This window comes from Chenopodium album, chromosome 8, assembly GCF_948465745.1.
Source record: "Chenopodium album chromosome 8, dcCheAlbu1.1, whole genome shotgun sequence".
NCBI lineage: Eukaryota > Viridiplantae > Streptophyta > Magnoliopsida > Caryophyllales > Amaranthaceae > Chenopodium > Chenopodium album.
Window position 1 is genome coordinate 52,642,789 of NC_137841.1, and position 72,089 is coordinate 52,714,877.

General features: G+C 39.0%; 2 protein-coding genes across 2 annotated transcripts; both read left to right on the forward strand.

The window, feature by feature from the left end:
- The first annotated feature begins 23,168 nt into the window (after window positions 1-23,168).
- LOC145643039 (uncharacterized) lies at window positions 23,169-24,425 on the forward strand. Its single transcript, XM_081694202.1, has one exon. The coding sequence runs from the start codon at window positions 23,169-23,171 to the stop codon at window positions 24,423-24,425; it is 1,257 nt and encodes a 418-aa protein (XP_081550328.1).
- Window positions 24,426-26,210: 1,785 nt separating this feature from the next.
- On the forward strand, window positions 26,211-26,963 carry LOC145643040 (uncharacterized). The gene has a single exon (XM_081694204.1). The coding sequence runs from the start codon at window positions 26,211-26,213 to the stop codon at window positions 26,961-26,963; it is 753 nt and encodes a 250-aa protein (XP_081550330.1).
- The last annotated feature ends 45,126 nt before the right edge of the window (window positions 26,964-72,089 follow it).

Genomic DNA, 72,089 nt, shown 5'->3' on the forward strand with positions numbered 1-72,089 from the left:
CGAAAGGCTGTGATGAATGCTCTGGTGAAGATAGGAGTTGATGATGACATGACTCCTCAAGGAATGGTCAACTTTCTCACTACTGGGTTGCCAAGTACTAGCAATCTGATTTCGTTTTCTGATAAGGATCTGCTCCCGGAAGGGGATCAACATAATAAGGCCTTACACCTCACTGTGGTGTGTAGGCAGATGAATGTTCCTATGAGCCTGGTTGATAATGGCTCTACAATCAATGTGTGCCCACTCCGTACTGCAAAGAAATTGGGCATAAAGAATGAAGAATTGACTCCCTCCACTCAAGGGATTCGCGCTTATGATAATACTCGCCGTCAAGCCGTGGGTACTATCATACTGAATATAACTACTGGGGCCATTGAAGGTCGCACCAAATTTCAGGTGGTGGACATTAAGGCCTCTTTCAATCTGTTGTTAGGACGCCCTTGGCTTTATAAGCTAAAGGCGACTCCATCATCGCTTCACCAGAAAGTGAAAGCCATAGTTGGAGGGGTTCCGATTACTATCGATGCTTCTCCTATGCGCATTCAAGTTATTGATACTCTTATCGTCCATTTTTAACATGACGAAGAAGATGAAGATCTTTGGGGGTTTTCGCTAGATGATGTTCTCGTGATTGAATAGGAGGAGAAGTGCCATCTTGACTTCAATCCCTATTCAAACACCAGTATCAATGCCATTCTGAAGAAGCAAGGTCATTTCCTTGGAATGACCCTTGGACTCAAGAAGAAAATGGCTGAATCTTGGGGCCATGCTGGTGCACTCAAGAAGGATACTTTTGGCTTGGGATTCAAGCCAACAAAAGAAGATCTGAAACAAGCTTCATTGAAGATGAAGGCTTGCAATAATGCTCAAATCACGAAGACGGAAATGGCCATGGATCCATATCCGTTCACCCTCAATGGCCAATACATCAAAGAAGGGGAAGACTTCCCATGCTATGAATTCCCTGAGCCATTTGTCCGTGATGGGATCCGTGAACCAGGATTCGAGGTGTTCCTCGATTGTGACTTTGTTGATGAAGACGAAGAGCTCTTCACAACCGAGAAGCCAGCTAGTCCGAACTCTGATGATCTAGGAATCAACCTCCTTTTTGGATTGGAGAAGAATGAGTCCAAGCCGGTCCGCAATGATAACTCCGAGCTCATTCAAGCTGTCATAGCAAACAAGGATTTTGACCCCTCCGAGTTGATCGTCCAAGCTGACAACATTTCAAAGGGATGGCGCAAGACATTGAGGATCACTACGCCGAGTGGAGAGAAGTTGGAAATAACCGCTGGCGAGGGTCCTATGTTTGATGAGTCTGAGTCGTCTGGGTCCGAGTTCGAGTCTGAGTCTAAGTCTGTAGACGAGTCCTTAGAGTCTGAGGCCAACCCTATTTTTGCTATAGAGTTCAACCCTGAGTCTCTTGTTGAGTCCTCCCTTTCTGGTCCTAATAATTCCGGTGAGGTCGCAGCTGACCTCGCCCCTCTTGATGTATTAGCCAATGAATTCAATAAAATGAGTACCTTTTCTTACGATGCGTGTCATTCCCCTAGCCCTGATCAATATTGTTTTGCTAATGATAAAAATGACAAAGAAATAATAAAAGCAATGGAAGAACACGAAAATAAAACAGCAGTTATCGAAGATACAGAAATAGTTAACATTTCCAATGATACGACTGTTAAAGAAGTAAAAATTGGATTAACACTAAGTCAAGATGAACGCAAAGAGCTAATTAACTTGCTTAGTGAATTTGTTGATGTATTTGCTTGGTCATACCAAGATATGCCAGGAATTGACAGGGATATAGCTCAGCATACGATACCACTCATTCCAGGTATGAAGCCTGTCAAACAAAAACTGCGCCGTATGAAACCAGATGTGGCTCTCAAAATCAAGGAAGAAATCAGGAAGCAGTTGGCCGCAGGTTTCATCAGAGTATTCAAATATCTGGAATGGATAGCAAATGTGGTTCCAGTTCTAAAGAAGGACGGAAGGGTCAGAATGTGTGTTGATTACAGGGATCTCAATAAAGCAAGCTCAAAATATGGGTTCCCTCTACCTCACATCGACATTCTAGTCGATAATATAGCACACCATGCACTCCTGTCATTCATGGACGGTTACGCCGGATATAATCAGGTATTGATGGCCGAAGAAGACATGGAGAAAACTACATTCATCACGCAATGGGGTACATATTGCTATACGGTAATGCCATTCGGGTTGAAAAACGCGGGTGCCACCTACCAAAGAGCAGCTACAACATTGTTACATGACATGATGCACAAAGAGGTGGAGGTCTATGTCGATGATATGATTGTTAAGTCTAAAGATCGCCCAGGCCATATTATTGCACTTCGCAAGTTCTTTGAAAGACTCCGTAAGTACAACATGAGATTAAATCCAGCAAAATGCGCATTCGGAGTCACGTCAGGCAAATTACTTGGATACGTGATCAGTTCTCGAGGGATTGAAATAGATCCTACAAAAGTAAAGGCGATCATGGCCATACTTTCCTCTTCGACTCTACGTTACGGTCACAAGAGAAACGATGGGGGCAATGCTAGCACAAGAGATCGAAAGCAAGGAGAATGCAATCTATTACTTGAGCAAGAAACTTCAAGGATATGAGACGCGATACACACCACTTGAGAAGTTGTGTCTCGCACTTGTATGGGCCGCACAGAAACTAAGACATTACATGCTCACTCATACAGTGCATGTCGTGTCCAAGATGGATCCTCTCAAATACTTGTTCGAAAAAGCAACACTCAACGGTAGATTATCAAGGTGGATAGTCAATCTTGCTCAGTTTGACTTAAGATTTGTGCCACAAAAAGCCATCGAAGGTTCTGCGGTTTCTGACTTCTTAGCAGACTTTCCGCTAGAAGAAGCGGAAAAAGAAGAAGATGAGTACGATTTCCCTGACGAAGATTTACTCATGACCGAAGATGATAGTTGGACGCTCTATTTCGATGGAGCTTCAAACCAAAAGGGATGTGGTGCAGGAGTCTTGCTCGTATCACCCAATGAAGAGCACATCCCAATTTCCATGAGGCTCGACTTTGATGTCACCAACAATGCCGCAGAATATGAAGCATGCATTTTGGGGTTAGAAACAGTTGTCGCCTTGGGAATTAAGAAACTCAGAATCTATGGTGATTCTTCACTAATCATTAACCAAATCTCCAAGAGATGGAAAGTGAGAAGCGAAAGTCTCGCCACGTATCAAGCTCATCTAGAAACTCTCACGGAGCAACTAGATGAAGTGGAGTATACGTATTTGCCAAGAGAAGAAAACTAATTCGCCGACGCACTAGCTAAATTAGCATCAATGGTGAGAATTCCAACTGATACAATCAGAATGCCACTGACCATAGAAAAAAGATATGAGCCGGCTTATGTTCATGCACTTGACGATGAACAAGAACCACAAGATGAAGATGAAGAGCCATGGTATACAGACATCCTTAATTATGTGACAAGAGGAGAATACCCTCCTAATACTGATAAAAGGGCACGCCGTGCTTTAAGGCTCCTGGCCTCACAGTATGTGCTCATCAGGGGAGAACTCCACAAAAGAACTGCAACGGGAAGAAATCTCTTATGCATAGCCAAGAAAGAAGCACATAAAACCATGGAAAACCTTCATGCCGGTATATGTGGAACACACATGAATGCGAAGATGTTAGTCCAAAAGATTCAACGACAAGGTTACTATTGGACTACAATGTAGATAGATTGTCACGAATACGTCAAGAAATGTATGAAGTGTCAAGTCTATGCAAATTTACAGCATGTTCCACCTTCGCTTCTCTACACATATACTTCTCCATGGCCTTTCTCCACTTGGGGCATTGACATCATTGGAAAAGTAACACCACTAAGACAAGGGGGACACGAATTCATTCTCGTCGCAATCGACTACTTCACCAAATGGGTCGAAGCTGCCTCATATGCCAAGCTGACGGCGAAACACGTAGCTCAATTCATTGAGAAAAATATCATATGCCGTTATGGGGTACCACATGAGATGATCAGTGATAATGGAACACATTTCCAAGCCGAATGCGCGGAATTATTACAGAAATATCATATCAAGCATCACAGATTGTCACCTTATAGACCGCAAACAAATGGTGCAGTCGAATCGGCCAACAAAAATGTGAAAACTATCATCGAAAAGATGACAGAAAATTACAAGGATTGGCCAAATAAGCTACATTTCGCCCTTTGGGGTTATCGAACCTCTGTTCGTACATCAACGGGGCCTACCCCTTTCTCTTTGGTCTATGGAGTTGAAGTTGTACAACCAATCGAACTCGAAATCCCTTCTCTTCGAATCGCATTGGAAAACCAACTAGATGAAGTCGACTGGATTAGAACAAGATACGACGAACTAGTCTTACTTGATGAAAAACGTTTGGCAGCTTTGCATCATGTCCAAACCTACCAACAGCGTATGGCGCGATATTTTAATAAAAAAGTCAAGACCAGGAACATCAAAGAGGGTGACCTAGTGCTTAAGGCACTTCGTAAAAATGTGTTAGATCCAAGAGGAAAATTCAGACCGAATTGGTCAGGCCCGTACATTGTTAAAGCCATCCTGTCTGGTGGAGCAGCACAATTGGTAGACATGGGTGGTAATGGTTTCCACAATTTTACCAACTTGGATCAACTCATGAAATTCTATGTCTAGTCGCATGGTTTCATGACCCAATAGAGCAACGTTTGGCCTGATTCCTTTTTAGGATACGTAGGCAACCCCTCAAGGGGGCCCGGCCACTTTAAAAAAATAGAAATCCTCCCTCTTTGACCAAGTATGCACGTCAGTTCAGCACTGCGTCAAAAAAAAGGGGAAATTGCCGCGACACGGGACATTCCACCGTGTCACGGTACTGTTCACCGTGGCACGGTGACCCTGAGCGCAAAAAAAAAAAAACAAAAACGGGGGAATTACCGTGGCGCGGGAATTTGTACCGTGTCACGGGATTTTTCACCGTGACACGGTGGAATTTCAGATTTTCCGTTTTTTTTGTGACGCATTCGTTGCGAATTCATTGTTTGTACGAGTTTTTTTTTATTTTTGTTCTTCCATTGCGTCCGACTCCTTGACTCGGATAAATAAATAATAAATAAAAGTCATTGTAATTTTAATTTTTAAGGCTGAAATAAATGTGCTATTATTATTAAAATAAATGCGACGACAAGTATTGGCATCATATGCCTTATTTTAAATAAAAAAAAAAAACAAAGCACTATTGATCTAATCTCTCTTCTCTTTAGGAACATCCTTTTCTTGGTCAATTAGGTCGGCCTTCACCATTAATGTGTCTTTCGTAGCCCGAACCGTCACACCCCTAGTCGAACTTTCACCCCTTTCACCTTTCTTGAATTTTTTCGGTTGTTTCTCCCTATAGACCATCTTTTCTTTACCCTTCCCTTTCACATAATTCTTCTTTCTTGGCATTATAGGAGTCTTAAACTCAATCCCTTGTGTTTTCGGACCTAGACGATCTTTAGGAGGGGCCTTCTTATTTCTGAGACGACTCTTCACATCAGACTTGCGTGATCCAAATCGTTCCCTCCTACTTCTAGGGTTCAACCATGCCTTGTATGCACTAGATAAAGGAGGAGGAGCTTGGTCACTTGTAGAAACAGTCCACAAAGGTCTTCCAATCCAATAAGTCTCATACTTGTGAACGTTACTTTCATGCAACGATACTTCACGAGGACTATCGTTATAGCGTGGAATTACTTGTTCAAGTCCATACTGCCGCATCAGGCGAGAAGGGCAATAAAAGGTCAGTTTTGAGATACTAGGAACACGGCAATATGGAGTATCATTCGTGCCAACCATCCTAGTAAGCCTCCACCAAGGCACCACCCAACGAATGGAAAATTCCCTCTTTGCAAAGAAATTTTTCCAATCTTCATACGACATGTTTGCAGAGTAATTCTTTTTCCCGCGGACTAGGTCGTTAGGGCCACATTTTTCAACGTCGTCGGGGGATTCAAATAATTCCAAACGCTCCATCAACCAAATCTGCAAAAAAAGAAAAAAATAAGTCAAAAAAAAAAATCCAGATTCCCGTGACACGGCAGGTTTCACCGTGTCACGGCAGACACCCACCGTGACACGGTGCCTGTTTTGTGTCACGGGGGCTACTCGGAGTGTATTTTTACCTGCAGTAGTACCAGAGAGCCCTTCCTGATGGCTTTCCGGTCAGCTTTTGCCTCGACAAGGCCACGAAATGTTTCTCCAAGGCACGTCAGCATAGGAGATCTTCCAGATTCGACATGCACAAGCACAGACGCTAGACAAGCATGTCCTACCCTACCGTTTGTAAATAAAAGCTTGCTAAACATGCAAAAAATATATGCCCTTTAACGATATACATGATAAGACTCAGAGATAGGGCGATTAAAATATAAATTAGCAAGTTTTTCTAAGTCTACTTCATTACCACAAACAATTCTATTTAAATCTGGATCTGTTTGATTCAGATGGCGTTCAAAATCTTGGTAATAATATTCGTGTAGGGTAGGCATGGAAATAAGATTTCTAGCAGGAAATCCAAAGATTGCACCGAATTCCTTCGGCAGGGGACAGATTTCATCATAATCAAATTTAAAATAGTGTGTTTCTGGACTCCAATAATCTAACGTTGCCCTAAGAAAATCATGTTCAATAGCTACATGTCGCAGGGCTAGAAAATCCCTGACATGAAATAATTCTAACTCTCTTTTTTCAGCATTGGTCAAAGAATAAGACCAGTCACGCAATGTATTATCAAAATTCTGAGACATGATTATTGAAATATGAAATTCTAAATTATTTTGTGTTTCGTAATTATGCATATTATGAATAAACTGGTCTTATTTTTTAGCAAAAGCGCTCGACACTGCCCAGAATTTATCTTTTTATACGCGTAAAACAAACTGCCGAGTAATACGCGCACCGTGACACGGCAAGTCCTACCGTGTCACGGGAACTTTTGCCGCGACACGGCAAGTTCTGCCGTGACACGGTGAACAGTGCCGTGTCACGGCACCCCACGCATTTTCTTTTTTCATCTTTTCCCGTGTCTATCCGGATTTTTTATAGAATTTTATCTTCACCGTTTATTTTTCAGTTTTATGAGAGTTTTATTTCTAATAAAATTCTCAAACTTTTTTATCTCTATTATTATTATTTCTTTTATCTTTATTTTATTTATTTATTCATCACTTTAATATTTTTCTTTATCATTTTATTTATTTTTGCTTGTCCTTTTCTTTCCATTTCTTTTAGGGAAGGTAATTTTATTTATTTATTTTTTTTTTTATCATTTTTGCTTGTCTTTTTTGGGAAGGTAATTTTATTTCTTTAGCTTTTGATTTATTTTTGCTTGTCCTTTTATTCCTTTTTCTTTTGGGGAAGGTCGGTACCCTCCATTACTCCACTTATGTTTTTTTTTTTGTCGCGTCATTAATAAATACATAATCACACACAATGAGTTTCAAGCACACACTAACACACAATAAGACATAAACTGTGAATAATGTACAAAAGAGTCGTAATAAATAAACATGTCAAGTGTCATCAGAGTATATACAAATAAAAACCCTCGGTCAAAAGTCCCTAGAGCCAGAATCAGTATCATCTCCACCCTGCGCATATGGGAACGGTGAGACGAAGAGTCCCTCCACCATCCGAGTACGGGGAGTAGTGTCTCTACTAGTCCCTGTGACCCCAGCAGTAGTCAAACTCAAGGCAGGACCCGTCCAGCCGGAAAACGGTGTAGACTGGCCCAAAGACACTGGAATCGTCGGTGAGGGCATCGTCCCATACATCGGAACTGAGAACAAGCCTGACACCGGCGGAGGAATCCCGGATAATGGAGCTGAAAAATGAACCAGGATCTAGGGGAGTCAAAACAGACCCAAGCTCAGGCTGTGGAGGCTGTGAAAACGACTGACGCTGCCTCTGACTCTGGCTCGGAAAGCTCTGGGAAGACTGAGGCTGCTGCCACTGAGCCTCCTGAAATGGCTGAGTAGTCTGAGGCTCTTGCTGAGAATGAGAACGCTGGTGAATCTCAGGAGATCGTCTACCACGACCAAGCTCCTCCTCGTCCGAGCCTCTAGGCCTCGAGCGCGAGCGGGACCTCCGTCGCTCCTGAAAGATACAAAATCAAAAGGTGTCAATAGTGCAAAATAAAACAAATGGTAGAAATAAAAAATGAATAATACCTCAAGAACGTCACTAGAGCTCCGACAACTCGCACCACGCCGAAGCTTGATGATGCAATACTTCAGGGCGTCAACCAGCTTCATGAGTCCCATCATCTCCGGGCGGTTAGGCTGAGGATAAAACAAAGAAAAGTCAGCAACAAGCAGTGTTAAAAGGATGAATAATGCATCAAAGAAAACTCGCCGGCTCAAAGACCTCGGGCAGAGACTCCTGCGCCTGTCTATAACCCTCTGGCGCGTCAGCAATATGGTCTTCGGTGATACCAATCGGTCCTGGATAGCGGAAAGACTGAGGAGGAATCTCGATCCTCCCCACAGGGCGAATAGTCGTCTGAAAATATGATCGAATAATCAAGTTATTCGACTTTTTAAAGCGGAGACTAGTAAAGAAGATCCTCAAAAGAAATCATACCTCAGGAAGACGAGGTGGAGGAGCCAGAGAGGGAAGCAAGTCCCACGCATAGTCACTCTCCATGTGTACAAGCTTCTGCCATGGAAAAGTATAGCGCTCTCCCCTGTTGATCAACTCTCTAATCAAGCGTGAGTCCAGCATTGACTCTGGTGGAGAGGAGGGCACCACAAAGCGATCGCCGCTATGCTGACGAACGACTTGCTCCCCCAAATACCAGACAAAGCGCCCGGTACCAACCAAAATGGTACGGTGCGCTGAAAGATGCAAGGCCTCAGGTAGATCAGTCATCCCGGCCTAAGGACGATACTGGACGTCAATGGCAACCTGAAAACCATAAAACAGTTGGCGTGAAACGACGGAAACAACGTCAGAAGGAAAATAACAGGCAATAAAACTAATCCTTACGCCAACAGAAGAGGTGCCTCGGCGTAGTAGCCCACGTAGTGCAGGGACGGACTCCACCCGTGACTCTCCTCGATCACGCCAGCTGGCCCCGACGGGGAAATCATGGACCGCTCCACGACGCCGGCGAGGAGCAAAGCCAGGGAAGTACTCGTAGAACCATAACTGCGATGAAAAGTAATCTTTAGCACATGAGTCGAACAAGCTCAAGTGAAACAAAAAGGGAAAAGATCATCACCTCTACGACTCTCCGCAGACCATAGACGGTGATGGGAGACTCGTCATTCAGCTGCCGACAGCCATGACGTAGCGATAAGAGAAGATCGGTGTATCCAAGGCTGGCCCAGCTATAAGATCCTATCTCATCGATCCTGACCAAAGAGGGGAGGTAGCAAAGGAGTACGCGTGAACTCCTATCAGGAGAAAGGGTCATAGAGATCAGGATCAGGATGAAGATCCGCACTCGCTGCTCAGCCGTCGTATCCTCCATGTCAAAGCCACGAGCTAAAACTGAAGCCAGCTCTGATCGTTTGCTCCTAGGACCACCTCGAGACATTGGTCGGGTCCTGATGTGCTGAACGATCGGACCCAACAAATCAGCTGCCTCAGCCGATCCCAAAGATAGATCAGACATCTGACCTACAGCCCGGTCGGTGAAGCGCAGCCCGCTAATCATACTGAAGTCTAGAGGGGTCACCGCCATCTCCCCCAAAGCAAAATGAAGAGTGTTGGTAGTATCCCAGAAATACTCCAACAATGCGCGAACGACCGTCGCACCGCAACCCCGGGGGCTGCGAAACCCTACAACCGCCGTATAGAAATCTACTAAACCAGCCGATTCCCATAGGGCGTTCGTAGCAGGATCCCTCGTAATGATTTGGTGAAGCCGAGGGATCAAATTGCCGGCTCCAGAACTGTGGTGGCGAAGCGTGCCATCGACTATGCCGGAGAGTGGGCGATGAGAAACATGGTTTTCACGGCAGAAAACCAATTGGTCTGGAGTCCACGGGGGTGGAACCCACCTACCCCTACTCGTAGAAGTCCGAGGCTTGGACTCTAAGACATCGTCGACCATGCCCTCAGGAACAGTGGGAGTATCCTCCCGAAAAGCCCGACGCCGGCCGTGGGTAGAAAGATCGCAATCTCGTTGCCTAGGCATGCTATTATAAAAATCTAAATGCTTAGCATCATTTCCTAAGACATTTAATTCAAGTTGCATATTTTAAAAAATAAAAATCTAAATACTTAGCATCATTTCCTAAGTTATTTAGTTATTTATTGAATTATATGCTAAATTTTTACCTCCAGGCTAAAAATTGGCAAAATTATGGTATTTAGTTTCTCCGTGACAAACTAATACTACAGTTCTCCTAGCCGCATGATACTATGTTCTCCATGACAATATAGTACATACGCAAAATATGAATCAATACATCATGAAATATTTCACAAGGTTTACCATCATTTTTTCACCATTTCAAGTACAAAGAAGTAACATGAACATCATTTCACAAAGTAGTACCCAAAAATGGTGATTTGCTCAATTCTCCATCAAATCATGCAATTTTTGTCTCAAATTTCTCACAAACACACATACATACATATACAAGTAAAATCATGGCAAGAATTTCAATATAAACCTCAAAATCAAAAATCCCCAAATTGATTTTTAAGGGTTTTTCATGAAATTACTTTTGAAGCAAATTTGAGGCATAAATTAAGAAGAACTTACATAGATCCTTGTAGAGGTTCGAATATGAGGAGTATGGAAAAAATTTGGAGTAAAATCGGCAGAAAATTGAGCAACAAAATCTCGAAAAAAGCTCCGGCCACCAGCAGACCGCCGCGACACGGTCAAATAAAACCTTGACACGGCGAGGCTGTCCCGTGTCGCGGTGAGCTTTACAGGCGACGGAGCTCCGGTGACTCCGACGGCAGCTCCGGCAGTAAACAGCAACAACCGCAACGAAACAACGGCAGCAGCACGTCGCAAAAAATAAAAAAAATAATAAAAAGAGAAGAGGAAAATCGCCGTGACACGGTGGTGAACTCCGGCCGATGGGAAGCAAAACCGAGCGCCGGTGAGCAGTCGACGAGTCACGGCAAACCAACAAATTTTTTTTGAGTTTTTTAGGGTGAGAATCGGACGAGCAAGAGAATGAGCAAAATGAGGAAAATGTGTGATATTTAAAACATAAAAATCTCGTGCAACGGACCCCGTTCCCACGTAACGGTCAGATTTTTGTGTGGTGCACAAGCCTTGACCGGTCAAAGATGCTTTTTGGCCGTTTTTCAGCCACTTGATTCCCGCGACACGGGATTCTCTTACCGTGTCACGGGAAGTAGCTTCCGCGTGACGGGGAGCTGTTGCCGTGTCACAGGAATATGTTTTCGTGACACGGTGGTTTTGTACGATTATTTGCGAATATTTTGACATTTTGACTAAGGTTGCACGATTTTTTTTTGCATAAATTGGACAGTTATTTTTCGCTGAAATTACGCGGAAAATTGTAATTGATACTTAAAGGGGACTAAGATTACCATTTTACCCCTAGCAAGCATCAAAGTCTATTTTTCGGCATTTTAAGCACCTAATATGGTCGGATAATCGACTCAAAGGTGTGAATCATCTGCGGCCCACGTTCGGGGATAATCGATCCATCATACACTTACAAATTTCAACAATCGTCGGCTTTCCTCAGGCTTGGAAAGCATTATCGGTGGATTTTTCTTCATGTATAGAAAACCGCCAAGTCGGCTTTCCTCAGGCTTGGGAAGCATTATCGGTGGATTTTTCTTCAAGTATAGAAAACCGCCAAGTCGGCTTTCCTCAGGCTTGGGAAGCGTTATCGGTGGATTTTTCTTGAAGTATAGAAAACCGCCAAGTCGGCTTTCCTCAAGCGTGGAAGGCATTATCGGTGGATTTCTTCAAGCATAGAATGACACCAAATTCGTTTGTCGACTTTCCTCAGGCATGGAAAGTATTATCCGGTAGGTTTCTTCAGGTTTAGAAAACTACCAAACTCTTCAGTCGGCTTTCCTCAAGCATGGAAAGCGTTTCAACAAATGTCACTTGGTGGATTCCTTCAAGCTTAGGAAGCTGCCAAATTCGTTCGTCACCAATACACTGGTGCCAAATACGTATTCCATCCCTTTACTCTTTTATCTGTAGAACTAAAATTTTTCTGCAAGTATCGGCGTATACAGAGTGATTTAGGATCGCAGAACGTCTTAAATCATTCTCTGTCCCTATCGGCTACTTTGACTATCGTTTTCGAAACTGACGTTTCTACAAACTCAGTCAAAGTAGGGGCTTCTGTAGACACCTAAAAATGTCTCCCCAAAACCAAACCCGATGATGAACAACCTTTCACCGCCACTATTGGTCGGGTTTAGTATTTAATCCCGAGAGTGCTTAAAAAATCGTATTTTATTAAATTCATATTTTTGAACAGTCCATGGATTAGTCTTGATGTTTGGTAAAAGCATAGTTTTAATTTCAGCCAAAATTTATTAATTAATTTTAGCCCAAACCTTTTTTATTTTATTGTTTTATTATTTATTTTTGGCCCAAACTCTTTATTTATTTTTATTTAATTATTTTAGCACGAATAATAAAAAGTCAGAAAAGGTCTGAAATTATTAATCGGCACTTAAAATGTCGAAGAAAATTAGGGTTAAAAATGTATTTAGACGGAAAAACAGGCTGGAATTTCCCGCGCCACGGCAGGTACCTACCGTGTCACGGGAATCCTTCCCGTCTGACGGTGGGATTTCCCGTGACACGGGAGGTCTGCCGTGACACGGGACATTCCTTGTCTTTTCCGCGTAAACACTTAACGCGTTTTTTATCCCGTTTTCTGAAAATTTCCCGCGTCACACCAAAAATGTACCGTGTCACGGGAAAGTGTACCGTCTGACGGTGGAGCTTCCCGTGTCACGGTACAGTTTGACCGTGTCACGGGATACTTTTTTAGGGTTTTTATCATTTTAGGGTTCCGTGTGCTCCCTCAGCACATTTTCCCTATAAATACCCCCTCATTTCTGATGTACGGGGGGCACCGAGTAATTCTCTTATTTTATTTTCTCTCTTCTATGCTTTAGCCTTAACACTAGGCTACCCTTTGCTACTTCAAAATTCCTTCTTCAAGTAATCAAAGGAGTTCATACTTCACTCGTGGTTCTGTCCTTAAGCCAAGGCGTGAAAGGTAGAACTGTTTGAGGGTTTGGCCCCAAAATCAACTTTATTTAATTTAATTTAATTTAATCATCGTTTTATTATTTCCTTGAAGTTACTAACTCGTTTATTATTTTGTAGTTGCAAACAAACAGAATCAAAGTAAGGATCATGTTCCTTTTATTTTTATTATTTTTCTAACGATTTTATGTTGTTGGAATTGTGATTAAATTGGTTCTAATATTAATGTTGTTCTATTATTTTTATGATCACCATATTGCATGTTTAAAGAGAATATGTAATTGAAAATCACGCCTAATAAGATAATTTGGACAACCGGTTTAGGTTCCTTTTTAATCTTGTTGTTAAATGAAGTCATCACCAATATTTTAGAATTATGTGTGCATTAATATTAAACCAATTTAGTTAAATAATAGTTTGGAGCGAATTGAATTATTGTTTATATGCCTTTGAGATCACAGGAATGCTTTTCAATATAAGAATCGAGTATAGGCCAATACGGGCGAATGTGACTCCATGACTCACTTCGTACCATCATCCCCGATCCTCCTTTCGTGGTTCCGAACCATATGGAGTTAGTAATCTCATGTATTATGAATGGGGTGTAACCTTCACGGGTCAATCGTTGTTGCCTATCGTTGTCCCTTATTGTGGTTGCCTTTTTATGATCCGTGAACGGTTTACAAGTTCCTTAAAAAAACTTGTTGGCGGCTCCCTACTTTTTTTTGTCCCTAATCGTTGTCCCTAATCGTATATGTCAATTCCCACTTCCTATGAGTGCCAAGAATATTCACCACATGCTTTTAACGTAGGCGCACTTCAAATGACGCCTACAATGAGCATCCTAATTTCATCTTTACTTCAACCATATATCTTCCGGCCTCTAATCCTGTCCCTATTATTCAAGATAATGATTTCACCTTTGTCTTTCCCTCTCATTATTTTTCTTCACCTCCACCTATAACTTCATATTCCCATATTTCTACTTCTCCTTTACCAAACATTGTTCCTGATCATGCTATTTTTCCTAATCACACAAATATTCAGCTTCCTGATCTCCAACTTTCTTATCCTAGAAATTCTACTAGACCCCATAAATTCCCTTCCAAGTTTGATATCTACCAATGTAATGTTGTTACCTTAGACAATCAATTTCATTGGTGTAACTTGGTTACTTTTGGCTATTTTTCTTCTTAACATAAGTGTTTTCTGGCTAACACTTGTGATGTTCATGAGCCTCTCAATTATCAACAAGCAGCTTCTAATCCTCTTTGGGTAGAAGCAATGGAAAATGAGATCACAGCCTTGGATAAGAATGGGACATGGGAACTTGTTGATTTGCCTAAGGGAAAGAAACCCATTGGATGCAGATGGGTGTTCAAGGTGAAATTAAAAGCAAATGGTGAACTGGAAAGATGAAAAGCTAGGTTGGTTGCCAAGGGTTTTAACAAGAATTATGGAATTGATTATGAAGAAACCTTCAGCCATGTTGTGAAGATGAACACCATCAAATGTCTTATTGTTGTTGCTATCAGCAAAGGGTGGCCACTATATCAATTGGAAGTTAACAATGCTTTTCTACATGGCACTTTGAAAGAGGAAGTCTACATGAGAGTTCTAGAAGGAATCCCAAATCCAAATAACAAGGTATGCAGGCTGAGAAAGTCCATATATGGACTAAAATAAGCATCTATATAGTGGTTTGAGAAATTTGTGGATTCTCTCCAGCTTATGGGTTTTATTCAGTCTAAAAATGACCACATGTTGTTTATCAGGAAGAGTTCTGGTTTAATTGTAGTGGCAACAATATATGTTGATGACATAATCCAAACTGGAACATATGCTTCTGCTATTTCATATTTGAAATCCAACTTACATCATTTATTCAGCATCAAAGATGTAGGAAAGCTTAACTACTTCCTAGGGATTTAGGTTGGGTATTCTGTTGATGGGGTGGTCCTAAGTCATAAGAAATTTACTAGGGAAGTCTATGAAGTTCCTTTGAAGATCAAGGCACCAACTCCTCTCCCTCTAGATCATAAATTACAGCAGGATGATGGTTAGTTACTTGAAGATTCAAAATACAGGTCCTTGGTTGGAGAGTTGAACTTTCTAACTCATACAAGGCTTGATCTCTCATTTGCAGTTCAAGCTTTGAGTCAGTTCATACATATGCCCAAAACTAGTCATTTTCATGCTGTAGTTCATACTTTGATCTATATTGCTCATTCTGAATGGGAAAGGATCTTACTGAGAGTTTCTGATGAGTTAAAGTTGCAAGCATTCTCTAACTCAGATTGGGCCATTTGTGCTGATTCAAGGAATCTAAAACTGGCTATATCTTGTTGCTGGGGGATTCTCCTATTACTTGGCATTCTAAGAAACAAAGCTTGGTTTCCAAGTCTTGTTTTGAAGCAGAATACAGAGCCATGGTAGCAGCGGCATCTGAGGTTACTTGGGCTATTAGACTCTTAGATGAATTGGGGGTGGAAAAGTTGAAACCAATCACTTTATTCTATGACAACCAGTCAGCCTTACATATTGCTAGAAACCCTGTATTCTATGAGAGGACTAAACACATAGAGATTGATTGCCTCTTTATTCGAGATAAAGTTCTTGAAGGGTCGATCAGTTTGGCTTATGTTCCAAGTGGATTACAACTTGCAGATTTGGTGACCAAGACTATTCCTTCTCTTCAGCCGCATTTTCTTCTTTCGAAGTTGGGAATGAATTATTCTCATCATTCACCTCCCAACTTGAAGGGAGGTATTGAGGCTTTGTGACTAACTCAGCAAGGCAGTTAGAGCCTTTTGCCACGTCACCTGAGTTTGTTACATTATGCCAGCTAGGACAAAGTTTGTTATAGCTCAGAAGTTTGTTAGAAATTTCTTCTAGATTATTCTACTTGTAATAGATGCTATATGTATCTCCTAAGCTGTAATATTTCATTATTCACTATAATAAAAAATAATCTAATTCTATTTATCCTTTTTCTCTATTTCATAACAAAATTAGTCGTGTTTATACTAATCCAAGTATGTTTTGAAAATTGGGATTTGAAAAGTGAAAACCATTATTTTTTCCTAAGTTTCATATTTTTGTTTTTAGCTTTCAAAAAATCTAGAAATTCAAAACAATAAATGATAGTCGTAACAAAGGGAGATATACTATACAATGAAGACACTCTACCATTTTATTTAAGTTAATTTTTTTTAAAAAAAGTATATAGGCTCGATATATATTAAATAGAAACATTTGTATAAAAAGAAGAAGGAAATAAAGTTCAAAATTATATTTAAATAATTTAATTTTTTACAAATTAAATAAGAACGTGTATATTATGTGGCTGGCCACACCGTGTTGCTGGTGTTACTTATTCAAGGAATACTACATGTTAAAGGGTTACTATCGGTCGGGGGTTACTTATTAGAGGGTTACTCGATTTGTTGTGAGTTGATAATAAGTAGCACCGACCACACGGTATAACCAGTCACATGTAAAATTTTGTGTTCAACTAATTAGATTATTTATGCTCTTAACAGTCAAAGACCTAAACCTCGAATTGTACTCCATGCCTAATAGTTAACACATTTGAATATATATTTACAATACATATATACTAATTCTGACTATAGGTTTTTAATATTATCATGAACTATATTATTGAATAGATATTACTATAAATTTTCATAATATTTGTTTTTTTTCCTACTATATTACTAAAATTTAATGACAAAAGCTAACGAACGCCTTTGGGGCAGATCTGCATTTAATTATATATTTTAAAGACAAAATAGGACATTGACATGTATGCTAAATTGGACTTATTTTAAAACACAAGAACCATTGAGTTATTGTTTTAAATCAGTTCCTTAACCAGAATAAAGAACTCATACCAAATAATAAAATATTCTATTAGATTAAATATAATTAAAGCAGGGGATAATCCCTAATACAAAGTAGAAGTACTAATAATTAGTTATGGTGGGATTTGAAATGGTTATCTTAGTAGGATTTGTCATTATGAATGTACGCGCCATTGTAAAGGGTTTAACTTTTCAAGATTCTTCCTTCTTTTTATTTTGCCTTTTTTTTTCTTTTTATTTATTTTTAACCTTTTTATTTATTTTTTTCATTTTTGTTTATATTTGAGCTAATTTCTCAAAGTTTCCTTTAATTCCAATTTTATTCTTTTTTTTACGTAGTATTTAAATTTTTAAACCTTCTTAACTCTGCCTCTCCCTTTAATATAGACTTTAATGTACAAATATGCTTCGTAATTAATTCAATACACAATGAGATAAAATTCAGATTATTGATTTCATAATTGTTAAAGTTTACTCTAAAATCACCTCTCTTTTTTTCCTTTTTCCTTTTTTTGAATACTCTAAAATCACTTTGAAAAATGTATAGGAGCTTAATTTTCTAATATAAAACTAGAGAAACTTAAGATTAGTCTATTTTATTTTATATAATTTAAATAAAACTTTATAATATAGTAAATAGTTTATCCTCGTATTATAGTTGCATATTAGTAAAAAAAAAAAATTATAATAGTTGAATATTAATAAAGTATTATTGAGACAAAACAAATAAAATCAAACAACACCGTGTTATATTATATATATATATAGAGAATAATTTCTTAATTAATGATAGTGACAAAATTCCAAAATAAATAAAAAAAAAAGAATCAAGGGAATTTTTTTTAAAAAGCAACTATAATATTTAAAATTCAACAAGTCTTATGAGTAGCCAATCACATTTTGTGGTCACATTTGTTCATAAGAATAATTAACATTTGTTAATATTAGTAACCTTAATTATTCATGTGTGTAACCTTAATTTGGCTATAAGAGTAACCCTTATAAATTATTATACAAATAACACCAATCTATCTATCTATATACTATACTAAAATAGGGTACACTAGCTCCATGCCTGACACATGTGCCTGTTTTTTTTTTTTTTTTTTTTTTTTTTTTTTTTTTTTGGTTATAAGTTATTACGTGTATATATATACTAAAACAGGGTACAGTAGCTCCATGGCTTACACTACACGTGTCCCAGTTTTAGTTTAGTTTATTTTTGGTTAAAAGTTATTACGTGTATTGTCAAAAAAAACCTATTCATATATATTATTGCATATTTTTACATAAGAATAGTATATTATAATACTTAATTTTATAGAGTACTACTTAATCTTTTCAAAAGAAAACACATGTCCCTATTTTAGTTTATTATAGTTTTTATTTTTAGTTAAAAATTGATACGGTGTATTTGTTTTTCAAAATTATTTTTCATAAATATTATTGCATATTTTTTCATAAGACAATATTAGTAAAGTACTTATTTTATGGAGTACTATATAATCTTTCTCAACTGTATATAGACATGTATAAAATCTTTGTCAAATATATATTTTATCTTTAACAAAAAAAACATACATTTTGATTTGTATTATTTTAATATAATTCCTTTCGTAAGCTCTTTATATTATATGTGTAGGATATTTTATACTTGAGTTAAATTAAATTTTTAAAAATATTTTCATACGTATTATAGTAAGATTGCAATCTATTTAAATTAAGAAACTATCTTAGTTCCCAATATACTAAGATTTATTTAATAAATATAAATACTATTATAATTAAAATTTAATAAATCAATTGACACAAAATTATGACTCTTATTTTTAAAGTTATGACATTGATCTTAGACTTAGCATTACTATACCCTACTAATTAGATTTGTCACGAATATTGTCTCTTTAAGCCTACATGAGTCAAAAGTACTAACTCTTAAAATATTCTCGAATACAGACATTACTATACAGTTGTTAGGTATAATTAAAATTAGTCACTAATCTAATAAGCAGACATAAGCACATAACTGACAATGATTTGTTACGAAAATCCTAATAACTTTTTTTTTTAACAAATATATAAATCCTACTGATAACTATTTATTATTATATAATAATCTTTATAGCCAATAAAAACATCTATCCTACATATATTAGTCAACTTTATATTACAATTTAGTATATAAAACTAGGTTAAAGGATGTTAACTAATTGTACTTTTGAGGACAATGATGGTTATAGGGTAGAATTCCTGTTAAGGGATAATAATGGAAGTAGTTCTTCCAACAAAAGGCAGAGATTGAGTATGAGAGAATTTTTTAGCTGTAATATTATTGATGTCAAGAAAGTTATTTGAGCAGTTTTTAGCTAATGTCTACCCTATGATTGAGGCTAGTAGATTTAACTACATTCGAACACATCAAAATAGTTGAAGTCAGAATTGTATACGAATTTTACCGATGCAGTTTTGAGAGGAGACATTGATACTTAATTTACAGGATTACGAATTGTCTTATCTTGGTCATTTACTGATAGTGTTGGATATATGATGCAAAATTTTTAGGATGCTATGGCTATATACATAAAGGTAGTATGGATATCTAAATCTATTTATCACATTTACATGCAATCCAAAGTGGCCAGAAATCACTAGATTTGTTGAAAAGATAGGACTTAGGGCCTATTCTCATACGATTATTTTCAAATCAGTTCAGCTCTAATAAGTTCAATTTAGTGCATTTCAGCTCCTAATAACCTTCTCTTATAAAATATTCATTTCAGTTCAGCTCAACTCTAATAATTTCAGTTCAGTTCAGTCAATGAGAACAGGAAGTGAACCTGGCAAATTTAATTTTAGTTTAGTAAAAATAATTTCATTTAAGCAAATATAAGGTGAAATGAACTGGGCTTAGAAGTTACTTTATTAATATAATAGGGGTTATTTTATTAGTGTCATAAGGGTTAATTACTCCGTTTTTTTACAAGCGGTCATATAGTGTGACTAGACGCACAGACTATATGTTTTAGCTTTTGTATTTGTCGTCACAGGTGATATGTAAGAGTGATATGCATTTTTTTTTATTATTTTTTTAATTTTTTGCATCTTTCATACGCATCTCTATATAAAAAAAAAAGATAGATAATCAAACAATTGACAAGTCTAAACAACGTTATGAGATAAAAATTTTAGGAAAAAAAAAATTATACTTCGTACTAAGCTTTTAATTAGCTTTTAATTTTAGACAGGTAATTTTTGGTTATAGAATGTGCAATAGGTGTGTGATGTTGATCAAGTAAATTCACATGTAATAAAATTAAGGTAGTAAGTGATGGAATAAAAAATCCTATTTTTCTAAGTTTCACGTTAAACTTTAAGTGTCTTAAGAGGCCATAGAGGAGAAAAAAGATATGAAACTATTTGTGATATACGAAGAACAATATATAATTATCACATTATTGTTATTATAATGGTAAACTTTTAAAAAAATATATTGAGTTACAGGATGGAGATAGTCATTTAAAAGACAATTTTTTTTATGTGGTTGGTCACACCGTATGACATGAGTTATTCGATTTTTTCGATCAAGGATTACTTTAGGGGTTCGGTTAGAAGTTACTTGAAGAGTCAGTTAGGGGTTAGTTAAATACTTGGTCATGGGTTATTTTAAAAGGTTACTCAGCTCGGTTAGGGGTTACTCGAGGGGTTATTTGGTCACGAGTTACTCGAGTTACTTGATCAGGGTTTACTTGACGGGTTTAGTTGGGGGTTACTTAAGTGGTTCGGTCTGGGGTTAGTTACTCGGTCATAGGTTACTTAAGGGGTTACTCGGTCAAGGATTACTCGAGGGGTTACTTGATCATGAGTTACTCTGTCAGGGGTTTACTTGAGGGGTTCGATCAAGGATTACGAGTTATTCGGTCAGGGGTTACTCGGTTAAAAGTAACTCAAGTAAATTCTGACCGAGTAACTCGAGCAACTCCAGCCACACGGTGTGACTAGCCAAATAGAAAAATCCTCCCATTTTAAAATGAGGGAAAAAAGTATGACTCTATTTTACGTTTATTGGCGCACTAAAGAAACAAATAATTACTAATATAAGAATAGTTGAGAGCGACAATTGTTCAGCTTGTCTTTTGAACAGATGTACAAATTTCAAAAAAGGCAAAGTAAAATATCATCTTACTTTTTGCCTTTTGAGTTTTTTGGGATGAAAATTCTTGATAATAAATTATAGTTCCTCCATTTATATTTAGTTGATACGTTTGATTTAGGCACATATATTAAGGAGATGAGAGAGAGTGAAAGATAATGAAAAAGTAAGTGGGGTAATTTGTAAATAGAAGGTAAAAAAGTTACCCAAAATAAAACATGTCAACTAAAAAACACTTCCTAAAAGGAAATATGTGTCAACTAAAAAGAAACGAAGATAGTATATAGTTCAATCTTAAAGAAAGAGGGAATTCATAGCTAACATTATTACTTCATAATACGGAGTATCAATTTTACATAGCTGGCATTATTTCGTTCTTTTACCGTAAATTGCGATAATCTAACACTGATTTTGATTTCACCGGAATCATGTCACAATTGTTGGGCCCGTATCACCATACGACCCATTACATCTAGGGCATCAATCCAAGACCAATAAGTCATCAAAGTACATAAAACGGCCTGATTGAAATAAACAAGGAAAGCAGCATCATACATATCAATCAAGGAGATACTTGCCAAAGATACACCTACAGAACAGGGAAGAAGATAAATCAGGAAGATCTTCTTCATTTTGAATATATTCCGAAGATATTTGTAAACCCTAAAGATCCCTAGGTATAAATAAGTGTAATTAGACAATTTCAGCATTCATGTACACACGCATACTCTAAATATAATAGAATTACTCTACTTTTATCTACGGAACCGCATCCCTACTGAAGAAGGAAGCTTGTCCTTGCTCAGTATTGTGTTTCTGAACTCATTCTCTTTACATAGTTGAATTCTTGTTGCTTACTTATTGCTTATTTGTTGTTCATCCATTGCTTTGTCAATCGTTTATATGCTTTTGGTAGTATGATTGTTATTACCCCTCAAACCTAGCAGATTCTCATATGACCTTGTTGAGATTTGCCTAAACAATTTGGCGCCCACCGTGGGGCTGCTAATCAATTAACCTACCAATTCGCCAAAAACCAAAACAAACACCATGACTGGGCACCAAGTACCCTTTACCATAGCCGAAATCAATGAAGGAATGAATGCATTCCGTCAGACCCTAGACCAACAAAAAAGCCAGATTGAAACACTGTTGGCCCAAAAGATTCAAACTGAAGCCAAACTCACCAGTCTCACCAAACAAAACGAAGCCCTTCGTAGCCAAATACAATCAGTGGCTTCTAAAACCATTAACACCAGAAAGAACATTGAGAGTATAGCCACGCAGCTTGATATGTCAGGAACTTTTCACACCCCTAACGGGGAAAAAGGATCTAACAACAGGGATGATACCCTGGATCTAGACTCTTTGGATGCAGGAACGCCCAAGAAGGATAGTCAGGAGAGAGCCGAAGAGGGAAAAGTAGAAAAGATGGTCAAGGAATACCTCAAGACAATCGAGGCCAAAATAGCCAAAATCCCTGGAATGCCGAAACCCATGGAAGAGGAAGCAGCAGATGGCTATATAGAATCCCCATTCTCAGAAGAGATCGCCATGGTAAAAGTCCCAAAGAGGTTCAGCACGCCCAATATGACTATGTACGATGGAACAACAGACCCTGATGAGCATGTGTCCCTTTACAAACAGAAGATGATGACAAGCTCAATCCCTAGAGACATCAGAGAGGCTATCATGTGCAAAGGCTTTGGAGCCACATTATCAGGTCCAGCTCTAACTTGGTTCATTAATTTGGATAACGGGACAATTCGATCTTTTGCAGGAATGGTAAACCTATTCAAGATCCAGTTCGCCAGCAGCAGGAAAATAGAGAAGCAGTCATCAGATCTCTACCGTGTCGTGCAGAGACACGGTGAATCCTTGAGGGATTATCTCAACAGGTTCAACATGGAAAAGATTGGGATACACAAGTGTGATGCTCCTACAACAATTGAAGCATTCAGAAGAGGGTTGCTATACCATAGCGAGCTCTATAAAGAATTGACCAAGTATCCCTGTACGACCTTCGAAGATGTGCAAGCCAAAGCTATGGCTCAAGTCAGATTTGAGGAAGACGCATATGCAAGAAAGACTCCCGAGCCAGATCGCCAATCAAGAAGGAACAACAACTTTCCCAGAAGGGATCATCGATTCAAGCTGTATCAGCGTTCTCGCTTTGACGAGGGAACAGTCAATGCTGTCGAAGAAGAATTTTCTGATTGGAGGGAGGATCCTAAACTCCCGCCTAAGTTACATGAGTATTGCTTTAACGTTAACCCTGCAGGAGTAATTAGGACCCTAAATAAGATGGGAGATACTGTGCAATGGCCCAGAAGGAGTGATAGGCCTGGAGAGAAGAAAGATCCATCCAGATGGTTTGATTTCCATTCAGATATCGGTCACACTACTGATGAATGTGTCGCGCTCAGGAAGGAAGTTGCATACTTGCTGAAGAAAGGCTACCTCAAAGAGCTCCTGTCGGATAGATCTAAAGCTTCAGGGAAGGAAAGAAAGTCTAAGCAAAGAGGCCCTCCTCCTCCACCTCCAATTGTCAAAACCATCTGTTTCATATCAGGAGGGTCAGAAGTATGCGGTTTGACATATTCAGCAGCAAAGCGACATGCAAAAGAGAGTAATAAAGATCAACCAGACAAGAGGGAGAAATCCAAAATAGACATCCCCATCATGTTTGAAGAGAGCGATGCAGTAGAGGGCCATCATGACGGTTTAGTGATCTCACTCCCAGTTGGAAACTGCATGATCAAGCGAATCCTGGTTGACAATGGAAGCTCTGCAAATATCATCATGCTGGACACCCTAAAACATATGAACATAGATGAAAAGAACATCGTCAACAAGTCAAAAATGCTAGTAGGATTCAGTGGGGAAACCAAAAAGACAAGTGGAGAGATTACATTGGCAACGTACGCGAAAGGGATCAATCTACAGGTCAAGTTCCTAGTAATCGATACTCTGTCCTCATACAATATGATTCTGGGCAGACCTTGGATACATGAGATGAAAGCCATCCCTTCTACATATCATCAAGTCATTAAGTTTCCTACTAGGTGGGGAATTCAAGAAATCAGAGGGGATCCTAAGGATGCTAAAGAATGTTACAAGATAGCACTGAAAGCAACATCTGCAGAAAAGAGTTCAGCATAGCAATCAGAGGGTCAGCTGGGCCAAGAAAAATTGAGCATATCAGAATAGCAGGAAGCTACGGAAGTCCAGCTGAACCCCATACACCCAGATCAAAAAGTCAGAATAGGATCAGAACTGAAGGCAGAACTCAGACAACAAATCTACGACTTCCTAGACGAAGAAAAAGACGTGTTCGCTTGGACCCATGAAGACATGAAAGGCATCTCCCCAAACGTAATCACTCACAAGTTGAACGTGGATCCAATGCATACACCAGTAAAAAAGAAAAGAAGGAAATTTGCGCTAGAAAGGAACAAGATTATCAATGAGGAAATTCAGAACCTACTGAAGGCTGGGAAGATCAGAGAGGTAAAGTACCCAGAATGGCTCGCCAATGTAGTGGTAGTCAGGAAGAAGAACGAAAAATGGCGAATCTGCATAGACTTTACAGACATCAACAAGGCCTGCCCAAAAGATCCGTTCCCTTTACCTCATATTGATGCCATGGTAGACGCCAGAACAGGGCACGAGCTGCTATCCTTCATGGACGCCTACAGCGGCTACAATCAGATCCTCATGCACAGGGATGACCAAGAGAAAACCACCTTCATTACTAGTCAAGGAATATATTGCTACAAGGTCATGCCTTTTGGATTGAAGAACGCAGGAGCAATATACCAGAGGTTGGTGAACAAGATGTTTGAAGAACAGATTGGAAACACAATGGAAGTTTACATAGACGACATGGTTGTTAAATCCAAGAAGGCAGAAGATCATGTCAAAGACCTTAGAGAAGCATTTTCCATCTTAAAACAGTACGACATGAAGCTAAATCCCACAAAGTGCACATTCGAAGTACAATCAGGAAAGTTCCTAGGATACATGGTCACACAAAGAGGAATAGAAGCCAGCCCAGAACAGGTCAAAGCCATCCTAGACCTGGAGCGACCAAAGTCCAAGAAGGATGTACAAAGCTTAACAGGAAAAATTGCGGCATTGAACAGGTTCATCTCAAAGTCTTCAGAAAAGAACAAAGCCTTTTACGAAGTATTGAAGAAGAATAAAGAATTCAAGTGGGAACGAGAGCACGACAAAGTATTTCAGAAGCTGAAAGAATACTTAGCCAACCCGTTGATTCTCTCCAAGCCCAAAGAAGGAGAACCACTCCAGTTATACCTCGCATTGTCTGAAGGGATGATCAGCGCAGTTCTCACAAGAGAAGAAGACAAGGAGCAGTTCCCAATCTATTACGTAAGCAAAACCCTACTCAGCGCAGAAACGAGGTATGCATCATTAGAGAAAATCATTCTAGCCTTATTCACTGCTTCAGTAAAGTTACGTCCATACTTTGAAAGCCATTCCATACGAGTACGTACCAACTATCCCATTAGAGCTATCATGAGAAAGCCGTAGATGTCAGGAAGGATGGAAAAATGGGCCTTACACTTGAGCAGATACGATATACAGTACGAGCCCAGGACAGCAGTCAAATCACAAGCCTTGGCAGATTTCGTGGCAGACTTCAGCTGTACCCTTGAAGAAGAAGCACAGAAGGAAGTGCTGGGGCTACAAGAACCAAAAGCTGCACAGAAATAGATACTTCATACAGATGACGCAACAAACATACGTGGAGTAGGCTTAGGAATAGTACTGACATCACCCCAAGGAGACAAGATAGCACAGGCAATAAGGTGCGACTTCAAGGCTACCAATAATGAAGCCGAATACGAAGCACTAATCACAGGATTAACCGTCACAAATGACATGAAGATACAACACCTGGGAGTAATTTCTGACTCTTTACTCATGGTAAACCAAATCAACGGGGAATATGCAGCAAAGGACACCAGGATGATAGCCTACCTAGAAGTCACAAAGAAATTGATTAAAGAGTTCAAGGAATTCAAGATAGAACAAGTACCCAGAAACTTAAACACCGAAGCAGACGCCCTGGCAAACCTGGGATCAAACATCAACCCAGAGGAATTTGGAGCTATCCCCCTAGTGCACGTACTCTCACCAGCCATAGAGAAAGAATCAACCATGAGTGTCTACGAAGTTCAAACGAGCCTCACAGAGGAAGAAGACAACAGCTGGACAACACCATTGAAGGAATACCTCTTGGGCAACACGAAACCAAAAGGGAAAGTAACAGCTCAAGCATTCGCTCAGAAAGCATCCAAGTATTGTCTGATCAGCAATGTACTCTTCAAGAAATCTGCAGCAGGACCCTTCTTACGATGCCTGGAAAGAAAAGAAGCTCAGCAGGTCTTACAATCCCTACACAACGGAGAATGCGGAAATCATTCCGGAGGAAGGAACCTAGCCAACAGAACACTCAGAATGGGATACTACTGGCCCAGCATGAGAAAAGATGAAGCAGAGTTCTCCAAGAAATGCCTAGCATGCCAGAAGCATGCACCCTTGACACACAAGCCATCAGAAGAACTACATCCAACATTGACACCTTGGCCATTCATGAAGTGGGGAATGGATATAGTAAAGCTACCCCCATCATCAGGACAGAGAGTGTACTTCTTAGCAATGACGGACTACTAGTCCAAATGGATTGAAGCAGAAGCATACAAGGAAATCAAGGATAAGCATGTCATCTCATTTATAAAAAGAAACATTCTAAGCAGATTCGGGGTACCAGCAGAGATCATTACAGACAACGGATCCCAGTTCATCAGCAATAAGACCACCAAGTTCTGTAAGGAATGGAACATCTCCCTCGTCACATCCACACCCAGGTACCCACAAGCAAATGGACAGGCAGAATCAAGCAACAAAGTCCTTATAGGTAACATGAAGAAAAGACTAGAAGGAGCCAAAGGGAAATGGGCAGACGAACTACCCAACATACTATGGGCAGATAGAACAACTCCAAAAGGCGCCACAGGCCACACTCCATTCTCATTGGTATACGGATGTGAAGCAGTGATCCCAACATAGGTAGAAGTCCCCACAACAAGATATGGGTTAATGACAGAAGAAAGGAACCAAGCAGAATTAATCCACAACCTAGATACAGTAGAAGAACTTAGAAAAGACGCACAAATGAGGATGACAGCATACCAACAGGAAGTAGCAAGATCTTTCAACAAGAATGTCAGAACAAGAGTCTTCAAACTAGGAAATTGGGTTCTCAAGAAGGTATACGAAAACACCAGGGAAGTAAATGCAAGAAAGCTAGCATCCAACTGGGAAGGACCCTATGAGATCACTAAGATAGTAGATAATGGAGCGTACAGACTCAGAAATGCAGAAGGAAAGGAAGTACAGCGGAGCTGGAATGCAGCACACCCAAAGCTATATCATTTCTGAGGACACAAAGGTACGTAGTTATTATTTCAATTTTGTCTTTTTACTTACAAAAACAAAAAAAAAAAAAAAAAAAACAAAAAACGAGCAAAAAATACAAAAAAGAAGAAAAACACAAAAACCCAAAAATCTCCAACAGCCAAAATCAGCACGAAAGGTACTCATCTCTCCTTGCTCTTTGTCAATTTGATTTACGATCATTACGAGTACTGACTTTGGCATCGGAGGGCCGTTGGGGAAACCCACGGCCACCCCTCACCTTATTCTGTTTTGCAAGGAACGTTACCTACACTGCCAGGCAAGAATGAAGCAAGTCACCGCAGAACAATGGTCCATCATTCTTGCACAGAACAGACTAGCTACCCTTACGGAGCAAGCAAACACATGTAAGCAACAATACAACTGTAATACAACCGTAGCACAATGGCAACACACAACACGAAAACACAAGCAACATAGCAAGAAAACAGAAATACTTAGTTGCATAGCAACAAAATAAACAAATTATCCAGCTACAAAAATGTAGCACAAAAGACAAAACAAATTATCCAACTGCACCAAGGCAGTAAAAACAAACATCCTTCAGATTTAACAAATTTTTAAAGGCGACACAGCACCATTGAAACTAATTCTCATCCATGTTGTCAGCAGGGACCACTTCCTCAGCAACAGGCTTCGTACTCTCTAGAACATCCTTAACTTCGGTGTTGTGAGGAGAAGTCACTTCCTCATCAGCATAGATCAGCAACAGTGTGCCATGAGCAGCAGTCCCTGCAGGAAATGCAACCTCAAAAGCAGCCTTGTCAGCCTCATAATCCCAGGCCTCATGTTTTCCTTGTTGAAATTCCTCCATCATTTCAAGACGAGCTTGCCCAAAGTAATACGCTGCAGCATCAACAGCCTCGTTCCCAGCCTCCTTCAAGGTCCTCTTCAGCCCATCACGATCAGCAATGCACTCCCTGTGCCTAGCACGCTCAGCCTTCAAAGCCTCTGTAGCATCCTTGTACTTATCAGAAAGAGCATCACGCTCCTTCTTCATAGCCTCATACGCTCGAGTAAACTCAGAAACTTTGCCCAATACGCCAAAGCAAGACTGAAGGCTCTGTAGAGCACGGAATCAAGTAAGGAGTGCACAATCCATTTATAGTCATGTTTATTAATTTTTTTTTTTAGAGTATACCATACCTGGAAAGACTGCACAGCAGCCTCTTGAGAAAGATCAGCAAAGGTCTGCGAGGATTGGCGATCCTTGAAGGATGGAAACAGCAAGGTGTCTACATGCGGAGCCAAGGAATCAAAAGAGAAATCAGCAGCATCAACATCAATAGGCACCCCCAGCTTCCTCTTGAGGCCAGTACGAGGCGGAGGCGGAGGAGCACCACTCTTTGGAGCCACCGTATTGAGAGGAACAACCTCAGTAGTTGGAGGAGAAGAGCGACGTTTAAGGCGGCCCAGAAGGGAAGATGAGCTAAGAAGGTCATGAGACCTTAGTGACCTCGAAGTATCTGCAAGGAACATGGCAGAATTCAAAAGGGAATGTAACAGGGAACATGACAAACGCACACAACAAGTAAGACAACAGACATACTCAACAAAAGGGAAAACCACCTCAGAAAGGATAAACAAATTAAGAGCCAAACAAATATTTAACAAAGGCAAAACAATTTCGCAACAGGACATATCCATAGAAGGCAACGCAACAAAAACCACAAACAGAAAAAAAAAAAGAGAAGAACATACCTTGTGATATAGTTGGGGCAACTTTCTGCTCAGAATCAGAATCGTCCAAAGACTTGATCTGGATAACCGCCTCTGATTGCGTCAACTTAATGAAGGATCTCTCGTCTACACTCAACTTGTACAACTTGTCTATCAGGGACGGAGACTGAGAACACTGCTTCAATTTACTCACTGCAACCATCAAGCAAATAAGCCCAAATCAACTAAGAAAGAGATCAAAACACAAGAAAAATGAGAAATCAAAATACCTTCAGCCTCAACAGTGTCAATCAAAAAGTCACAATCACCACCCAACAAGTCAATCCTCACAAAGAAGAACTTGTGATACCACTTTTTGTCAAAAGCCTTCTCCAAATCAGTCACCAAAGGACCAACACCATCCTTCAAACGAAGACCAACCCGACCCTTACCACTGGTTCTAATAGTATAAGGATAACAAAAATCCCTCACATCAAGTTCTAAACTCAATTTCGCACTCAGCAAATCCAAAATTCTCAAAACCCTCCAAGTTTGGGGCAATAACTAACAAGGTGAAACCCTAACCCTAGAGAGAAATTGACGAACAAGAGGAGAAAAAGGGAAGACATGCCCAATTACAAAGGGATACTCAAAGAAACACACCCAACCAGGAGCGGTCCAGTCAGCCCTCTCCCTAGAAGATGGGATTTTCACCACAACCCCATCAGGAAATCGCCCAACAGCAGCGATGCTCTGAACCTCTTCTTTCGTTATGGTGGAAGGATAAACATCCTTAGCAGGGAATACATTCTGCGCCACTAAGGACGGCTTTTTTACACCCTCATCCACCCCAGCAAACACCACTTTTACATGACCACCCATCGCAAGATAAAAGAAAAAAGAAAAAACAGCGAAGAAAAGAAACAGAGGAAACAGAGAAGAAAGAGAGAATACCTGGTGAAAATCGAAATTGGGGCAAAGAAATGAAGTGATTAGACAAGAGCCTGCACACTCAATAAATACCCAAAAAAGAAATAAACCGCCACAAACGGTTATCGAGGAAGTTGCCTTAAACTGCCATCACGCTTCCTATTTTGCTAACCGCTGAAGTTATTTATGAAAATTTCAAAATCCTCCCAACGGCTTTTTTTAAAGTAATTTTCATTTCCAAATAATTGAAAATAAAAATTAGGGGCAATTGTTGGGCCCGTATCACCATACGACCCATTACATCTAGGGCATCAATCCAAGACCAATAAGTCAGCAAAGTACATAAAACGTCCTGATTGAAATAAACAAGGAAAGCAGCATCATACATATCAATCAAGGAGATACATGCCAAAGATACACCTACAGAACAGGGAAGAAGATAAATCAAGAAGATCCTCTTCATTTTGAATATATTCCGAAGATATTTGTAAACCCTAAAGATCCCTAGGTATAAATAAGTGTAATTAGACGATTTCAGCATTCATGTACACACGCATACTCTAAATATAATAGAATTACTCTACTTTTATCTACGGAACTGCATCCCTACTGAAGAAGGAAGCTTGTCCTTGCTCAGTATTGTGTTTCTGAACTCATTCTCTTTACATAGTTGAATTCTTGTTGCTTACTTATTGCTTATTTGTTGTTCATCCATTGCTTTGTCAATCGTTTATATGCTTTTGGTAGTATGATTGTTATTACCCCTCAAACCTAGCAGATTCTCATATGACCTTGTTGAGATTTGCCTAAACAACAATAATACATTGTTATTATATCAGTTTCCTTATATACGAATTATTTGACCTTTGCCAAAAGCTAGCTTAGTCCTACCACCATAAATTTCTCATTACTCTTTCCGTTTTAAAATACTTGTATTATTTTTTCTTGTGCGGAGTTTTACAAAAAAATTAGATAAAGTTATAAAATATGGAGGTAGTGGAATAGGTGGGAGGATAAAAAATTGTAAAAACAAAAGTAGTGGAGAGAATTGAAGAGAAATAATATGAAAGTAATAAAATATGATTTTTGATGGGTCAACTAGGTGAGAGAAATTATTTAAATATTGTACAAGCTTTCTAAACAAGGAAATGGAACAAGTATTTAGAAACGACCGAAAAAGGAAAGAAAAACGGAGGGAATACTTTATTGTAACCAAATGACTAAGTGAGATTTTGTTAGAAGTATCCTTTTATTATATTAGGTTAGTTTCGGTGCCATGCACGGTAATTTTCAATTTATTATTAATGCAACAATATAATTATATTTACCGTTAGTGCGTGAAACATAATAATTCGTAATTGATTTCGAAAATAAATTTGTCAAAAAGTAATATAAATCGCATGAAAAATTTAACTACGATATATTTAATTATTTTCTTATTATTTCTAATATTTCTTAAAATAAAACACGAAAAATCCAACAAAATATAAAGAGTTAATTAACAAAATAAGTTTTGTACAAATACTCCTTTGATTATGAGTGTTTTAACATTCACAACAAACACTACAAGAAAATTGTCTTTTTGTAGCGATTGTACATTTGCTACAATTTGCAAGTATGTTAGTGAAACAATTAAGGAAATCATATCATTTTACAATCTCCATGGTTTTCCGTTATAAAATCGATATGGAAAACATAATAAGACAAATCCACACTCTTTTTTCACATTTATAAAATTATGAGAAATCGTATCAATTACAATCGCCACTAAATCCTAAAAATCGATACGAAAAGCCTTTTCTACACTAGATATATTTTTGACAAAGAATACATAAAATATGTCATAGTTTATTGGTGAAACTTTTAATATAAGAGTTTGAAGTTGCATGTTCTAATCTTGTGAAGATCATATGTATTATTTTTTTTTAAAAGAAAACAAGCAACATTTATAGCAGTTATAACCGCTACAATAATCACCACGATTGGATGTAGTTTTTCGCATCGATTTTTGAGGCCAACCCCAGCGATATTGAAAAACACTACTAAAAGCTAAGGCAACGAGGGATATTGTATCGAATGACCATTCGTTGGGAAATCTTTTTGTTGCAATTATAATCGATACTAAAGGTTAAAATAATCGCTACGAAAAGGTTATTTTCTTATAGTTAAAGTGATACTCCATATTTTTTTTCTTTTTGATAAACAAATAATAATTTTATAAATATGTATATAGTTAGCCTTGTATCCACTTATAGACACCCATTTGTGTCTCCCCAAAACAAACCCAGTGATGAGTACCTTTCGCGTCGAATCATAATCGAATGAAGTGAAAGTGTGGAAAGTCTAGTGTTGCGGTTAGTTTTTAATTCTTTTCTTTCTCTCTGTTTTTGAAAACTTATTTTTCAGAAAACAGCCAATCAAGTTTGGTTTGTTCCAGGACAAAGGTCCAATAATAGTGTAGTTGGGTCGGGTTCGAAAAGAACTTTCCAACGATATATTATAATCCCAATTCCAATGAATAATGAGAAAGTTATGGCCAAATTACTAAAGTGGGCCCGGTTTGATATTTATATGCGGCCCAATGATCTAGAGGAGGGCCTAATATTGATTTATCATTCCTAATGCAATTAAAATTGATTATTGTCTTCTAGATTCTTTTAGAAGGTTCTTTTTCATTCCTAATTTAATAAGCATTGATAAATTAACTTTAGTTGACTTTTTAGAGTTTTAATCAGAATAAAAGAAGTGTTTTAAAGGAAAATACGATTTTGCCCTTATATATGGCTAAATTTTATCAAATTAAGAAAACGCGTGGAAATTGTTTCCTAGCATCTAATGACAAGACCAGCGCCTGGCGCCAGGATTGGTGTCTGGCGCTAGCCCTGACGTCTGGCACTAATGTCTAGCGTCTGCCGCCAATTTGTTTTATTCTCTTCGAAACTCTGATTCGTTTTTTTATCCATCCGACTGATTTTTTCTATAAATAGCCTCCTAAAAACTTCGTTTTCAATCATCAAATCTCATCAATTCTTCTCATTAACTCTCTAGTTTTCTAATACTCTCTTCAATATTCTCTTGATATCTCTCTCTCTCTTTTCTAAACTAGCTTTTGGATACAATATTCCGCATTCACAAGATCTAGAAACACTTAGCCAAGTTCGAAGTTGCCTTCGCCCAAGACGTGAAAAGTTTTAATTTCTGAGGGTTTGGTCCCAAATCTCTCTTTCAATTATTTAATTTAATTGTTTGATTATTATTTTCCTTGAAGTTACTAACGTGTGTATTTTGTTATTAGAAAGAGGTACGAGGCATCCAAGTAAGTACTTTAAATTGATTTATTGATATTATGATATAAAAATCATGTTTAGATTGTTATTATGATTCCTAGCGTCATGTTAGGGTGTTTTGATCTTCCTAGTATTATGTTTAGGGTAATAATTATAATTTCTAATATCAAATATGACAATTATGATTTCTATGAATGCTTCCTATTTTCTTTCCTAATAACATGTTAGTATCATGTTAGGGTTAAATATTTGATCTTTATTGTTTAGTGACATGCTAAGGTTTGTTATTAATCTTGTAAGTATCATGCCTAGGATCTCGCTATTATTATTCTTTAACATGATTATTTTAATTATGATGATTTTGATTATTATAATTATTATTATTATTATGATTATGATTATGGTTATTTTTATTATGATGATTATTATGTTGATTATATTCATTGTTATTGCTTGATCACACCTTTTATACATGTTTAAAGGGAATTGGTACTTGTAATCATGCTTAATAAGATAATTAATAATCTTGTTTAGGGTTAAGATGATTATAATTCAAGTGATCGCCAATAATAGTTCTATTTGTGCATTAAATTCAATCAACATAGATAAACAGGTTAAGGGTTAACCTATTGATTGCATGTTAGTCAGAAAGCGCACATGAATACGATCATAATAAAGTAGAGGCCTATTATTAGGGAAGGTTCAATCTCTTTTAAGTTGGATTTGTACCTTCATCCCCGAACTACCAGTCATGGTTCCAGACCTATTGGAGTTGACGATCTCCTGGATTGTTAAGGGGTGTAACCTTCACCTCAAGAACGGTTTACAAGTTCCTAAAACCTGTTGGCGACTCTTTTGCTCTATCTTCTTTCCCTTTGGACGCCACCGTACTTTAGTGGGGTTCAAGCTAGGGATACTGCTTGAAATATTCCCTACAGTTTTTTGGTGACTCCACTGGGGAGGATTTCTATTTTAATTCCTGAAATTTATTTCGGCAATGATTTAGAATGAGTGGATGAGACTCGAAAAGTTCTAAGTATTTCATCTGTGTAATTTTGATTAACATTATTGTCATATGCATAAAAAAGATCTCATTGGAAAGACCATCCGTAATGAGTTAAAACATAGAATTTTTACACGTAGGAAATTTGAGGAATATTTTTCACAACTAGAATCGAAATAATGTTGCGCAAAAACTGGAAAATTTTATGGAGCATAAAAAGCTGCTGAGGCATGTAGGAACTAGCGTTAGAAAACAGTGTCTAGTGCCGAGGATTTGACTCTGGCGCCAGGCGCCAAAGCCAAATCGCGGTGCCGGCCTCTGTTTGCTGACGCCAAGTTCTTCCAATACCGTGCCAGAAATATGCGTTCTAATTTTGACCAGTTTTTAGCAATATTTGCTCGATCCTACTTCCTGATTGAGTTTTTCTCACTTTTCTGAAACCCATATGTGTTCTACATATGGACATAACCCTCTGGGAATTCATGCTCCATCTACCTAATTAAACGCTTTGTGCAACAAAGGGTACATCTGAGAATGTTGAATTCACCAAACCATGGAATCGAGTTTTTAACTCATGGTGTCCCATCCACTCGTGCCAACCCTTCAAAGGTAAGGCTTCCGCGCGGTGCACCCGGACAATTAACCATGGACCCTCTTTGACTAAGCCATATCCCCAACTTTAGAGAACTAGAGCCATGGTTAGGTTGCAAACTCATTGCATCATATTCTGCCTACTTGACTAATTGTGCATTATTTGTTGTGCATACTCTATGTGTTTTTTCCTAACCATTTGTTTGACTTGTGTTAAGACTAAATAAACTGATTAATGACTAAAAAGAACTTTGCCTAATTAATTAAGTAATTAATTTGAGTAATTAAAGTCTAATAAATTAATCAGAATTTACCTAGTATGACTTTAGGCATACCCTGTAGATTAATAATGCCGAAAGCATTCCCAGATCAACGTTCTAGCAATGGCGCCGCAATTGGACTACAGCGCCACTATGTGGAGTGCAGCGCCTGGCAACAGCTCTGTCGTCTGGCGCTACACAGCAAAGTGCGGCGCTAGTCTTGTCGTTTTGGCGATAGTTCGTTATATTGCTCGAGTCATCACTTTGTGTCTAATTAAAGAGTTTGCTAATCAATTCGATTACTTTTATTAATAATAATACCTTGTTCAGTTCGTAATCGAGTCTAGGCACTAAGTCCCATGGTCTTACACAAGAGTCAAAGCATGTCACTTACACTCACCATATAAAGCACACATTAATATGTATGTACACTTTGACCATGTCTAAGAGAGTCTTGTATGCGCGTGTTTCCGTCATTTTTTTTAGGGGGGTAAGTCAGATATTAATCCTCCAATTAAATCACTTATTTGAACCCTATACTTGATTTCCAAAAATATACACCTTATTTTTGTTTTTTCTTTATAAACCCGTAAAGTAAAAGTCAATTCGAGTTAAGTTATCAAAACAAAAATGGTTTAATTTATGGCGCGTGGTCAAGAAAGGAAGGGCGTTTGATCAAATACAACCTTTTCATTCAAGTTAAACTTTTCGACAAACCAATCGCTTGAAAAAGGAAAGCTAAGAAGATAATGGAAACTCAAGAGGAAGTAAATGAACTCAGGAACCAATTGACTAATTTGACTGAGGAGTTGAAGGCTTTAACCCTCAAAATCAATGACCCTATGAAGCAACAACAGATGGACCTCATGCAAGAAATCTTGATCATGCTATCTAGTGACTACAAGTTTTAAGGCATTAGTTCACAAGGGGTCTCGGTGGACAAGGAGCTTCTTCCGCAGAAGTTCAATGCCAACGACATCCTGAAATTCAAAGCCGCTGACAACCCTTATTGATAAGAAAGTGTTTCCGTCTTTGTTTTCTCTATCTCTGGAAACCGTTTGCTAACAATGGTTCTTTTCCCTTGACAAAGTGAGAACCTCTACTTGGGAATTGATAGGTACAAGTGAAACATTCAAGTTGAAACTAATTATAAGAAACTTGAAATACTCAAGAAGAAAGAGAAGGAAGGTTTCACTGCTTTCTTTAACAAATGGAGCGAAACCTCTGCTAGGATGATTGAAGTACAAAGAGAGAAAGAATCTATGAGGTTGTTCATCAAGAACATTCAAGAGAAGTACTCCAAGCATCTAAAAAATCAGAATAATCTACATACCTTCAAGGCCGTCCATGACATTGGAATTAATATTGAAGACGACCTGGCTAAGCTAAAAGTTGCTAATAGTAACTCCAACAGTGGCTGGAAAGGCAAGAAGAACGACAATCCTTCTTCTTCCAAAACCACCCACTCAAATAATGTTAACACCTTCAATTTGAGTGAAGTCCTTGCTATGAACAACCAAGGACAAAAGAAACCATTTAGGCGGAACTTTACTCCTATAGGTATGAGTTATGACACCGCATTTGACCAGTTAAATGAAAAAGGTCTTATAACTCTTATTGGACCATTTGGGGACCCACTAGTTGAGAAGAGGACACCTAATTGGAACCCCAATGCACACTGCAAATATCATCAAGGTAGGGGCCATCTCACTGAAAATTGTTGGAAGCTTAAGGAAGTTATCCAAGATTTAATTGATAACAATAAACTGCCATTGCCCCCTGCTAGTAAGAAACCAAGCATTGACAATGCACCTCTTGCTCATTCCTTGGCTATCTCTGATGAGGAAAACGAGGTTGATCCCTCATCTCTCATCAAGCCTATTAAAGAAACTCATGCTATCGGAGAAAAGGAGGAGATCTTTTTCGATGCCATGGATGACTTTCCTGAACCGGCAAGCAAGGAAGATGTACGAATGCTTATATGGTCCATGTGGGAGGGAACATATTTGCTACGTGAGGCTCTCAAATTCGCAAAGAAACAAGCAGAGGAGCTTCAGAAAAATATTGATAAAATTCCACCCATAAAGAAGAAAGCCTTCTCTCTACAAGTAACTGACGGACCCAAGAAGAGTAATAGACTCTATACTCCAATTGGCACTTCATATGCTAAAATGTTTAAAATGCTCTCCGAGAGTGGTAAGGTCAAACCTCTCGAACCGAGACCATTTGAATCGCTAAAAAGAAAAGATAGATTCTACAGTAAATACCATCAATCAGGGGGACACACTATTGAAAACTGTTTTAAATTTAAAGATTTAATTCAGAAAATGATTGATGATAAGAAGCTAGTCCAAATCCCACAAGAATAAGACATAAGCATCAATGGAGTTTGGGACAGTGATGAAGAAGACGTCTACCTAAAAGACATGAAAGGACCTCCACCTTCAGTGTCATACTCCATAGATGATTTCTGGGTTGAAGAGGATTATTCTATAGACGTCCTCACAAGGTCAGGGAGAATGCAACCTCCCATCTCAACACAACCTATGTCGACTACGCAGCAAGTTCCCATACCTATCATAGAAGATAATGATATTGTCAAGTAATTCAAGAAGACCAAGGTCGAGATGAATGTATGGAAGCTTTTAGCTACATCACGAGAACATAGGTTGGCAGTGATGAATGCCTTGGATAAGATAGGGATAGATTCTGACACCACTCCTGAGGGGTTGGCTAACTTCCTTACAAGTGATCTCCCTAGTCCTATCAACTTGATCACCTTTTCTGACAAAGATTTACCTCCTGAAGGTGACAAACATTATAAGGCACAAAACCTCACAGTGGTTTGCAAGATAATGAACGTCCCAATGACTCTTGTAGACAATGGATCGGAAATTAATGTCTGTCCACTCAGAACTGCGAGGATGTTAGGCATAAGGGATGAAGACTTAACCCCGTCAACACAAGGAATAAGAGCATATGAGAACACTCGTCGTCAAGCTCTTGGTAAGATTACCATGAATATAACGGCGGGAGCAATAGAACATGCTACTACATTTCAAGTGGTAGATATCAAAGCTTCATTCAACTTATTGTTGGGATGCCCTTGGCTTCATGACCTAAAGGTCGTCCCTTCATATCTCTACCAACAGGTAAAAGCCATAGTTGGAGGAATCCCTATTACGATCGATGCTTCACCCATAAGGATTAAAGCTATAGAAAATCCAATCATTAATGTGGAGCACGATGAAGACGATGAAGATCTGTGGGGCTTTAATGAAGAGGTCTCCTTAATCGAGGAGGACGAAAGGACCCCTCTCTGCCACGACCCCCACTCCAATATGACGGTAAATGCTATTCTTAAGAAACAAGGGCATTTTACTGGAATGACTCTAGGAAAGAAGAAGGGAATAGCAAAACAGCTGGAATTACCTGACCTCCCTAAATTAGATACTTTCAAACTTGGTTTCGAACCGACTCGGGAAGATCTTAAGCGATCCCAGGAAAGGTCTAAGGCACGTAGGAACGCTCGCATCCAAAAGAAAGCAATCCCAATGGATCAGTAGCCTCTTACTCTCAATGGACAATTCATAAAAGAAGGAGAGGACTATCCATGCTATGAATTTCCCGAACCTTTTGTTGTAAATGGCATAAGGCAACCATGATTTGAAATTTTCTTAGATTGCTACTTTCTAGATGAAATCCCAACTCCTACCTACAAGGAGAAAGCACCCCCATGATTTGACTTTAATGTCATGGGATTATTATTTGGGCGAGAAAAAGATGAGCCAAAATATATAGAGGATAAATCCTCGCTCATCCAAACGGACCTACAATGCGAGAACTTTAACCCCTCAAAGTTCATCACTTCAGCAGAAGGATCAATACAAGGGTGGCGCAAGACAGTCAAGGTGACTACTCCAAGTGGAAGGAAAATATCCATAACGACAGGGCAAGGACCGATGTTTGAAGAGTCGTCTAAGTCAGAGTCAGAGTCAGAATTTTTTCCTATAGAGTCATCCAAGTCCTTAGTTGTAGCACCCCCTTCTTCTTCTATTTCTTCCCCAAGGATAGTTAGTAATCAAGTCCCCGAGGACATCTCTCTCTTTGATGTTATGATTTTCGAATTCAATAATATGTCTTTTTCTGCTTACTCCTCGTGTTTCTATTTAACCCAAGATGACGAGCATTGTTTAACTAACAATGAAAATGACAAAAAAATTATTAAAGCAATGGAAACACTTGAAAAGAAAACACTGATAATTGAGGAAACTGAGACGGTTGATGTCTCAAATGATTCAAACATTAAAAGAGAAGTTAAAATCGGATTAACACTTAATGAACAAGAAAGAACCGATTTAATTAATCTAATTAAAGAATTTATCGATGTATTTGCTTGGTCATATGAAGATATGCCAGGTATTAATAGAGAAATAGCTCAACACACTATACCACTAATTCCAGGAATGAAACCTGTAAAACAAAAGTTGCGTCGAATGAAACCCGACGTAGCTCTTAAAATAAAAGAAGAAATTCAAAAACAAATATCAGCAGGTTTTATCAGGGTATCCAAATACCCCGAATGGATGGCCAATGTTGTCCCAGTTCTGAAGAAGGATGGAAGGGTAAGAATGTGTGTCGACTATCGAGATTTAAATAAGGAAAGTCCAAAGGGCGACTTCCCTTTACCACACATCGATATTCTGGTAGATAATACAACAAATCATGCACTTCTCTCGTTCATGGATGGATACGCAGGATACAATCAGATTCTCATGGCAGAAGAGTAGACAGAGAAAACAACCATCATAACACCATGGGGTAGTTACTGTTACACGATAATGCCATTCGGGTTGAAAAATGTGGGTGCTACTTACCAACGAGCAGCGACCGCCTTACTCCATGACATGATGCACAAAGAAGTTGAAGTATTGACAAGTGGAAAACTAGGTCGTTATCTAATCTTCCCTCGGTCAAACTAAATTTATAAACACTTAAAAAACCTAAATACGAGTACAGAGGCAAGTCAAGGGTCGAACCCAAAGGAACGGTAATGTTCAAGCACTTTCAATTACGCGCCTAAGCTAGGTCGAAGACGAAGGTAAGAGAGAATACTAACAACTAACAAAACAAGTAACTAAGGAAATAAAACACTAGGAACGGGGATCAACAAGAAATCATGTCAATTGCAACAACTTGGGAAGAGCATGCCAATCAAAGGTTGTGAGGACTAAATGATAAGAGCAATCAATAGGAATCAAAGAGCTATCCCCTAATTGTTAAGCTAGGGTTCACTATGAATAACAAACTAAGAGAGTCACAATCAAAACTAATTAATAATTGCAATTCCTAAATCAATTGTTCATGTCATTAGCAATTACAATGCAATCTAGCATAATTCTCAAGGCCAAATTGAATTACACACATGCAAACCTTCACTAATCACTTTAATCTCAACAATTAATCAACACAATTCCAAAATTAATCACAATTAATCAATTATACAAGTTTCACCCAATTCCTAGCCAAAAACTACTCAAACAACATCATCAAATCAACTATCAACTATAGAGAACAAGAATCAACAAAATATCAAGAACAATCTCTAATCAAACATCAAATATCAAAATCAAACCAAACAAACATCAAATTAAACAAAGCAATTGAATGAGATAGAGTTTAGAAATTCTCATTTATAATTAAGAAGATCTCCAACACAATTGTCACACTTGCATCTTCAATCTCTCAATCACCATTGAAATTCCTCACTTTCTCTCTCTAAAACTACTCCTAATCTAGCCTAATCTAGAGAGAGAAGCTCTCAACCTAAGAGAGAGAAAACTATTCTAAAACTAAAGAATTACATGAATGAAGAATAAAGGAAACCAAAAACTATATAAAGAAAAGGAGAAAAGAAGCTTAAAATCGTAAAAGACCCAACAACCCGCGCCCGCGGAGAAATCGGCCGCGCCCGCGGAGGGGAACGGACACCCCGATAGCCGCGTCCGCGGCCCAATCCCGCGCCCGCGGGGCCAAGGCCCGCGCCCTCGGGGAGCCCTCGGGAAAACCGCGGGTGCTTACTGCCCAAATACGGCAGTTTTGGAGCTGCAGCAACCCCGCGCCCGCGGGTACTGTAGCCCGCGCCCGCGGCAGTTTTCCCGGGCCAACTTCAGAAGGCTGTAACTTTCGATATAAGAATTGTATGAAGGTGTGCGACCTATCATTGGAAAGCTCTTCAAGTCTAATTTCCAACCCAACTCGAATCACCCTAATCCAATCTGTAGAAATTTAGATATGACTAAAACAATGCACAAAGGTCCTATTTGATAGTTTGCAATCCTTTGTTTTCCTTTGTTTCAAACTCAAATTCAATTCCGAAAAGTGCATATTGATCCTAGTGGGTGCTATTTTCAATTCCCATGCATATAGCCCGCGACGTACCTACAAAACAAGACAAAGAAACGGAGAAGCAAGAGAAATAGCCGAGAAATGAATAAAATGATAAGAAAGCCATTAAAAGCATGCATTTCTCTAAACTAACACAAAAACACGCGAATTGAGCATTATTCTCTAAAAACACGACATAAACGACTACAAAGGAGCATAGAAATATAAAGAAAACATAGCCTAAAGGTGCCATAAATGGTACGGATCAAGTATATGTGGACGATATGATTGTTAAGTCAAAAGATTGCCTAAGCCATCAAGTAGCCTTGAGAAAATTCTTTGAAAGGCTAAGGAAATACAACATGAGGTTAAATCCATCAAAGTGTGCTTTTGGAGTCACCTCAGGCAAGTTTTTGGGTTATGTCATAAGCTCTAGAGGAATAGAGATAGACCCAACCAAGATCAAGGCAATCATGTCAATGCCACCGCCCAAAACCGAGAAACAAATTCGAGGATTTATTGGCCGGTTGCAATATATAAGTAGGTTCATATCAAAATTAATAACAATATGTGAACCAATATTCAACAAGCTCAAAAAGAATGTACCAGTAATATGGGACGATGAGTGTCAAAAATCCTTTAAAAAGATCAAAGCCTATCTCGCAAATCCTCCCGTATCAGCACCAGCACTTCCAGGAATACCTCTTAGGTTGTACCTAACAGTCACCAAGGAGACAATGGGAGCCATGCTTGCACAAGAAGTAGAAGGTCTATCTAAGCAAAAAGATGCTCGAGTATGAAGTATGATATACACCGCTTGATAAATTGTGTCTCGCATTGGTGTGGGCCACAACTAAGTTAAGACATTACATGCTCGTGCATACAGTCTTTGTAGTTTCCCGAATGGATCCACTTAAGTATTTATTCGAGAAGTCTACACTCAATGGGCGCATATCAAGATGGATAGTCAACTTAGCCCAGTTCGATGTAAGATTCATGCCTTAAAAGGCTATCAAAGGATATGTGGTCTCGGATTTCCTAGCGGTTTTTCCAATAGAAGATTCAACGCCAATATACGACAACGAATTTCCAGACGAAGACTTGATGGTCACAGAAGATGATACTTGGACCTTATACTTCGATGGAGCCTCAAACCAAAAGGGATGTGGCGTTGGAGTATTATTAGTATCACCTAAGGAATAGTATGTTCCAATCTCCATAAAGCTAGATTTCGACGTTACCAACAACGCTGCTGAATATGAAGCATGTGTGGTAGGCCTTGAAACAACTTTGGCATTGGGAGTGAAGAAATTACGAATATTCGGGGACTCTTCATTGATCATCAACCAGATTTCTAAAAGATAGAAAGTAAGGGCGAAAGTCTAGCCCCTTACCAAAATTATCTGGAAACTCTCACCAATCAATTAGAAAAGGTAGAATCTACCTAGAGAGGAAAACCAATTTGCCGATGCCTTGGCAAGACTAGCCTCAATGGTTAGGATTCCTACGAAAATCGAGCAAATGCCTCTAACAATAGAGAAAAGACACAAATCGACTTATATTCAAGCTATAGAGGATGATGAAGTGATCCAAGATGAAGAAGAAGAAGAAGAAGAACCGTGGTACACAGATATACTTAACTATGTTACCAAAGGAGAATACCTCCTCATGTTGACAAAAGAGCAAAACGAGCATCAAGACTCTTGGCTTCCCAGTACGTACTCATAGACAACGAGTTACATAAAAGGGTACCTAAGGGTCGAGCTCTCTTATGTGTAAGGAAAAAGGATGCTCAAAGAGCTATGAGGATAGTCCACGAAGGCATTTGTGGAACCCATGTTAATGGCAAAATGCTAGTCCAAAAGATAATGCGAGAAGGATACTATTGGACTACCATGAATAGGGATTGTCATCAATATGTAAAAAGATGCCCTAAATGCCAAATTTACGCCAATTTACAACATGTTCCTCCATCTCTACTCTATACCTACAATGCACCATGGCCATTCTCTACATGGGGAATTGACATTATTGGTAAAATTACTCCCCCATGAACAGGAGGTCATGAATACATCCTAGTAGCAATTGATTACTTCACAAAGGGGGTTGAAGCACAATCATATGCTAAACTCACTGAATAACATGTAGCACTCTTTATCGAAAGGAATATTATTTGTCGATATGGAGTCCCACACGAAATGATAAGTGACAATGGAACTCACTTTCAAGCTGAGTGTGAAGAATTGTTACAAATATATGGCAATCAACACCATCATTCTTCTCCTTATAGACCTCAAGAAAATGGAGCAGTTGAAGCAGCTAATAAAATGGAGCAGTTGAAGCAGCTAATAAAAATCCTGACAAACTCCATTTTGCACTTTGGGGTTATCGCACGTCTATTCGCACATCAATAGGAAATATGCCATTCACCTTGGTTTATGGAATGGATGTCGTACAACCTGTAGAGCTAGAGATACCATCTCTACGCATTGCACTAGAAAGTAAACTCGATGAAGTTGAATGGACTAGGGCGAGATATGAGGAGCTAGTCTACTAGATGAAAAGAGACTAGAAGCTCTACATCATACTCAATGCTATCAAACTCGTATGGCTAGGCATTTTAATATGAAGGTCAAGGCAAGAAACATCAAAGTAGAAGACTTTGTGTTAAAAGCATTAAGGAAAAATGTTTTTGATCCAAGGGGCAAATTTAGGCCTAATTGGTCCGGACCCTATATTGTCAAAAAAATCCTATCAGGAGGTGTAGCAAAACTAACTGATATGGATGGCAATGAGTTCTCGAACATGACAAATCTTGACCAACTTAAAAGTACTACCCATAATTACTTGAGTAGGGTACTCAAGAGAGCTATGTTTGGCCTGATTCCTTATGAAAGGATACGTAGGCAACCCTTTACGGGTGCGGCCACATTAATTTTCGTAAATCTCGCATCCTAGATATAAATATAAATTCGACAGAAATTCAAAGAAACATCGGTGTCACAGAAAAAGCTCTGTCGCCGGCCGATGGATCGTAGCGCCAGATGACAGCGTATGTCGTCAGACGCCAAACGGCCGCAGCCGGCGCCAGTCGTAAAGGAGCAACGCTGTTTCTTTGGGATTACCTGCGCATATTTCGGCGTTTTTCGTAATATTTTCGACTTCCGTACTCGAAATTTTTTATGAAAAATTAAATTTTCTGTTTTCATTACTTTAATAAATTAAATTTAAGGAGATGATTTAATTAAAAAGCTTAAATTTCATTAATAAATAAACTAAGAAATTACATTATTGATGGAATTTAAATAAAGCTTAATAAAGTAAATTAACTTCAAATTTAAAACTAAGTCTAATAAATTGAAAGTTAAGCAATGCTTCAAACTTTCTTCTCTTTCTTTGCTCTCTTCTAATTTTTATCTGCATCCTCTTCATCGTCCATGGCTTTAGCTAGTAGGCATCCTTTAGAGGACCTACATTCAATTTTGGAGTAAGTAGTTTCCCCATTAGCTAGGACTCCATGTTTCTTCTCTACCCAAACCTTCTTCTCTGAGGTGTCAGCTTTTCTTTTCCCTTTGTCCTTTGTAGAGCTCTTCTTCTTAGGCATCGTAGGTGTTTTGAATTCAACCTTTTCACCCAAGCGTTCCTTAACAGGAATTACCTTGTCACCTAGACGACTCTTCACATCAGTTTTACTCTGATTTTTCTTCATGTCCTTTGAAGGTTTCTTATGAAGCCACCTCTTCACATCATTGGGCAAGGAAGGAGGTACCTTTTGGGTAATCACTTCGCATAAAGGTCTAGCGCTCCAATATGCATCAAATTTTTCTACTTCTTGAGAAACGGGGAATTCATAGGGACTACGATGATCCTCTGAAGGAATTGTTTGAAGTAGGCTGTACTGTCTTTTTACCCTACAGGGATAATAAAAAGTCATATTGGTTAAGCTTGGAAGACGACAGAAAGGTTGCTTGTTGACACCAACCATCTTCTCTATTTTCCACCAAGGGATGACCCACTTGATAGCAAAGTTGCAAGAGACTTTTTTTCCATTCATGGCGCCCCATCTTAGAAAAGCACTTCTTTCTCCTCACAAAGCAATTTGGAGTGTATTTTTCACCATTGCCAGGAGGACTAATTAATTCTAGTCTCTCCATTAGCCACATCTGCAAGAATTCAAAGCAAAAAATTAATATTTCTATACAAAAAATATGTTTTTGATTTCTGTAATTAAAAATATTATTTTTCTACCTGTAATAAAACCTGTAATAAATTTGGAGAGCCCCGAAAAGGTGCTTTTGGATTTCTCTTCAATTCATCAAGACTAAGCATAGTCTCTCCAACAATTAATGGCATTGGATTTCTTCCAGATTCGATTCGCTCCAAAACAGTTGATATGATTGCTTGGCCCTCATTAGTTCTACCACTAGTGAGAAGATATCGGTTAAGCATGCAAAAGAGAAAAGCCCTTCTTCTATAAACATGAAAAGATTCAGAATAAGGTCTATCAAAGTAATGGCGTGCAAATTCTTTCAAATTAACCATGCTACCATATATAATATTTGTTAGATCTTTGTCTCTTAAATTAAAGAAGCACTCAAAATCTTTATAATAATATTTGTTTATTCTAGGGATTAATGCAAGATCTAATGTAGGGAAGCCTAAGATAGCACCGAATTCTTCCGGTAAAGGGCTAATTTCATCACACCCTAGTCTAAAACAATGAGTATCCATATCCCAATATTCTAAGGTGGTATGAATGAAGTCTATATCAAGATTTACCCCATTGACACCATAGATACCTCCCATATGAATTTTCGCTTTGGCAGTTAAAGAATGACACCATTCATGAGTGAAGTTGGTATAACTCATAGTAATTAAAGACATGATTTTTTTTTTTCAAAAGCTAAGACTATGTTTAATCTGCTGAAATTATGAAGAAAATCGGAAGACCAGGGGGCTATTTATACACAACATCAGCACAGTTTCAATCTGGAGAGGATTCGGAGTCAGCGCTCTCCAGCGCCAAACGACGGTTCTGTCGTCTAGCGCTAGAGTCTGGCGCCAAACGCTAGCAGTAGCGCGTGGCACCAACGCAGAACGCGTGGCACCACGTGGCGCTGACGTGTCTTGTCAGTGAGCTTTTCAAAAACTGCGTTTTTTGGCTGATTCGAACCTGAACAATGGCTTTACGATTTTTATCCCATCTTATACCCTTTTAATAAATTTTATATATTAATTATTTTATTCTTTTTTGGATTTTATTCAGACTTAATTTTAAGTTTGTTGTAAGTCCAATTTTTCTTTTTTCATGTTCTTTTTAGGGGGAGAAAGTCGGATACCCTCCATTAATAATAAAAGTGACGGAATTTTTGAACAAAATTATTAATTATTACAATTCTTTGCACACACACATAAGCACATAAAAATGAAAAATAAATGCTAAATAAATAAAGTCATAATGAATAGATAATAATATGTATATACAAATATGTCTAATAAATGAGTTAAATAGGCAAAGTTCTATATAAGTCAAAATAAAACAAAACATAGGTATAAACTACGGCGCCAGAGGATGCAGATGATGAGAGATGCCCATCATATCATAGCACAGTATGAGGACTATGCACTCCATCAGCTCCAGCTCCAGTTTCCCCGGGAGGAGGAAAACTCAGCACAAGACCTGTCCACCCAAGGTCGCCCTGAGGCTAAGGCTGCGGAGGCTGCTGCGATGACGAGCCGACCTCGTACATCCCACCACCTCTAAGAGCCGAGGTAGCCTCTCCCTGGCCTACCTGCTCAGCACGTGCGCCTCAAGTGAAGAGCGCGAGCCCTCCACCGCCTCAGTCTGAGCAGCCTCAGAACGACCACCCTGACCGCTAGAATCAGTACGACGACGTCTCGAGCTAGACCACGCCGGATCTCTCTAGACCTCAGGTCTCGTCCGGGTACGAGAAGGAATGGGCTGACCTTGCAAGAGGAAACCAAGTAAGAAACAATCAAAATAGAAGCATAACAATGCAAATATAAGGAGAAAAAGCAACTTTATGAACATCGTCGTCGCGAAAACACGCAGCCACGTTCCTTATCCGAACGAGCTGGCTCCGGAAGCCGTCTCTACACCGTGCCATCGCCGTGACCATCTCGCGTTAGAATTTTCAAAGGAATAAATTCAGTAACAATGCATAACAAATATGAACAAATTGCAAATAAATGAACTTACCTGAGGCTGGTGGCGAGGAATCGACTGCTCTAAAAAGCGCTAATCCTCAAGAGCCGGAGGAATCATGTCCTTGATAGGCCCGTATGTCCCCTGGTAATGGATGGACATACGAGGTGGCACGAACTCAGTAGGCCCAGCCTGAAAAAAGCAAATAAAAGTCAGTAAAATATCACGTAGGGGTTACTAAGCAAAAGGTAAAATATGAAAATCATACCGCCGGCTCCTCAGACAAAACAGGGGTCGGAGCTAACAGCGGCAACAGCTCCTCCTTATAGCACTGCCTGGGGATCACATGAGATCACCAAGGGGTGCCAGTCCTCTCCGAGATGCTAAGCAGCCTCGCGTCATTGAACGTATGACGCGGCGGAGGAGCAGGAACAACGAAAGCATCCGAGGAGTGCTGAATAGCAACCCTCTATCCGTGGTATGCAACCGCTCCATACGTCCCAAAGAAGTAGTGACGCTTAGCAGTGTACTGCGTGGCTAACCCAGGGACAACCAAGCCGTTCCATGGCCGGTACTGTACATCAGGCCCCTGCGAAGAATGCCTATGAGATGAGAATCTACTAAAGGTAATACAAAAGTGTTCAACTACGCAAAAATCGTACCGAGAGGATCTACTCTCGAACATAGGCGGTAGACATCCGAACGTGGCGGCCTCCCTAACAGGCGCTCACTGGAAACCCGCGTGGCGACGGTCTTGCCGGCGCAACTGAAGGAAAGTACTTGTAGAACCAAATCTACAAAAGACAAAAAGTATCAGCAGGTGCTAACCAAAGCTTAGAGTTAAACTTTATAGGAGATAAAGTATACCTTAACGACTCACCATAAGCTGGACAAAGCGACGTTCCCTGTGAAGGACCGATGTTGACATGAGTCTCGCAACGCCCGAACAAAATCAGCATAGGCTAAGCTGGCCCAGTCATAAGTCCCGATCATGTGAAGATCACAGACTACAGGAAGGTAGTAAAGCAGCACCCTACTACCCTTGTCAAGGGAAAACGTTCCTAACAGCAAGATAAGCGCAAAGATGCGCACCCGCTGCTCTCGGGTGGTCGCATCATCCTCAAAAGATGCCGCCAGAGTCAACCGGCGAATACCCTTAGCATTGAGCTGAGTCGACTCCACCTCAGCACGAGCCGGAACATCAATCGAACCCAACAACTTTTTAACCAAAGGAGAGAAGACGCTGATGTTGCTGTTGAACGGCAGCGCAGTAGAACTAAACTCCAGTAAAGTAATGAGACTAAAGTCGGTTGGGGTGACCATCATATCACCCCAAGGAAAGTGGAAAGTGTTGATGGTGTCCCAGAAGAACTCCACCAAGGCGCGAGCCACGCAGTGACCCCCGTCAGAAGCAATCATGGCCTCCACGGCCTCGAACAAGGCAGTCAGCCAACAAGACTCCCATAGAAGTCTCAACTCTCCATTGACGTTGATGTACATCCTATACAGGTCGCCTATAGTATCGTTGCCCGAGCCATGGCAACGAGACCTACCAGTAGTAATCCCACGACGCACCCTCTTAGAAATGTGGTGGTCGGGGGAGAAGTACAAAGTCCATTCATCCTACTCCGGGAGGGGACCGAGAGAAGTGGACGGGTCGGCGTCCTCCTCTATGGGCTCATGTGTCTTGGGACCGTGAACCCGAACCTCGCTTTCTAGCCATGCTACATTGTGCAAAATCAACATAAATTAAGGTTCTATAGTATCTAAGGTTCGCCTAGCCGCATGATACTATGTTCGCAAAAAAAAAAAAAAAAACACAGATTACATTGATTCTAAAACAGAGCACAATTTCAATATGAGCATATACGACATTTTTCAAGCATCCAAACAATTTCTTGCAATACTATGGTAATTATTGTGACAAATTGGACAAGAATTGCTAGCAAAAACATCAAGAACAAGCCACATTGTACTCCCGACCCTAAGAAATCCAACAATGGTGATTTATTCGTTTCTTCACCAAATTGAGTCAAACGAGTCTCAAAATACTCCCAAGGCAATATATAAACATTATAAAGCAATTTCATGGCATAAAATTTGACAAACAAAGCGGATTAAGCAATTTAAGGTTTTAATTTTCCCAAAATTCGTGAACAAAGAATGTCAAATTTATCAAAATCGGAGTGAGTTTGAAGAAAACTTACATAGATCGGGAAAGTAGATTAAAGGAGCTTCGATTTGCAACAAATTTAAGCAAATTTGGTTGAGAAACGAGCAAGAAGGACCAAGACGAAGTTTCGCGGCGAATTAAAAAAAGAAGCAGCAGCAGCGGCGAAATGAGGAAGAAAGGGGATATATACGGAATTCCCGACTCTAGCGCCAAACGACAGCTTTGGAGCCAGACGCTAGAGTTCAGTGTCTTGCGCTAGATTTCAGCGTTTGGCAACAGAGCCAATTCTTGGAGTCAGCAACGTTTCAGCGGCGACAGAGTTCTAAGCCACTCAGAGCGGTTATTTCGACTTCTTACAGCAATTTTTGGTTCCTTGGTACGCCAGTTAGCCCCTATAAGAAATTTAACATGATTTAGTAATCGACTCGATTACAATTGCATTAAGTGATTGACCTGATGAATGATCGTGTCACTTAGCTTAAAACGCCCAAGCATTGGCTCATCGGAGGCACCGACATATAGGTTCATAAACAGCAAAGGCACCAACGTAATGGTTCATAAACAGCGGAAGCACCGACATACTGGTTCACAATTCAAAGCAGAAAAAGAGCCGACGTACAGGCATAGCAAAAGCAAAAGATCGACAGGCGTTGATCTTCGGTAATTTTCTTTGGAATATTATCGCAACAAATGAGGATGACTTCAGGCGAGGATATCTTTGATAGCGTTCCCTAGCTTGCGGAGAATTGCCACAAACAACTGAGGTGATTTCAGGCGAAGTTATCTTCGATCGTGTTCCTTGGCTTGCGGAAGATGGTCACAAAGCGCTAAAAGGTCGTTTAAGGCGAAGCAATCTTCGATGGGGTTCTCTAACTTGCAGAAGTCTATCACGGCGGAATTGTAGGCAGTTACAAGTGTAGCAGTCTTCAGGCGGTATTCTCTAGCTTGCAGAAGATCCTCAAAACAAACAGCAAGATGGCGTTCCCTAGCTTACGGAAGGTTGTCACAACAACCAATGCAATAACAAATCGATTACCTTCAGAGACGTGTGTTTGACAGTGCAAGATACGCGTTTCATAACTCTTTTATCTGTTTAACTAATGCTAGTTTGCAGGTATCGGCGTTACAAGAGTGATTTAGGATCGCAGAACGTTCTGAATCATTCTCCGTCCCTATCGATACTTTGACTTTTGTTTTCGAAAACTTGCGTTTCTCCAAACTCAGTCAAAGTGGGGGTTTTTGTAGACACCCATTTGTGTCTTCCAAAAACCAAACCCAGTGATGAGTACCTTTCGCGTCGAATCATAATCGAATGAAGTGAAAGTGTGGAAAGTCTAGTGTTGCGGTTAGTTTTAAATTCTTTTCTTTCTCTCTATTTTTTAAAAACTTATTTTTAGAAAACAACCAATCCAGTTTGGTTTGGTTCATGACAAGGGTCCGATAATAGTGTAGTTGGGTCGAGTTCGAAAAGAGCTTTCCAACAATATATTATAAGCTTTCCGATGAATAATGAGGAAGTTATGGCCAAGTTACTAAACTGGGCCTGGTTTGATATTTATATGCGGCCCAATGATCTAGAGGAGGGCCTAATATTGATTTATCATTTATAATGCAATGAGAATTGATTATAGTCTTCTAGATTTTTCTAGAAGGTTCTTTTCATTCATAATTTAATTAGCATTGATAAATTGACTTAAGTTGACTTTTTAGAGTTTTAATCTGAATAAAGAAGTGTTTTAAAGAAAAATACGATTTTGACATTCTGTACGGCTAAATTTTATCAAAATAAATTAAGAAAACGCGTGGAAACTGTTTTCTAGCATCTGACGACATGACAAGGATTGGCGTCTGGCGCTAGCCCTGGCGTCTAGCGCCAATTTATTTTATTCTCTTCGAAACTCTGATTCGTTTTTTATCCATCCTGCTGATTTTCTCTCTAAATAGCCTACTAAAATTTCCCTTTTCATTCATCAAATCTCATCAATTCTTCTCATTAACTCTCTAGTTTTCTAATACTCTCTTCATGATTCTCTTGATCTCTCTCTCTCTCTTTTCTAAACTAGCTTTTGGATATAAAATTCCGCATTCACAAGATCTAGAAACACTTAGCCAAGTTCGAAGTTGCCTTCGCCCTAGACGTGAAAGGTTTTAATTTCCGAGGGTTTGGTTCTAAATCTCTCTTTGGTTTGGTTCTAAATCTCTCTTTCAATTATTTAATTTAATTGTTTGATTATTATTTTCCTTGAAGTTACTAATGTGTGTATTTTTTTATTAGAAAGAGGTATAAGGCATCCAAGTAAGTACAATAAATTGATTTATTGATATTATGTTATAGAAATCATGTTTAGATTGTTATTATGATTCTTAGCGTCATGTTAGGGTGTTTTGATCTTCCTAGTATCATATTTAGGATAATAACTATAAGTTCTAATATCAAATACGACAACTATGATTTCTATGAATGCTTCCTATTTTCTTTCCTAATAGCATGTTAGTATCATATTAGGGTTAAAAAATTTTATCTTTATTGTTTAGTGACATGCTAGGGTTTGTTATTAATCTTGTTAGTATCATGCCTAGGATCTTGCTATATTATGCTTTAACATGATTGTTTTAATTATGATGATTATGATTATTATAATTAAAATAATAATTGTTATTATTATTATTATTATGGTTATTTTTATTATGATGATTATTATGTTGATTATATTCAATGTTATTGATTGATCACACCTTTTATACATGTTTAAAGGGAATTGGTACTTGTAATCACGCTTAATAAGATAATTAATGATTTTGTTTAAGGTTAAGATGATTATAAATCAAGTGATCGCCAATAATAGTTCTATTTGTGAATTAAATTCAACCAACATAGGTAAACATGTTTAGGGTTAACCTATTGATTGCATGTTAGTCAGAAAGCGCACATGAATACGATCAGAATAAAGTAGAGGCCTATTATTAGGGCAGGTTCAATCTCTTTTAGGTTAGATTTGTACCTTCATCCCCGAACTACCAGTCATGGTTCCAGACCTATTGGAGTTGACGATCTCCTAGATCGTTAAGGGGTGTAACCTTCACCTCATGAAAAGTTTACAAGTTCCTAAAACTTGTTGGCGACTCTTTTGCTCTATCTTCTTTCCCTTTGGACGGTAGTTCAGGGATGAAGGTACAAATCAAACCTAAAAGAGATTGAACCTGCCCTAATAATAGGTCTCTACTTTATTCTGATCGTATTCATGTGCGCTTTCTGACTAACATGAAATCAATAGGATTAACCCTAAACTTGTTTAATCTATGTTGGTTGAATATAAATGCACAAACAAAATCTATTATTGGCGATCACTTGAATTATAATCAAATTAACCCTAAACAAGATTATTAATTATCTTACTAAGCCCGATTACAAGTACCAATTCCCTCTAAACATGCATAAAAGGTGTGATCAAGCAATAACAATAAAAATAATCAAGCAACATAATAATAATCATAAATGATAACAATAATAATAATTATAATCATAATCATGATCAAAATAATCACGATCATAATAATAATAATAATAATAATAATAATAATAATAATAATAATAATAATAATAATAATAATAATAATAATAATAATAATAATAATAATAATAATAATAATAATAATAATAATAATAATAATAATAATAATAATCATAAAATTATAATCATAAATCATGTTAAAGCATGATAATAGCAAGATCCTTGGCATGATACTAACAAGATTAATAACAAACCATAGCATGTCACAAAACATCAAAGATCAAAGCTTTAGCCCTAAGATGATACTAACATGAATATTAGGAAAGAAAATAGGAAGCATTGCAAGAATCATAATTGATATAAGCAAATCACCCTAAATATCATACTAATAAAAGCATCCTAACATGATACTAGGAATCAAAATAACATCCTAAACATGATTTATATATCCTAATACAAACAATTAAAACAGTTACTTGGATGCCTCGTACCTCTTTCTAATAACAAAATACACACATTAGTAACTTCAAGGAAAATAAAAAAAACAACAATTATATTAAATAATTGAAGAGAGATTAGGGACCAAACCATCAGAAATTAAAACCTTTCACGTCTAGGGAGAAGGCAACATCGAATATGGCTAGGTGTATCTAAGTCTTGTGAGTGCGGAATTTTGTATTTTGAGAAAAGCTAGTTTAGAAAAGAGAGAAAAAGAGAGTAATTAAGAATCTCTTGATGAGAGTTGATGAATGAAAACAGAGTTTTTAGAAGGCTATTTATAGAGAAAGCCAAAAAGATAAAAAATCGAAACAGAGTTCTGACGCGCAAAACGAGGTTAGCGCTAGACGATGACATTAGCGCCAGGCGCTAACGCTAGCGCTAGGCGCCAAGCTTAGCTTCAGGCGCTAATGCTGGCGTTTGGCGCTAATTTAATTATTAACACGTTTTCTTAAAATCAGATAGAAATTGCCTTATAGGAGGATAAAATCGTATTTTCCTCAAAAACATTCTTTTATTCTGATTAAAAATCTAAAAAGTCAACAAAAGTCAATTTATCAATGCAAATTGAATTACGAATGAAAAGAACCTTCTAGAAGAATCTAGAAAACTAAAACCATTCCTAATTGCATTAAGAATAATAAATCCATTTTAGGCCCTCCTCTAGATCATTGGGCCGCATATAAGGCTCAAACCAGGCCCAGTTCAGTAATTTGGCCATAACTTCTTCAATATTCATCGGAATTAGGTTTATAATATATCGTCGGAAAGGTCTTTTCAAGCCCTATCGAACTACAATACTATTGGACCCATATCATTGACCCACCAAACTGGATTGACTCTTTTCTTAAAATAGGTTTTCAAAAACAGAGAGAAGAGAAAAGAAATTAAAACTATCCGCAACACTAAACTTTCCACACTTTCACTTCATTCGATTTTGATTCGACATGAAAGGTACTCATCACTGGGTTTGGTTTTGGGGAGACACAAATGGGTGTCTACAGAAGCCCCCATTTTGACTGAGTTTGGAGAAACGCAAGTTTCGAAAACAAAAGTCAAAGTATCGATAGGGACGGAGAATGATTCAGAATCTTCTACGATCCTAAATCACTCTTGTAACGCTGACACCTGCAAACTTGCATTAGTTAAACTGATAAGAGAGTTAAGAAACGCGTATCTTGCACCGTCAAGCACGTGTCTCTAAAGTATCCGATTTCTTGCTGCTTTTTGTTTTGACGACCTTCCACAAGCTAGAGAACGCCATCCAGCTTGAAGACTGCTACGCTTGTAACTGCCTCCAAATTCCGCCTTGATAATCTTCCACAAGCCAGGGAATACTATCGAAGATTGCTTCGCTTGAAACGATCCTCTTCTGCTTTGTGACCATCTTCCACATCTTAGGGAACACGATCGAAGACTACTTCGCTTGAAATCACCTTCAGTTGTTTGTGACAACTCTCCGCAAGATAGGGAACGCTGCCGAAGATATCCTCGCTTGACACTACCCTCATTTATTGAGATAATGTTCCAAAGAAAATTATCGAAGACCTCTGCTTGTCGATCTATAAAAGCTTGCTTGAACTTTGCTTCTTCTATGAATGTACGTTGGTGCTTCTGCTGCTTTTGAACCTATATATCGGTGCCTTTCGTTGAATGAACAAGTATGTCGGTTCCTTTCTGAATTAACCAGTGTGTCGGTGCCTTTTGCAATGAGCCAATGTTTAGGCGCTTTAAGCTCAGTGAGACGATCTTTCATCAGGTCGATCACTTTATGTAATCAAGTCGATTACTAAAAATCGTGTCAAATTGCTTGGAGGGGCTAACTGGCGTACCAACCAAAACATATTGCATAAGGTTGGAACAACCGTACTGAGTGGCTGTACATTCTGGCGTCGCTGAAACAAAGTTGGCGTCGCTGAAACAAAGTTGGCGTCGCTTATCTGGCTGTAGCGCCAGATGCTAGAACTAGCGCCAGGCGCTAAGGTTTATCGACTGACGCCAAGGTCTGACGTTTGGCGCTAGGGTCAGGTTTTCCTTAAATACCCTTCTCTTCTTCATTTCTGTTGTTATTGTTCGCGTTTCTTGCTCAAGAATTTTCAAAACTTCAATTCACTCGTTCTTGCTCGTTTCTCAACCAAATTCGCTCAAATTTGTTGCAAATCAAAGCTTATTTCATCCATTTTCCTGATCTATGTGAGTTTCCTCCGAACTCACGCCGGTTTTAATGAATTTTGCATGCATTTATCCACGAATTTCTTGAAAATTCAAATTTAGAATTGCTTAATTCTCTTTGTTTATCAAATTTTATGCCATGAAAATGCTTGAATATGTTTGTATATTGCCTTGGGAGTAATTTGAGACTTGTTTGACTCAATTTGGTGAAGAAATGAACAAATCACCATTGTTGAACCTCTTAAGGTCGGGAAGACAATGTGGCTTGTTCTTAATGTTTTTGCTAGCAATTCTTGTCCAATTTGTCACAATAATTACAATAGTATTGCAAGAAATTGTTTGATTACTTGAATATGCAGTGTATGCTCAATTTGAATTTGTGCTCTGTTTTTAGTACTACGTACTCTATTTTTGCGAACATAGTATCATGCGGCTAGGAGAACCTTAGATACCATAAAACCTTAATTTATGATAATTCTTCACAATGTAGCATGGCTAGACAGCGAGGCTCCGGTTCACGGTCCCGAGACGTTCGACGGGAGCACGAGCCCGTAGAGGACGATGCTGAACCGTCCACTTCGCTCGGCCGACTCCCTGAGTGGGATGAGAGGATGGTTCCGGTTGTGACGGTTTGGGCGACCTGTACAAGATGTACATCGCCAAAGACGATCAGACAAGAGTTCTATGGGAGTCTTGTGGGCGAACTGCACTGTTTGAGACCTCCAAGGCCATGATTGCCTCTAGCGGGGGTCACCTTATAGTCCGTGCTCTGGTGGAGTTCTTTTGGGACATCACCAACACTTTCCACCTCCCCTAGGGTGAGATGATGGTCACTCCTACCGACTTGAGTCTCATCACGGGACTGGAGTTTAGCTCTGTGGCACTGCCGTTCGATAGCGGAATTGACGTCTTTTCTCCGGAGGTCGAGGAGCAGTTGGGTCCGATTGCTATTCGGGCTCGAGCTGAGGTGGATTCGACTCAGTTCAGTGCTAGGGGGATTCGCCGCTCGACTCTAGCAGCGGCTTATGATGATGTTGCGACTATCCTAGAGCAGCGTGTGCGCATCTTTGCTCTTATTTTGCTGTCAAGGATGTTCTCCCCTATTATGGGTATTAGGGCACTGCTTTACTATCTTTCTGCCGTCCGTCATTTACACCGGATCGGGACTTACGACTGGGCCAACTTGGCCTATGCTGATTTTATCCGAGCGTTGCGGGACTCGTGTCGACATCGGTCCTTCGCGGGAAACGTTGCTCTATCCGGCTTTTGGAGGGTCGTAGAGGTATACTTTATTCCCTATAAAGTTTAGCTCTGCATTTTAGTTAGCACTTGCTAATAAATTTTGCTTCTTGTAGATCTGGTTCTACGAGTACTTCCCCTCAGCTGCGCCGGCGAGACCGTCGCCGCGCAGGTTTCCAATTAGTGCTTCCTGGGGCAGCCGCCGTGTGGGGATGTCCACTGCCTATGTCCGAGATTGGATCATCTCGGTATGATTCTTTTCTTATTTGACATTTTGTGATGCCTTAGATAGATTCTTGTCCGATAGACGCTCTTTGTAGGAGCCTGAGGTGCTGTACCGATCGTGGGTCGACTTGGCAGTCCCTAGGCTAGCCGCGCAGTATTCTGGTGAGCGTCGCTATTTCTTGGGGACCTACGGAGCGGTTGCGTATCTTAGAGAGAGGGTTGCCATTCTGCATTCCTCAGAGAGCTTTGTCCTTCCTGCTCCTCCATTACATCACATGTTTAACGCCACGAAGTTGGTGAGCATGTCAGAGGGAGCTGGTACCCCTTGGCGATCTTACACGATCTCTGGGCGATGCTATAGGGAGGAGCTACTGCCGTTGTTTCTTCTAGTTCCCGTACCTGCTGAGGATGTGGCGGTACGGTTTTCAACTTTTACTTTTCGTTAAGTAGCCCCCAAGTAATGCTTCACTGATTTTGTTTTGCTTTGTCAGGATGATCCTGCTGAGTTCGTGCAACCCCGTATGTCTATCCACTATTAGGGGACATATGCGCCGATTGAGGAGATGATTCCTCCGGCTCCAGAGGGCGAGCGCTTTGTAGAGCAGTCGATTCCTCGTCACCAGACTCGGGTAAGCTTGTTTATTTGCAACTTTTGTCCATATATGTTATGCATGTTTATTGACTTATTTCTTTGACAGTTCTCACGGGAGGTGGTCTCGGCGATGGCATGATGCATAGATGCCTTCCGTAGTCAGCTTGTCCGGATGAGGAACGTGGCTACCTGCCGTCGAGACGACGCTGTTCAGGAGGTAGCTTCCCTTCTTATGTTTTTGTATTACCGCTTCTATTTTGCTTGTTTTTTATTTTATTTTCTCTTGCAGGGTCAGCTCATTCCTTCTCGTATCCGCACGAGACCTGAGGTGTGGAGGGATCCGGCGAGGTCTAGCTCGAGACGTCGCCGCACTGGTTCGGGTGGTCGGGGCGGTCGTTCTGAGGCTGCTCGTAACGAGGCGGTAGAGGGCTCAGGCTCTTCATCTGAGGGTGGACATGTTGTGCCGGTAGGCCAGGGAGAGGCTACCTCGGCTCTTAGAGGTGGTGGGATATGCGAGGATGGCTCGTCATCGCAGCAGCCTCCGAAGCCTCAGCCTCAGGTTGATCTTGGGTGGACGGGTCCTATGCTGAGTTTTCCTCCTCCCGAGGAGACTAGAGCTAGGGCCGGAGCTGGTGGAGAGGTTACTTCTCGTATGACGCAGTTTTATGAGATGATGGATGTACGTCCCCCAGCGCCGTAGTTTGTTCCTATGCTTTTTTATTATTTTATTTTAACTTTGTATAGAACTTTGCCTTTAATAAGACTCATTATTTAGACATGTTTGTATATACATACTATTATGAGTTTATTCATCATTTATCGTGTTTTTCATTTTTTATTATTATTGTGTGCATGTTTGTGTGCAGAGAATTGTGAAAAATAATTTTCGCAAAAAATTTGTCATTTTTATTATTGATGGAGGGTATCCGACTTTCTCCCCCCCAAAAAAAAATTGAAAAATAAAAGTCAAACAACATATTGGATTTATAAAAACTTGGAAGTTAGTCTAAATAAAATCCGAAAAATAATATAATTAACATAATAGCTATATTAATTAAGAGGGAGGAATAAATGAATTTTTAGAAAAATATAAGGAAACCGTAAAGTCATTATCAGACTCGAATCAGGTCAAAAACGCGATTTTTTGGAAAGCTCTTACGATGAGAAATATTAGCGCCAGCTGGTGCCATGCGTTTTGGTGTAGCTCCAGGCGCTACACTTGGTGTTTCGCGCCAGGCTCTAGCGTCAGGCGCCAATAGTTGGCGTCTGGCGCTAATGAGCGCTGACTCCGAATCCTGATAAATAGCCCCCTGCTCAGCCGATTTTCTTCATAATTTCAGCAAATAAAATTTTTCTTAGCTTTTAGAAAAATAACATCATGTCTCTAGTCTCCAAAAGTTTTACCAACTACACTCATGAATGGTGTCGGTCTCTTAATGCCAAGGAGAGAAAAGAGTTAGATGTGTTTCACTTGAGGGGTATTTATGTTGTCAAAGGGGTAGATCTTGATTCAGATTTTATTCATACCGCTCTAGAAATTGGGATGTAGATACTCATTGCTTTAGAATAGGGTATGATGAAATTAGCCCTTTGCCGGAAGAATTCGGTGCTATTTTAAGCTTTCCTGCGCTAGATTTCGTAGTAATCCCCAGAATAAACGAATATTATTATAAGGATTTTGAACGCTTCTTCAATTTAAAAGACAGAGATCTATCAAAAATAGTAGATGGTAGCATAGTTAATTTGAAAGAATTTGCTCGATATTATTTTGATACACCTTATTCTGAATCTTTCCATGTTTATAGAAGAAGGGCTTTCCTATTTTGCATGCTTAATCAATTTTTTCTTACTAGTGGTAAAAATAATGAGGGTCAATCAATTATATCCACTATTTTAGAAGAAATTAAATCTGGGAGAAATCCAATGCCCTTAATACTTGGAGAGACTATGATTAGCCTTGATGAAATAAAGAAGAATCCAAAAGCACCTTTCCGGGGTTCTCCAATTTTATTATAGGTAGAAAATAAAAAATTTTAATTACGGAAATCAAAAATTTATTTTTGTATAGTAATAATAATTTATTTGCATTGCAATTTTTACTGATGTGGCTCATGGAAAGACTGGAATTAATTAGCCCGCCGGACAACATTAAGAAGTATACTCCAAATTACTTCGTGAGAAGGAAGAAACACTTCTCTAAGATAGGGGCTCCATGAATGGAAGAAGGTCTTCAAGTCTTGTAATTTTTCCATCAAGTGGGTCATCCCTTGGTGGAAGATAAAAAAGATGGTTGGTGTCAACAAGCAGCCTTTCTGTCGTCTTTCAAGCTTGTCCCGTATGACTTTTTAATATCCCTGCAGGGTAAAACGACAATACGACCTACTTCAGACTATTCCTTCCGGTGATCTTCGTTGTCCCTACCAGTTCCCTGTCACTCAGGAAGTAGACAAATTTGATGCTTATTGGAGCGCTAGACCTTTATGGGAAGTAATTTACCAAAAGGTTCCTCCTTCCATGCCCAATGATGTGAAAAAGTGGCTTATGAAGAAACCCTCAAAGGACGTGAGGAAAAATCAGAGTAAAACTGATGTGAAGAGCTGTCTAGGTGACAAGTTGATTCCTGTTAAGGAAAGCTTGGGTGAAAGAATTGAGTTCAAAACACTTATAATGCCTAGGAAGAAGAGTATTGCGAAAGATAAAGGAAAAAGGAAAGCTGACACCACAGAAAAGAAAGCTTGGGTAGAAAAGAAGCATGGGGTCCTAGCTAAGGGGGAAACTATTTACTCCAAGATTGAATGTAGGTCATCTAAAGGATGCCTACTAGCTAAGGTTATGGATAAGGAAGAAGATGCAGACAAGAATTGGAAAAGGGCTAAGAAAGAGAAAAAAGATTAAGAGCATTGCTTAAATTCCAATTATTAGACTTAGTTTATATTTATTTATTTTTTTAATTTAAATTTAATTTACTTAAGCTTTATTTAAATTCCATCAATAATGTAATTTATTTTATTAATGAAATTCCAGCTTTTTAATTAAATTATTTACTTTAAATTTATTTTATTAAAGCAATGAAAACCGGAGAATTAATTTTCCAGAAATTTTTTCGAGTACGGAAGTCAAAATTTTCGGTAAAACGCCGAAATATTCCAAGACATTTTTCAGTAAATTGGCGCCACAATTCTGCGACTGGCGCCATCTGCGACAGTCTGGCGTCAGGCGACGGATGCTATCGTCTGGTGCTAATGTTCATCGGCTGGCGCCAGAATGTTTTCTGTGACGTCGATGTGACGTCAAAGGGTTGCCTACGTATCATTTCTTAAGGAATCAGGCCAAACGTAGCTCTCTTGAGTATCCTACTCAAGTAATTATGGGTAGTATTTCTTAAGTTTGTCAAGATTTGTCATGTTCGAGAACTCATTGCCATCCATGTAAGTTAATTTTGCTCCACCCCCTGACATGATTGTTTTGAGAATGTAGGATCCAGACCAATTAGGTCTGAACTTTCCCCTTGGATCTAAAACATTTTTCCTTAATGCTTTTAACACCAAATCTCCTACTTTAATGTTTCTTGTCTTGACCTTCTTATTAAAATGCCTAGCCATACGAGTTTGATAACATTGAGTGTGATGTAGAGCTTCTAGTCGTTTTTCATCGAGTAGAATTAGCTCTTCATATCTTGCCCTTGTCCATTCAACTTTATCGAGTTTGCTCTCTAACGCGATGCGTAGAGATGGAATCTCTAGTTTAACAGGTTATACGACATCCATTCCATAAACCAAGGAAAATGGCGTACTTCCTGTTGATGTGCGAATTGACATGCGGTAACCCCATAATGCGAAGTGAAGTTTGTCAGGCCAATCCTTGTAATTTTCCGTCATTTTCTCGATGATAGTATTTAGATTCTTATTAGCTGCTTCGACTGCTCCATTTACTTGAGGCCTATAAGGGGAAGAATGATGATGTTGAATGCCATATTTTTGTAGCAATTCTTCACATTCGGCTTGAAAATGAGTTCCATTGTCACTTATCATTTCATGTGGGACTCCGTATCGACAAATAATATTTCACTCGATAAAGAGTGCTACATGTTTTGCAGTGAACTTAGCGTATGATTGTGCTTCGACCCACTTTGTGAAGTAATCAATTGCCACTAGGATATATTCGTGACCTCCTGTTCCGTGGGGGAGTGATTTTGCCGATGATGTCAATTCCCCATGTAGAGAACGGCCATGACGACGTGTAGGTGTAGAGCAAGAATGGAGAAACATGTTGTAAATTGGCATAGATTTGGCACTTAGGGCATCTTTTTACGTATTGATGGCAATCCCTATTCATTGTAGTCCAATAATATCCTTCTCTCATTATCTTTTGGACTAACATTTTGCCATTTATGTGAGTTCCAAAAATTCCTTCGTGGGATATCCTCATTGTTCTTTGGGAATCCTTTTTTCCTACACATAAGAGAGCTCGACCCTTAGGTACCTTTTTATGTAGCTCGTTGTCTATTAGTACATATTGGGAAGCCAAGAGCCTTAATGCTCGTTTTGCACTTTTGTCAGCATGGGGAGGGTATTCTCCTTTGGTGACATAATTAAGTATATATGTACACCACGGTTCTTCTTCCTCTTCTTCTTCGTCTTGGATTATTTCATCATTTTTTATAGCTTCAATATATGTTGGTTTGTGCCTTTTTTCTATAGTTAGAGGCATTTGCTCGATTTCCATAGGAATCCTAACCATTGAGGCTAGTCTTGCCAAGGCATCATCAAATTGATTTTCAACACTAGGTAGATATGTGTATTTTACCTTGTCTAACAGATCAGTAAGGGTTTCCAGATAGGTTTAGTAAGGGGCTAGACTTTCGCTCCTTACTTTCCACCTTTTGGAGATTTGATTGATGATCAATGAAGAGTCTCCGAATATCCGTAACTTTTTTACACCCAATGCCAAAGCTGTTTCAAGGCCTACCACGCATGCTTCGTATTCAGCAACGTTGTTGGTAACGTCGAAATCAAGCTTTATGGAGATTGGAACATGCTCTTCTTTAGGTGATACTAGTAATACTCCAACGCCACATCCCTTTTGGTTTGAGGCTCCGTCGAAGTATAAGGTCCAAGTATCATCTTCAGTGACCATTAAGTTTTCATTTGGAAACTCATTGTCGTGTATTGGCGTCGAGTCTTCTATCGGAAAGTCATCTAGAAAGTCTGACACCACAGATCCTTTGATAGCTTTTTGCGGCATGAACCTTACATCTAACAAGGCTAAATTGACTATCCATCTCGATATGCGCCCATTGAGTGTAGATTTCTCGAATAGATACTTGAGTGGATCTAATCGGGAGACTACGAAGACGGTATGTACTAAAATGTAATGTCTTAACTTGGTTGTGGCCCACACCAAGGCGAGGCACAATTTCTCAAGTGGTGTTTAACGTGCTTCATATTCGAACATTTTCTTGCTTAGATAGTAGATCGCATTTTCTTTGCCTTCTACTTCTTGTGCTAGCATAGCTCCCATTGTCTCTTTGGTAACTGTTAAGTACAGCCTAAGAGGTATTCCCATATTACTGGTACATTTTTCATAAGCATTTTAAAGATTGGTTCACATATCGTTGTCAATTTTGATATGAACCTACTTATGTATTGCAACCGACCAATAAATCCTCGAATCTGCTTCTCGGTTTTGGGCGGTGGCATTGACATGATTGCTTTGATCTTTGTTGGGTCTATCTCTATTCCTCTAGAGCTTATGACATAACCCAAAATCTTGCCTGAGGTGACTCCAAAAGCACACTTAGATGGGTTCAACCTCATATTGTATTTTCTTAGCCTTTCGAAAAAATTTCTTAAGGCTACTTGATGGCTTGGGCGATCTTTTGATTTTACAATCATGTTGTCCACATATGCTTCGACTTCTTTATGTACAATGTCATGGAGCAAGGCAGTCGCTGCTCGTTGGTAAGTAGCACCCGCGTTTTTCAACCCGAATGGCATTACCGTGTAGCAGTAAGTACCCCATGGTGTTATGAAGGTTGTTTTCTCCATGTCTTCTTCTGCCAAGAGAATCTGATTATAACCTGTGTATCCATCCATGAACAAGAGAAGTGCGTGATTTGCTGTGTTATCCACCAGAATATCGATGTGTGGTGAAGGGAAGTCGTCCTTTGGGCTTGCCTTATTTAGATCTCTATAGTCGACACACATTCTTACCCTTCCATCCTTTTTTGAAACTGGGATGACGTTGGCGACCCATTCGGGGTATTTTGATACCTTGATGAAACCTGCAGTTATTTGTTTTCGAACTTCTTGTTTTATTTTAAGAGATACGTCGGGTTTCATTCGACATAACTTTTGTTTTACAGGTTTCATTCCCAGAATTAGTGGTATAGTGTGTTGAGCTATTTCTCTATTAATGCCGTGCATATCTTCGTATGACCAAGAAAATACATCGATGAATTCTTTAAGCAAGTTAATTAAATCGGTTCTTTCTTGTTCATTAAGTGTAAGTCCGATTTTAACTTCTCTTTTATTGGTTGAATCATTTGGGATATCAACCGTCTAAGTTTCTTCAATTATCGGTGTTTTCTTTTCAAGTGTTTCCATTGCTTTAATAAGTTCTTTGTCCTTTTCGTTGTTAGTTAAGCAATGCTCATCTCGGGTTAAAGAAGAACACAAGGAGTAAGGGGAAGAAGTCATATTATTATACTCTGAGATCATTACATCAAAGAGTGATATGTCCTCATGGACTTGATCACTAACTATTCTAGGAGAAGAAAGAGAAGTAGAAGGTGCTACAACTAAAGACCTAGATGACTCTATACGGAGAGACTCTGACTCAGACTCTGACTCAGACGACTCTTCGAACATCGGTCCTTTCCCTGTCGTGATGGAGATCTTCATTCCACTTGGAGTAGTCACCTTGACGGTCTTGCGCCACTCTTGTATTGATCCTTCCGCTGGAGTGATTAGCTTCGAGGGATCGAAGTTTTCACTTTGTAGGACTGTTTGAATAAGCGAGGAGTTATCCTCTTTGTATGTTGGCTCATTCTTTTCTCGCCCGAATAATAATCCCATGACATTAAAGTCAATACATGGGGGTGCTTTCTCCTTATGGTCAGGAGTTGGGATTTCGTCTATGAAATAGAAATCTAAGAAAATTTTGAATCCCGGTTGCCTTGTGCCGTTTACGAAAAATGGTTCAGGAAATTCGTAGCATGGATAGTCCTCTCCTTCTTTTATGAATTGACCATTGGGATTCATTGGGATTGCTTTCTTTTGAATGCAAGCGTCCTTGCACGCCTTCGACCTCTCCTAGGCTCGCTTAAGATATTTCCGAGTCGGTTTGAAACCAAGTCCGAATGTATCTAATTTAGGGAGGCCAGGTGACTCCAGCGGTTTTGCTATTCCTTTCTTCTTTCCTAGGGTCATCCCAGGAAAATGTCCTTGCTTTTTCAGTATAGCATTCACGATCATGTTGGAATGGGGGTCATGGCAGAGAGGGGTCCTTTCATCCTCCTAGATTAAGGAGCCCTCTTCATTAAAGCCCTACAAATCTTCATCGTCTTCATCCTGCTCCGCATTAATTATTGGATTCTCTATAGACATGATTCTCATAGGCGAAGCATTGATGGTAATAGGATTTCCTCAAACTATAGCTTTTACTTGTTGATGGAGAGATGAGGGGACGACCTTTAAGTCATGAAGCCAAGGGCGTCCCAACAATAGATTGAATGAAGCTTTAATATCTACTACTTGGAAAGTAGTATCATGTTCTATCGCTCCCGCCGTTACATTCATAGTAGTTCTACCAAGAGCTTGATGACGAGTGTAGTCGTAGGCTCTTATTCCTTGCGTTGACGGGGTTAAGTCTTCATCCCTTATGCCTAGCATCCTCGCAGTATTAAGTGGACAGACATTAATGGCTGATCCATTGTCTACAAGAGTCATAGGGATGTTCATTCTCTTGCAAACCACTGTGAGGTTTAATGCCTTATAGTGTTTGTCACCTTCTAGGGGTAAATCCTTGTCGGAAAAGGTTATCAAATTGATGGGACTAGGGAGATCACTCGTGAGGAAGTTAGCCAACCCCTCAAGAGTGGTGTTAGAATCTATCCCTATTTTGTCCAAGACATTCATTACAGCCAACCTATGTTCTTGAGACGTGGCCAGAAGTTTCCAAACTTTCATTTCAACTTTTGTTTTCTTGAACTGTTTGACGATGTCATTATCTTCAATGTTAGGTATGGGAACTTGCTGTGTGGTTAGCATGGGTTGTGTTGAAATATATGGTTGCATTCTCCTGGATGTTGTGAGGACATCTATTGATGAATCTTCTTCAACCCAAAAGTCATCCATGGCATATGACACCAAAGGTGGAGGTCCTACCATGTCTTTTAAGTAGATTTCTTCTTCGTCGCTATCCGAAACTCCATTAATATTTACATCCTCTTCTTGTGGAACTTGGACTAGCTTCTTATCATCAATCATTTTCTGAATTAAATCCTTCAATTTTAAACAGTTTTCGATAGTGTGATCCCCTGATTGATGATATTGACAGTACTATCTAACTGTCCTTTTCAATGATTCAAATGGTCTCGGTTCGAGAGGTTTAATCTCGCAACTCTCGGAGAGCATTTTGAACTTTTGTATATATGGGATCGCAATTGGAGTGTAGAGTCTGTTAATCTTCTTGGGTTTATCGGTGACTTGTAAAGGAAAACGTTTCGCCTCATAAGTCGTTCCCATGGGTGTGAGATCTCTCTTAGGTTCATTTTTCGGGAGTGAAACCTCGTCATATTTCTGCTGAAGTTCTTTTACAACCTTGAGGGCTTCACGTAGCAAGTGTGAACCTTCCATCATAGACAGTTGTAAGTCTTCTTTACTTGCTAATTCTGGAAGGCTATCCATGGCGTCGAAAAAGATCTCCTTCTCTTCTTCTATGGCATGGATTTCTTTAACAGGTTTGATGAGAGACGAGGGATCAACCTCGTTTTCCTCATCAGAGATGGCCAAGGAGTGAGCAAGAGGCGCATAATCAATACTTGGCTTCTTACTGGCAAGGGGCAATGGAAGCTTGTTTTTGTCGATTATATCTTGGATAGCTTCTTTAAGCTTCCAACAGTTCTCGGTAAGATGGCCCCTACCTTGGTGATACTTGCAATGTGCATTGGGGTTCCAGTTAGCCGTCCTCTTTTTGACTGGTGGGTCCCCAAATGGTCCAATAGGAGTTATAAGACCTTTTGCATTTAATCGGTCAAATGCGGTGTCATAACTCATGCCAATAGGAGTAAAGTTCTTCCTAAATGGTTACTTTTATCCTTGATTATTCATAGCAAGGACTTCACCTAGGTTAAAAGTGCTAACATTGTTTGAGTGGGTGGTTTTGGAAGAAGAAGGGTTGTCGTTCTTCTTGCCTTTCCAGCCACTGTTGGAGTTATTGTTGGCAGCTTTCAACTTAGCCAGGTCGTCTTAAATATTGATTCCAATGTCGTAGACGGCTTTGAAGGTATGGAGGTTATTCTGATATTTGAGATGCTTGGAGTATTTTTCTTGAAGGTTTTTGATGAATAACCTTACGGACTCTTTTTCACTCGGCACCTCAATCATCTTAGATGAGGTTTCTCTCCATTTGTTAAAGAAGGAGGTGAAGCCTTCATTCTCCTTCCGCTTGAGGATTTCAAGTTCCCTATGATCAGTCTCAACTTGAATGTTGCATTTGTATCTATCAACGAAAGTGTTTGCTATGGACTCCCATGTGGAGGTTTTTTCTTTATCGAGAGAAAAGAACCATTGCTGGCAAACAGTTTTGAGAGATAGTGAGGACAGAGAGGGGAACACCTTCTTGTCGATACCCTTAGTCCTCATTATTGTTTAGAAGGCTCTTAAATGAAAATAAGGGTTATCAGTTGCTTTGAATAACGGGATGTCGTTGGCATTAAACTTCTGTGGAAGAAGATCTTTGTCCACCGAGACCACTTATAAGCTAATCCCTTGAAACTTGTAGTCGCTAGATAGCTTGCTCGGACTCTCTTGCATGAGATCCATCTGTTGTTGCTTCACGGGATCATCGATCTTAAGGGTTAGGATCTTTAGTGCCTCAGTCACGGTAACCAGTTGGTTCCTGAACTCATGGACTTCTTCTTGTATTGCCATTGTTGTCCTAGCTTTCCTCTTACGAGCGATGGGTTTGTCGAAAAGCTGGACTTGTACGAAAAGATTGTCTTTGATTAACCGCCCTTCCTTTCTTGCCCACGCGCTGTAATTTAAACCGTTTTTGTTTTATTTACTTGACTCAAATCGACCTTGACTTTACGATTTTGAAGAGGAAAAATAAAAAATAGGTGCATAGTTTTGGTAAAAAATAAGGTATATATTTTTAGGAACCAAGTATGGTATTTAAATTGGAGGATTAAGATCCGACTTACCCCCCTAAAAAAATGACAGGAAAAACGCGCATACAAGACTTTCTTAGACATGGTCAAAGTATGTGTATTGGTGTGTGTGTTCAGTGTAAGTGACATGGTTGGACTTTTGTGTAAGACCATGGGACTTGGTGCCTAGACTCAATTAATGACTTAACAAGGTATTATTAAAAGTAAAATATAACCGAATTAATTAGCAAACTGGTTAATTAGACACAAAGTGATGACTCGAGCAATAAACCAAACTGTCATCAAAACGACAGGACTGGAGCCTCTCTTTGTAGTGTAGCGCCAGACGATAGAACTGTCGCCAGGCGCCACACTCCACAGAGTGGCGCTACAGTTCAAACTTCGGCACCATTGCTGGAGCATCGATCTGAAACTGTTTTCGGTATTATTGATCAACAGGGGTATGCCTAAAGTCGTACTAAGTCAATTCTGGTTAAAATATTAGACTTTATTTACTCTAATTAATTAATTAGGAAAAGTTCTTTTAGTCATTAATCTATTTAATTTTAGCACAAGTCAAACAAACGGTTAAGAAAAACACATAGCGTATGCATAACAAATAATGCACAATTAGTCAAGTAGGCACGATATGATGCAATGAGTTTGCAACCTAACCATGGCTCTAGTTCTCTAAAGTTCGGGATATGGGTTAGTCAATAGAAGGTCCATGGTTAAATGTCCGGATGCACTGCGTGGAAGCCTAATCGTGAAGGGTTGGCGCGAGTGGATGGGACACCGCGAATTTAGAAAAATTCGCTTCCATGGCTTGGTGAATTCAACATTCTCGGATGTACCCTTTGTTGCTCAGAGCGTTCAATCAGGTAGATGGAGCATGAATTCCTAGAGGGTTATGTCCATATGTAGAACACATATGGGTTTCAGAAAAGTGAGAAAAAACTCAATCAGGAAGTAGGATCGAGCAAGCAATGCTAAAAACTGGTCGAAATTAGAACGCATATTTCTAGCTCGGTATTGGAAGAATTTGGCGCCAGCAAACAGAGGTTGGCGCCAGCTTTTGGCTTTAGCGCCTGGCGAGAGAGCTATCGTCTGGCTCGCTAAAGTCAAAATGTTGGCGCTAATTTCTGTTCGCTGACGCTAATTCCTACATGCCTCAGCAGCTTTCCGTGCTCGATAAAATTTTCCAGTTTCGCGCAGTGTTTTTTCGATCCTAGTTGTGAAAGATATTCCTCAAATTTCCTACCTGTAAAAATCCTATGTTTTAACTCATTACGGATGGTCTTTCTAATGAGATATTTTTTATGCATATGACAATAATGTTAATCAAAATTACGCACATGAAATACTTAGAACTTTTCGAGTCTTATCCACTCATTCTAAATCATTGCCGAAATAAATTTCAGGAATTAAAATAGAAATCCTCCCCAGCGGAGTTGTCAAAAACTGTAGGAAATATTTCAAGCATTATCCCTAGCTTGAATTCCACTGTGATCATACACTAAAGTACGGTGGCGTCCAAAGGGAAAAAAGATAGAGCAAAAGAGTCGCCAACAAGTTTTAGGAACTTGTAAACCGTCCACAGAGTGAAGGTTACACCCCTTAACGATCCAAGAGATCGTCAACTCCAATAGGTCTGGAACCATGACTGGTAGTTCGGGGATGAAGGTACAAATCCAACCTAAAAGAGATTGAACCTGCCCTAATAATAGGCCTCTACTTTATTCTGATTGTATTCATGTGCGCTTTCTGACTAACATGCAATCAATAGGATTAATCCTAAACCTGTTTAATCTATGTTGGTTTAATATAAATGCACAAACAAAATCTATTATTGGCGATCACTTGAATTATAATCAAATTAATCCTAAACAAAATAATTAATTATCTTATTAAGCGCAATTACAAGTACCAATTCCCTTTAAACATGCATAAAAGGTGTGATCAAGCAATAACAATAAAAATAATCAAGCAACATAATAATAATCATAAATGATAACAATAATAATAATTATGATCATAATCATGATCATAATTATCACAATCATAATAATAATAATAATAATAATAATAATAATAATAATAATAATAATAATAATAATAATAATAATAATAATAATAATAATAAAATTATAATCATAAATCATTTTAAAACATGATAATAGCAAGATCCTAGGCATGATACTAACAAGATTAATAAAAAAACCTAGCATGTCACTAAACATCAAAGATCAAAGCTTTAGCCCTAAGATGATACTAACAAGAATATTAGGAAAGAAAATGGGAAGCATCGCATGAATCATAATTGATATAAGCAAATCACCCTAAATATCATACTAAGAAAATCATCCTAACATAATACAAGGAATCAAAATAACATCCTAAACATGATTTCTATATCATAATACAAACAATTAAAGCACTTACTTTGATGCCTCGTACCTCTTTCTAATAATAAAATACACACGTTAGTAACTTCAAGGAAAATAAAAAAACAACAATTAAATTAAATAATTGAAAGAGAGATTAGGGACCAAACCCTCAGAAATTACAACCTTTCACGTCTAGGGCGAAGGCAACTTCGAATATGGCTAGGTGTATCTAAGTCTTGTGAGTGCGGAATTTTGTATTTGTAGAAAAGCTAGTTTAGAAAAGAGAGAGAGAGTAATCAAGAATTTCTTGATGAGAGTTGATGATTGAAAATGGAGTTCTTAGAAGGCTATTTATAGAGAAAGTCAGCTAAAAAGGTTAAAAATCGAAACAGAGTTCTGACGTGCAAAACGAGGTTAGCGCCAGACGTTGACATTAGCGCCAGGCGCTAACGCTAGCGCCAAGCTTAGCGTCAGGCGCTAATGATGGCGTTTGGCGCTAATTTAATTATTGGCGTGTTTTCTTAAAATCAGATAGAAATTGTGTACAGGAGGATAAAATCGTATTTTCCTCAAAAACATTCTTTTATTCTGATTAAAACTCTAAAACGTCAACAAAAGTCAATTTATCAATGCTAATTGAATTAGGAATGAAAAGAACCTTCTAGAAGGATCTAAAAGACCAAAACCATTCCTAATTGAATTAGGAATGATAAATCCATATTAGGCCCTCATCTAGTTCATTGGGCCGCATATAAGGCTCAAACCAGGCCCAGTTCAGTAATTTGGCCATAACATCCTCAATATTCATCGGAATTGGGCTTATAATATATCGTCGGAAAGGTCTTTTCAAGCCCTATCTAACTACACTA

What these genes read in the sequence shown, in the direction of transcription:
- LOC145643040 (XM_081694204.1), top strand. Translation starts at nt 26,211, where the DNA reads ATGGTAAACCAAATCAACGGGGAATATGCAGCAAAGGACACCAGGATG.
- LOC145643039 (XM_081694202.1), top strand. Translation starts at nt 23,169, where the DNA reads ATGGAAAAGATTGGGATACACAAGTGTGATGCTCCTACAACAATTGAA.